At 37.3% G+C, this 72,089-nt stretch overlaps 1 protein-coding gene across 1 annotated transcript; it reads left to right on the plus strand.

Moving 5' to 3' along the window:
• Positions 1 to 48,580: 48,580 nt before the first annotated feature.
• On the plus strand, positions 48,581 to 50,436 carry LOC113312624. The gene is made up of 4 exons (XM_026561361.1): positions 48,581 to 48,812; positions 48,960 to 49,147; positions 49,436 to 49,586; positions 49,706 to 50,436. The coding sequence occupies exons 1-4, from the start codon at positions 48,581 to 48,583 to the stop codon at positions 50,434 to 50,436; spliced, it is 1,302 nt and encodes a 433-aa protein (XP_026417146.1).
• Positions 50,437 to 72,089: the final 21,653 nt, after the last annotated feature.

A 72,089-nucleotide genomic window follows, 5' to 3' on the forward strand; every position in this document is an offset into this window, starting at 1 on the left:
GCGACGCTTGCGACCTAGCATGACAAGCCATGCAAACCTAGGGCCACACCACCACACATGCCATTGGCACATGCCAAGTGACGCTTGCGACCTAGCATGCCAAGCCGTGCAAACCTAGGGCCAAGCCGCCACACGCGCCATTGGCACATGCCAAGCGACGCTTGCGACCTAGCATGCCAAGCCGTGCAAACCTAGGGACAAGCCGCCACACGCGCCATTGGCACATGACAAGCGACGCTTGCGACCTAGCATGCCAAGCCGTGCAAAGCTAGGGCCAAGCCGCCACACGCGCCATTGGCACATGCCAACCGACGCTTGCGACCTAGCATGCCAAGCCGTGCAAACCTAGGGCCAAGCCGCCACACGCGCCATTGACACATGCCAAGCGACCCTTGCAACCTAGCATGCCAAGCCATGCAAACCTAGGGCCAAAGCCGCTACGCGCGCCATTGGCACATGCCATGCAACACTTGTATTTTGGCATTACCACTTGCACCCGATGTGCAACCTATAGCCAAGGCATTCCGCACAAGCCATTGGCACATGTCGTGCAACCCTTGCACTTTGGCATGCCGCGCCTACATCAAAGGCCACGATTTCTCTTAAGATGCAAAATCTCGACCGTCGAAGGTCGCCACTGAGCCGGCACATCTCTCAAGCTCAACTTATCAAACACCAGCGACATGCTACACGTTTTCCATGAAAACATTCGAGACATCAATACATGTCACAAACTGGGGGATGCTCTTTAGGGTTTTGGTTTGGCGGTTTACAGCGTGCGGCATACACAAATGCCCGTTTCAAGACAGTGTATTAAGAATAGAATGGTTAGTAAATGCAGGAAGTAATGGTGAAACGATCTTTCATTATGAAACATCAATTCCATCAAATTCCATCAATACCAGGCGTTACCACCTCTTTAACTCATCTGTTTCTTTTTCTTACGAAGCCAGAGTACGTTTCAGTTAGACTTGTATAAATAGGTCTTACCTATTTCCACCAAGACAACAAGTTTTTGGTCAGGAGAAATACAATACTCAGAAAGGCAACTTTGCTAGCTTTCCCAAAATCTTTCACCTTCTGATACAAGTCAAGTAATACTCTTCCAGAACTGTTCTGGTCTCAACACTCTCTTCGCTTCCCTCCCTAAACCAGCCCTTCTCCTCCTCTTTGTGACCAAAGAAAATCCGGAACGACCATTTCTTGGTTTAGGCCGGAGTTGTACAGATTGATCTCTCGAATCTAAGTACTCCTGTGCAGTACATTTGTTTAGGGTTTAGATATGTTTTTCACTCACCTACCGGAATTACCAAAATCGGCAGAAACGATTTTCACCCATAAACAACAAGAAATTGATACATTTGCGGTATGCTGAGTAAGTCTAGACTGGACGGAATATACAATTTATTCTTATAGGTTCTCGATAAAACCATCATCCTATTTCATCTTATGCTAACTAGAGGCACACGCTTTCACGAAATCAATATCCGCAAGTTATAATCAGAACAATACTGTTAAAACATTCATTTCAAAAATAATCCGGTATTCTCAAAAAATACCAGCCGTCTATCAAAAATCATTCAAACTTCAAACCAGACACCCTATGTGCCTTTCAAAAAAAAAAAAACTTAAGCGAAAGTTTGAAAAAAGACAGAGAAACATTCAGGGAAAGTTTTCCAACATGGTCTGCTCTTCTTGGAGAAAGCCACCCTTGCATCTTCGAGATCCGCTCTTTTCAGAGTCAACGTCTTGGAAAGTAGTTCGATTTTACGCCTCCTGCTGTGAAATTTCATCCGCAGAAATACTTTCGACTACTGCGGTTTTCAATTCTGGATCTCAGCGAAGCCCTTAACGAACCATGGAACGTTGAACTCGTTTTCTACACACATATCATGATGATACTTCCAACTGGTGATGACGTCCTCAGAAACAGTATGGCCAGTCACCTCGCACATGTCCTCGACTGAAGACAGGATTTTTTCCACACGCTTGACCAGTGAGAATCGACTGGTGATATTCCTGGGCGTGGCAATGTGTGCATGTCTTTCCCAGATCTTGGTATATAATACCTCGTGCTTAGATAGCACACTGAAACCGCCGACCAGCACATGACCTGGGTAAGGAACCAAGTACGGGGGATCGAAAGGGGCACCTGCAACCAGACCCACGACTGGCGAAGGGTTTTCTCCCACACTTGCATTAACGGTCATCAGAACATCCTTCGCTGTTCGAGTCGTGTCCATGCTCTTCATTTGATCAACTTCCATCTTCAAGGCGCCAGTAGCAGTCACAACTTGAGGCAAATCTTCACGAACCTCTATCTCAGAATTGTCTCCAGAATCAGACCCTTCCTCAGATCCTTCCTGCAATCTTGAGTTAGACATTTTTCTTCGAAAAAAAAAGAAGAAGAGAAGGAAGAAAACATGTGCAAGACTTACCAAACCACTTCCAGAAGAAGATCCAGTGCCGCTGTCAGAAGAACTGCCTTCATCTTCTGAACTCTTCTCTTTCTTTGACTCTTCCCTATCACGAGAGGGCTCAACACTGCCGACCTCTCTTGAAAGAGTTGTTGTCTCCTGACGACGAGCAAGTGCAGTAAAGGCGTTAACACTACTGAAACCCTGGTGGAAACAAGATACAAATATTCAGAAATGAAATAAAAATCTACACGTTTTAGTTGAATTAGCAAAGAGGCAACACCTACCTGAATATTGGAGGAGTTGAAAGACACGGGAGTCGTCGGGTCTGTCAAAACGGAATCCACCAGCGCGGTTCTTCGTCCTCTGTTCCTTCACCTGGGGACTGTCCACATTACCAGGCGATTTTCGCTTAGTTGCAGGAGGATTTCTCAACATTGGATGCTTTGCCAAAACCTCAGGAGTGGGTCTACAACGGGCATTCGCCACCATATGGTTCACAAAACCCCGGATAGTAAGGAACTCATCTTGCCAGAACTCACTATACTTGAAAGTCGTTGAAGGAACTCTTTCCGAAGGCAAGAAGGGTAGACGCGTACCCGGTTCAAGAACCCTGGCATTAAGAGCAACAAGCAACGAATTCTTAGGAACAACCGGATGACGAGCAAGAGGGACCCCTTGGTCGAAACCCATGTGACGAGCAGCACAATCAATATTATAAGAAGCTACTTGGAACGATCCCCTAAACAAAGAAGACATATAACTGGGCATGCAACTCCGCATAAATAAATCTTCACCAGCACTCAGGTTATCTTCGGAAAGCAAATCCATATTCGGAGCGGAAGCAAAGGTGTTAACCTGAACTACGGACGCATGCACCGGGGCCCACGGGCGAAAACCGACTTCATGCAACTTATCAAGGAACCCAACCAAGTTCAAGCCAGCTCTTGGGCACCTGTTCACCCATCGGAGTATTCTGGAGCCACCCCAGCTCGCGGGAATCGAAGGTAACGGTTTCGGAGTATACTTCTCGAAATGCTCCCATAACCACGCTTGAAGGAAAGCAACATGGACATATGAGTCCACTTTCATAAAACCGTTCGAAACACGCATATCCGCAACCAAGTGATCCAAATGCGTATACAGAGAACCAAGGAACAGGCTTCCAATGGGAAGAACTTCACCTCTCGCTAACCTTACGGCAATCGCCAAAAGCTCTTGTCTTATCTCTTTCTTGCCGGAACCGTCATCGAAAACGTCCCTAGACAACCAGAGAGCCAAGAATGCCGCAACATAAAGTGTACTACTCTTTTGACTCGGTTCCAGCTCATCCGGGAACCATTGGGACACCCACCAGTCGTAGAAACACTTTTCGTTCTCTTTCCGAACGAAATCTTTCGCCTTCGTAACAAGATCAGCTCGCATCTTTTCTTCATCTTCTGACAATCGGATATTAAGGTTTCCTATTACGGGAAGATTCAACAGAAGGGCCACGCTTTCTAGGGAGAATGTCATTTCACCCCACCTGCATACGACTGTATGAGTATCTGGGCACCATCTGGAGATAAAATCAACTAAACGAGGGATGTCCTTCCTAATTTGAAGATTTGCGGAAGCCCTAACAGCGTCAATGATCTGTGCTCGAGTCAAATTAGCACTCATATATTCCTGGCTCACCATAAACTCAATCCATTTATCAAAGGAGCGCAACGGGCTTTGACACATTCTGAAATCAATATGGGAAGCAAAGTACACCCCTTTATGAAGACAAAACCGTATTATGCTCTCTGGTCGGACTGAACGGGTCCTCATTTCATCCTCCGAACCGGTCAAGAGAATTGGCACGAAATTTGGATGATTTTTCCAGGCTGCGGCAAGGGGCTTTGTGAAGAAGTCATCATCCGTGTTTGGTTTGGAGATACCAACGTCTTTTGGTGAAGCAAGACTTTGTTCAGGTGACATCTTGTCGGAGTTTCTTATGGTGCTTTGGTAACAAGATATCTTCACCAACATGAGAAGACGAAAAGAAATTATCACCCAAACATAGCCACACCAAAACAAAAGAAAACCCTAAGCAACTAGGTTTTCATAAACATATTGCCGCAGTATTCATGACGAAAAGTCTATGGGTTCATAAGAATCACGCTTATAACTCGATTCTACGAGGACATGGAAGAACAATGTTTTCTATGGGTTCATACGAAACGTATATACAACTAGAGTTTTCGTACTGGCACACAAAAATATATATAGAGTTAAAGAAGAAGCATCATAAGACATACCTGGAATGATGACTCTCCTTGTCACTCTGCCGCTAACATGAAGGTATGGAAGACCAAAGGTGCAAGATAAAAGGAGAACACCCTTTTTATATGTATAGGCGTGATAATTGAGGGGACTTCGAATAGGGAAAGGATTCCCTTTTCAAATCCGTGCGTGGAGAAAGGCAGTCGGGCCCGCAATAGCAAGCTTGGCCACTTCCAAAAACGCACACAACCTCCTTGATAGCACCGGTCCCACCAAACACTCCATCCGCGCCAGCTTCCCAATCTGCGCCAGCTACCAATCCGTGCAAACTGCCAATCCGCGCCACACCATACTTTCCAAAACCATGCTTTCCAACACCATGCTTTTCAACGCCATGCTCTGCCAAACGGTCCGCGCCCATTCCAGACTCATTAATACTGACAAGTCCCTTTCACACCCAGTCTATACTGGCAGCTTCGCTTCGCGCTCCAAAGCCTGGCCTCAAAGACATATAAACGACTGGGATTTATACAAAGCTACCAGATGCAAGGATTGCGAATTCTACTTACATCTCGAAAAAGGTCAGACAAGTCTCCTTAGCCATTTTTCACGACATACTGTCTTAGTTCTATCCTCGTCTGTCACCATCTTATGCTTACCTTGCAACAAGGCCCCTGTTCCAAGCTAAGCAGGGGACTTAATGTTGATGGTGGTTTTTAGACAAGGGTTAAAATCGTAAAACCTTACGCATAGCATGACGTCATTGGTGACGCTAAACACATTTATTAGAACATTTAATGCACTTATGTAAAAAATTACCAGGGTATCTTTTTTCAAATGCTAAACTAGGGTTTCGACACACAAAACCCTAAGCCGCACAATCGCTGCGCATCATGGCAACCATGCCAAAACCAAGCCGCACGATCGCTGCGCATCATGGCAACTATGCCAAAACCAAAGCAGCACAATCGCTGCGCATCATGGCAACCATGCCAAAACCAAGCCGCACGATCGCTGCGCATCATGGAAACTATGCCAAAACCAACGCCGCACAATCATTGCGCCACACGCGCCATTGGCACATGCCAAGCGACGCTTGCGACCTAGCATGCCAAGCCGTGCAAACCTAGGGCCAAGCCGTCACACACGCCATTGGCACATGCCAAGCGACGCTTGTGACCTAGCATGCCAAGACGTGAAAATCTAGGGCCAAGCCGCCACACGCGCCATTGGCACATGCCAAGCGACGCTTGCGACCTAGCATGACAATCTGCGCAAACCTAGGGCCAAGCCGCCACACGCTCCATTGACACATGCCAAGCGACGCTTGTGACCTAGCATGCCAAGCCGTGCAAACCTAGGGCCAAGCCGTCACACGCGCCATTGGCACATGCCAAGCGACGCTTGCGACCTAGCATACCATGACGTGCAAACCTAGGGCCAAGCCGCCACACGCGCCATTGGCACATGCCAAGCGACGCTTGCGACCTAGCATGCCAAGCCGTGCAAACCTAGGACCAAGCCGCCACACACGCCATTGGCACATGCCAAGCGACCCTTGCAACCTAGCATGCCAAGCCGTGCAAACCTAAGGCCAAATCCGCTACGCGCGCCATTGGCACATGCCATGCAACACTTGCATTTTGGCATTACCACTTGCACCCGATGTGCAACCTACAACCAAGGAATTCCGCACAAGCCATTGGCACATGCCGTGCAACCCTTGCACTTTGGCATGCCGCGCCTACATCAAAGGCCACGATTTCTCTTAAGATGCAAAATCTCGACCCGTCGAAGGTCGCCACTGAGCCGGCACATCTCTCAAGCTCAACTTATCAAACACCAGCGACATGCTACAAGTTTTCCACGAAAACACTCGAGACATGAATACATGTCACAAACTGGGGGATGCTCTTTAGGGTTTTGGTTTGGCGGTTTACAACGTGCGGCATACACAAATGCCCGTTTCAAGACAGTGTATTAAAAATAAAACGGTTAGTAAATGCAGGAAGTAATGGTGAAACACTTTTTCATTATGGAACATCAATTCCATCAAATTCCATCAATACCAGGCGTTACCACCTCTTCCCATTCAACTCATCTGTTTCTTTTTCTTACGAGACCAGAGTACGTTTCACTTAGACTTGTATAAATAGGTCTTACCTATTTCCACCAAGACAACAAGTTTTTGGTCAGGAGAAATACAATACTCAGAAAGGAAACTTTGCTAGCTTTCCCAAAATCTTTCACCTTCTGATACAAGTCAAGTAATACTCTTCCATAACTGTTCTGGTCTCAACACTCTCTTCGCTTCCCTCTCTAAACCAGCTCTTCTCCTCCTCTTTGTGACCGAAGCAAATCCGGAACGACCATTTCTTGGTTTAGGCCGGAGTTGTACAGATTGATCTCTCGAATCTAAAGTACTCCAGTGTAGTACATTTGTTTAGGGTTTAGATATGTTTCTCACTCACCTACCGTAATTACCAAAATCGGCAGAAACGATTTTCACCCATAAACAACAAGAAATTGATACATTTGCGGTATGCTGATCTTTCTCCTCTTAGTGTATTAGCTATTGTTCAACTTTTATGTATATGCTACTTGTTCTTTGTTTTTGATGTACTGGAATCCAATGTAATTGCTCCTTTGTTATGAATGAATATGTAATGAGCATTATCAAGAAGAAAAAAAAAGGCTTACATAATGAGCATTATCAAGAAAAATAAATAAAAAGAAGGCTTACATGTCTAGATAGTGATTTATGATCAAAATTGATAGTTTCCCGTCCCTTTTTTCTTTTCATTTTTTTCGAAATAAAATGTGGATGGAAATTGATAGTTACCGGCGCTTTTGTATTGTACCCTCCAGAGAAGTTCTTTTCTTACAATATCAAATAATAATAAAACTTAATAATCGCCCAAGAACCAAAGCCTTGGTACAGCGTTCATAGGCTATAGCATTGAATTATTTGTACAAATCAAATTTGTCATTAAGGTCCAGTAGCTGTAGCGGTCAAGTGTTTGGTTAAAATCAAGTCAATCTAATTAAGCAATATGTAGATGGGTTATATTAAGTGTTGTTTCGGAAGGTGGATGTGGTGCTAGTTCAGGAAGTGAGGGTTTTGAAACTCATTATTAATAAACGATGATCTTATGTGTGATCATAGTAGGAATTAAACTTCAGTTAGCTTTCTATCCCTTATACATTCTAATATTTTCTTTTGGTTACCAAACGTAGTCATGGTTCCTAATATGGTAGGTTTTCCGAATTGAATTTAATTTTGACGTCTTTTCCTTAGAGTTTAAAACACGGTAGGTCTGCGTTTTCTATTTTCGAACGTGTTTTATTTCAAAACCAATCATACGTTGCCAAGTGTTCTCATCAGAACGCTCGTTTCACAAAATTCAAAAAAGTCTTGTTTCGACCAGTAGAAAGCGAGAATTTCCTCGCTGTTTTGATATCTTTTCCTTAGAGTTCAAATCACCGTAGGTCTAGGTTTCCTATTTTCAAACGTATTTTATTTCAAATCCAATCATACGTTGTCAATAGGAAGCGACCATTTCCTCACTGTTTAATCTGAGAAATTTATTTATCTAGGTCTTTAAGTCTTTAGATTACTTTCAAGCGGAACCATGAACATTACCTTGATTTTGGGGATTTAGTCATGATTTTTAAAAGCTGAATCTCGAGTTCAAACACGACGGGGGTTACCCTTAGAAGCGATGACCGAACTTGTCCATATTCTTCCAGATGCTCATAATAAGGGGTCACGACAAACCACATGTCAAATTCACAAACGAGATTCTTGATACGTTCTCTTGTCTATCTTCACTGCTTTTTATTTCCGGATGGATATTATTATATGAAAGCGACATGCATAACGAGGACAAATGACAACATAGACAACTTTAATAATTAATTAGTGTCTTTAAAGTTTTTGAAGTGCCTTTGAGGTGCTGTATTAAATTATTATCGAGCTTATGTGTTTAGCTTTACATGCAAAAACTTTCCGGCCATAATCAAGCGTGTACGTAGTGTAAGACAAAGAAGCAGGGAATCGCAAAGCCCAAGTTTGAACTTTGAACCATACATGCTTTTCCTTTGTGCCCACATTTCACACTCTACCTATTCGTAATGGAATAAAACTAGTTTATAATTAACTTTTTTATTGAATTTATGCAGTTTTAACTTAAACTAACGACCACATTAGTGGGAAAGGATTAGATAAATTGATTTTTTGTTCTAATGTGTCCCATATTTTAAATTCTCGCAAGTCTCGAATATCTTATCTTAGAGTTTAGGACAAAAGAAAAACCTTTCATCAACCAAAAACATTACAATCACACGATTGTCCACCAAAATTGAGATCTGGCTCATCCAAAATTCTTTTTGAATTAATTATTACGCACCCTTTGGAAGCAAGTTTTGGTTAGTCGTACTCTAAACATGGCTTATGGCAAATCAACCGCAGCTAATTGGACCCTTTTTCCTGGACCTTTTTTCTTTAAACAATTAGATGTCTTTTCTTTTAAAATATTATTATTTAATAGGTTATTATGTCGTTGATTTGCATGTCATCTGTAGTCAAGCACACCGTAAGTTGTTGTCTATGACTTATCGTAGCGAAATCTAATTATTATGGTTTTCCGTGTCGTTTAAATATAATGGTATTCCTTAACTACATTTTAAAGTCGTTCAGATCTGATCCATCTTGTAGTTAAGGGAAATCAAATTTTTAATTTTATGCAAATTTTGTTTTCGTGTGATTTTGAACAGATATTGAGTATCAGTTTCTGGTTTTCACTCTTTTACACTAAAATTTTTGTTTTTCACTATTTTTATTTACTTTTTTTTTATCTATTATAGAGCATTGCTCGGTCGAACTCACAAGTGTTGCTATCTCAAGCTTCTTGTCAAATTTAGTTGTCAAAACTATATCTTGATTTCTAGTTTATAATTAGTTAAGTTTCGGACTAGGATAAAAATGTAGTTGAGAAACGGTAGATCAAGGCAGTCATTATTGCGTTCTACCGTTTGAAGGTGAATATCAACCGAAGCTTTTGGAGAGCTTCACCAACAAAAGGTAAGTGAAGACTGAACCACCTATATCTCAAATTATATTCACTTTTCTATCATTTGAGACGATGTCGCATGACTAGCTAGACTAGTATGCATAGACAAGAATTCCGAGCCGATAACTAATTATCATGTTAGCTCGAAATATAATGACTAAGCTTAATGAACATTTGTTAACGCTTGATAAATTTTGGTTAAGGACAAGTTATCGTTCGGAATCAAAATCATGATTCAAGTTTCATCATTCGAAAATAGCCTGGGACATTGATATGTGTCATTGATGTTATTTGGGAATGTTTCGAATCAATTTAGAGAAAAATATAAAACTATTATAGATTCGGATACAAGACAGTGGTATCAGTCTTACAAACTGGTAAAACTGTTATATGTCTGAACTCATATTACATGTTCTTGTACACGTAGCAGAGTAGCTATATACATATATATATCGACTTATAAATTTGTGATGCGCATGTTCTTATGCACATCATATGAAAATCTGTTTAACTCGTGAACCGCATCGGTATGCATACTCATATGCAAACCATTCTCGAACCGTGGTTACGGAACCGGGGTGAGCATCCAAACCGGTACGCGAACTAAACCAGTTCTGTGTTCCTGAACTCGGTAGCGTTTCCAAATCGGAACGCAAATCGATTTAGTTCTGTGAACTCCGGAACCGACGACAGTCTTGCGGTTTCCAAACCGGTATGCAAACCTAAAAAGTTCTGTGAACTCATGAACTTTGGTTTGGTGGAAAGTTTACCAACCGGTTCGCAAACCTAAAAATTTCTATGAACTCCAAAACATTTTTTGGTTAAAAGTTTACAAACCGGTATGCCTACTATGGCTGAACTGTCTCACGAACGGCAATGGTATTTGTACCTTGTACACCTACTAACCACGTCGATTATATTTTCAAGCGTGTTTAAATTATTTCTAAGAGATAATTAGCATTTGATTAATTCTCTATAAACAGTAGACTTATTTGATCACATTTTGTGACTCAGAGTTAATGTCTTATGTGTTCATGAAAATGAAGGTTAAGCTTTTAAGTTCAAATCGGCTAGTTTCGACTAACCATGTTGAACATAGTTTTTGTACACGGATAGGTTACGGTTTCACCTAACCATAGTGTATATATTTCTTATGTATATCCTATTCAAAGATTCATCTAATGGTGGATATTGTTTGCTTGGTTCCAAAGCTATCTTAGCTTAAACCTAAAGCAACCTATGCTTTGAATGTCTATAAAAGGGAAACTTCAAGCAACTGGGATTTTTGAATCCCGATACTAATTTTTGGTATGTCTTAGTTGTATCTAGAGTCTTCCTCTTCCTAACTCTTGTATGGTTTAGTGACTACAAAATTTTCATAGGGATTCGTGAAGCCAGGTCAAGTAATCTTTCCTTAATAACTTGAGTATCCTAATATTAATTGTTTGTAGAGCTTGCTCCATCAATCTAGATCGATAGAATTCATCAAAATTCTCTTCGTCTCAAATTTTGTTGATTCCACTGGTTTTATACTTGTGAGGTGATTCATAATCTAGGCTGCACTTCGGGTTGCATAAGTCCGGATTTTGAGGTTAGCTAGACTTTATTTATTGTTATCGATTTCCACACCTTGGATCAAGTTATTTGGTTGTAAAAAGAAAATCAATATATTGGCTTAATCTATGGGAGGCAGATTTGGTTTAAAGTCTTCAATTGAGTTGAAGCAACTCTTAGTTGGTGTGACGTCATCTAAGGGAATCAATTGCGCAGAGTCCTGCTGGGATTCAAGAGGCATAAGGAGCTCTACTGTACCTGTTAAAGCACTACTCGATCGAACTCGCAAGCGTTGATATATTAAGCTTGTTTGCCAAGTTTAGTTGATCAAAACTATATACTTGATTTATAGTCAACTTATAGCTATGTCTCGGATTGGGATAAAATGTGTAGTTGAGCTTTAGACTTCTGGGCGTTCACCAATTGAAGAAGAAGATCTACTGAGGATCTCGGAGGAACTTCATCAACAAAAGGTATGTGGAGAGTAAAACTTATCTATCACTCAGAAGTCTATTCTATTTTATCTTCTAATGAGACTAAGTCTGTAGATGGTGAAATTTGGATAAGGGGCAAAAGTGTCATTTCAAGACCATAGACAGAATTCAACTTTCACGAGAGAGATTAAGCCCTTGGTCCTCAAGGCAATCATAGCCACGATTTCTAGTATAGTCCCTGCGAGACACTGTTGGTTGTGATGTCGTGGCTCCTAGCACACATCCTCGATGAGATACTGCTGGTCACGTAGGTTCTGTAGAGCGTAAAACTTCCCTAGTAGACTTATGAACCATAACGACCACAATTCCAGCATGTCTTCGCGAGATGGAGCTGATTGTGATGCCATGATTCCTAGTATACATCCTCGACGAGATACTGCTGGTCATGTAGGCTTTGTAGATGCGTAAAAACGTCCCCGACAGACTTATGACCCAAAGCGGAGATATGCATGCCTCCTGTAAGCACGACTCACACTATTTGAGATCAAGGACTGATTCCTACTACATCATCGCGAGATACACTGGTCATGTCTGCTCTAGACTCTGACTCGAATTACTGAGGTTTCCGAATAACTCCTAGGACATCCCCGCGAGATATGCTGGTTATTCTGCCTCCGGGCCCTTTCGACAGATTGCTAGAACATCCTTTCGAGATACACTGGTCTTGTTGGCCCATCATATGGACACACAGTTTATTCCTATCACATCTCTGCAAGATACGCTGGTCAAAGAAAAGTGAGCCAAAGTCTCGCAGAGGCATTAATTGGGCGTATTAAGCCTTTTCTCTCTCTCCAGGACGAGTCCCAGCTGACCACATAAAAATTCGGATCCGTTAAAAAAATATTCATAGAGATTTTGATCCGTCTGCAAAATCTCGGAGAGATTCAAATCTCTCTGCAAAATCTCGTAAGGATTCAAATCTCTCTGCAAGATCTCGGAGAGATTCAAATCTCTCTAGAAAATCTCTCTGGAAAATCAGAATCTCGCAATAATTATGTCTTAGCGAAGTTATCAACGGTATTGCACAAGAGCGTCGCAGAACAATTTCAGAAACGACGTCAGCAAGGATCATGAGAAAGATGTGATAGTCTCGCGAAAATTAGAAAGCTTGCGAAGTCAACATTTGTAAGGTTGCGAGAATGTCGCAAACCATATCCGAAAATAAAGGACAGATTAGCTGTCATCCACTATGTATTTCCCTTATAAATAGTCATTCGAGTTGTAAAGGAATGAGAGATCTTTTCTTGAATGAGAGACAAGTAAATAGGAGAGAGAAAGTTCAGAACAAAGATCATTCTTGATTTTCTTTATTTTCCTTGTCTTGTAAGAACATTCAGAATTTAATCAATAAAATTAAGAGTGTTAACCTAAATAAGCTGATCAACAATGAAATCATATGAAGGGTGTAGTGTAGGATTTCCTGCAACTACATAATGGCGCTAGAAACAGGGAGATTGAAGATCGAAAGTTGAAGATTGTTGATTGAGAAGATTCAAATCAAGAAAGTGATTAAACAAATCAGTGAATCAGTTAGAGGAAAGATGAATAGAATTAATGAAAATGGCAAAAAATTGGAGTGTAATATGATAACAAAAAGCTTGGTTAATGAATTCCATGAAAACATCAAAGGAAGAATACATAAACGAAATTTTGAAGGAAAGAAAATTATAGCGGTAGAAAAACTTCACCTTTGAAAGATTGGGAAAAGCAAAGAATTGCGTTCATGGCAGAAGAAATACCAAAAGAAAATTTGAACCAAACATCTTCGTTGGTCATCACAGTGCCTATTACACGAAAAGAGAAGGATACAACAATAAAATCCACAGGAGAATTGATGTTGAACAGAACTTTAATTGATACATGAAGTTCAATTGATATAATATTTTATCATGCATTCCGGGGAATGGGATTTAAAGATGAAGAAATTTCCAATTCAACATATTTTGTTCACGGCTTTGGAAAATCCACAACAAAACCTAAAGGAGAAATAGTGGTACGAATTCCACTTGGAGAAATCGAAACACATGTGACATTGTGCGTGGTGGATATGAAATCGCCATATAATATGTTATTAGGAAGATCATGGATACATGTGATAAAAGCTATGGTATCAACGTTGCATCAATGTATTAAATTCCCCACTCCAAGTGGAATAGGTGAAATCAGAGGAGATGTTGACAATGCGAAATTATGTCACCAAATTGAAGTAAGGCGTTATGAAGAACAAGAAAAAAGGAAGCAATTTCACAGAAAATGGGTAAAAGAAGCAAAGAAGGAAGAAGAATTTAGAGTATATATGATAAGGGCAAAAGAAGGCAAAGGAATACCCAGCGAAATTTCGGAAGAAGGAGACGGACCCATAAAAGCAATTAAAGAACCCACACCAATGGGAGAACCTAAACCCAATTACACTGCCGCAGAACCAACAAAAGAAATAAATGTTGGGACTGTGGAGGAACCTCTAATGTTGAGAATTGGAACCAAAATGGATATATAAGAAGAAGAAAGAACTGTCAACTTACTGCGAGAATATAAAGATATTTTCGCAGGAAACATGGATGAGATACCAGGAATAGATCCAATAATTGTTTGCCATAGACTGGAGATTAACAAAAATGTGAGACCATTTAAACAGAGAATAAGAAAAATCGCAACAACTTACCATTCCCAAATAGAAGAAGAATTACAGAAAATGCTGGAGGCAGGAATTATAAGAGAAGCTAAATACCCAGAATGGATAGCGAATATGGTCATTGTCCCAAAGAAAAACAAGGGAATCAGGATTTGCATAGATTTCACTGATTTGAACAAAGCTTGCCCCAAAGATAGTTTTTCGTTACCCGATATTCCTCAAATGGTGGAATCTGCAGCGGGAAATGATAGGGTATCATCTTTAGATGGGTACAAAGGGTATAACCAAATTCCTCTCGCTGAAGAAGATCAAGAACATACTGCTTTCTTTGCCCCTAGAGGTTTATATTGTTACACGAAAATGCCGTTTGGTTTGCGAAATGCGGGAGCAACATATCAAAGAATGGTAGAGAAGGTGTTCGCAAAATGGATACACAAAACATTAGAAGTATACGTGGACGACATGTTGGTAAAGAGTAAAGAAGCTAAAGACCATGTACAAGACTTGAGGGAGATTTTTGAACAAATGCGGCAGTATAACATTAAATTGAATCCCGAGAAGTGTACTATTGGAGTTGCATCGGAAAATTTTTAGGATACATTGTATCAAAGGAAGGAATACAGGTTGATCCAGAAAAAGTGCAAGCTGTTCGTGACATGCCAACACCAGCAACAATAAAAGATGTACAGAAGTTGAATGGGCTTCTAGCTTCGCTGGGGAGATTCATTTCGCGATCATCAGACAAATGCAAATATTTTTTCGATATACTCAAGAAGGGTGCGAAATTTAAATGGAGTGATGAATGTGAAAAGGCTTTTCAAGGAATCAAAGAACATCTTATGAATACAACTATTTACAAAAGGCAGAACCAGGAGAAGAATTATTGATTTACCTTGCGACAACGTCGCATGCATTAAGTGTTGTGTTATTGCGAGTAGACGCAGGAGTGGAGAAACCCATTTATTACATTAGCAAAACTTTTAATACCGCAGAGAAGAATTACTCAAATTGAAAAGTTGATCTTAGCATTAGTTTATGCATCATTTAAGCTCCGCATATACTTTCAAGCACACAAGATAAAGGTATTAACAAAAGTACCAATTGAATCAGTGATGAAGAATTCTAAAAGATCAGGAAGGGTAGAGAGATGGAATGCACAAGTAGGCCATTTTGATATTAAATATGAAGTTTTGTCTTCACCAAAATCACAAGTTGTTGCGGATTTCTTGGCAGAATTTCCTTTTAGAAGAGAGAAGCAAGAGAGAGTAGAAGAAATGATGGATGAGTAGAAGACGAACATGGAGATCCAAAAGATTTATTAACAGAACCAAATAGATGGGAAATACTGGTAGATGGATCATCAAATGGAGAAGGAAATGGAGTTGGAATTGTTTTAATTTCGCCAGAAGGAATAAAGATGGCTTTTTCATTCAGTTGGAATTTGAATCCACTAATAATGAAACAGAATATGAAGCTGTGATACATGCATTAAAATTCGCAATAGAAATGAAACTAGAAAACGCCAGGATCACTAGTGATTCGCAGCTAGTTATTCGCCAAATAAAAGGAGAGTATACTACAAATGAACCATCCCTGAAGAAATACAAGAAGCTGGTTGAAGAATTGTCAGCGAAAATCCCAAAAATAAAATGGAGGCACATTTCAAGAAAGGATAATAGACTCGCAGACGCTTTTGCTTTCATCTCAAGTATGATGACAGATCCAACTGCGAGATGCATAAAAATACAAACACTTCTGTCACCATCAGTCAATAAAGAAGAGGAAGATGTGGATGTGATGGTCATAGATAATGAAAAAGAAGAACAAATAAATAATGTCGCAGACTGGAGAATGGAGCTTCACGCATATTTGGCGAAAGGAGAAACACCAAGAAATAGATTGGAAACACACAAGTTAAAAAGCCGAGCAACGAATTATGAATTAAGAGATGGGTTGTTATACCGAAAATCTTTAGTGGACCATCACTCAGATGTTTGACACGAGAGGAAGGAGAAAAGGTGCTGAAAATGTTACATAGTGGAGACGCTGGCAATCATAGTGGAGGAAGATCTTTGGCACATAGAGCAAAAATGCAAGGTTATTACTGGCCATACATGCATGAAGATGCAAAACAAATATCAAGACGTTGCGAAGATTGTCAGCGGCATGGAAAGAAGATACATGCACCAGGAGCACCATTGTCATCTTCAACCAGTGTGTGGCCCTTTGGAAAATGGGGCTTAGATATTGTGGGGCCATTTTTACCAGGAACTGGACAAAGAAGATACTTAATAGTCGCAACAGATTATTTCACAAAATGGACAGAAGTGAAGGCAGTACAACATATTCGCGACAAAGATATCTTTACATTCATATTCGAAAATATCATTTGCAGATTTGGAATTCCTGCACAGTTGGTATCTGATAATGGGAAACAGTTTGAGGGGCAGAACATAGAAATGTTACTCAATGCATTCAAGATAAAATGTGGAAAGTCACTCCTTTATATCCACAAGCTAATGGGCAAGTAGAAGCAACAAATAAAACAATTGCAGATATATTAAAGAAGAAATTAGAAGGAACATCACAGATCATGGTGTGAACAAGTACATAATGCAGTATGGGCTTATAATACAACTAGAAGAGAAGCTACTGGAATGTCACCTTTTTGTTTAACATATGGAGTTGAAGCGGTGTTACCAACAGAAGTTGTTATTCCGACAACAAAAAGAGAAGCTTGGGAGAAAAATCTTAGTGCGGGTTTAATTCTAAACAAACTTGATGAATTAGAAGAAAAAAGAGAAAAAGCTTTACAACATATGGAGAATTATCAGCGAAGATTGGCTCGAGAATATAATAAACGTGTCAAATACGTGAATTTCAACCAGGAGATTTAGTTCTGCGAGAAACACCAATATATCAGCGAGAAAATGGTGGAAAATTAGCGAAAAAATGGGATGGACCTTACATCATAAAGGAGATAGTTGGAACAGGAGCTTATAGATTAATGGACCCAGAAGGAAGAGATGTTGGTCATAGATTAGATAGACCATGGAACAGATTGTACTTGAAAAGATATTATCCGTAAGAAGCTTTGAGAAGTTATGAATTCTGAAAGAATAATTGCAGGATTATTCATGACAAAACAAGATCATGATGTGCGAAATTTTCGCAGAGAACAATGACATAAAAGAAAGGGGCGAACCTTTATGGCGTACACCCTAGTTCGCGAATAAAATTTCGCAAGAGGCAAATGTAAGACCTAAAGTACGTCATATTAGGGGGTACCTGTTACATGACTCAGGGAAAGGCTATACCGCCACCGGAACCTGAGTCATGGAGATTTGGGGTCAATAAACCCATCCGGGAGAGGCACCTTGGATTCTCAACTTAAGCATATGACTTAGGTTGGGCGACTAAGGTAATAAGGACTCTCCCAAGGAGTGCAGATCTGATCAAGGCGCCGAGGTACACGGTTGAGTCAAGAGTGCCGAGGGCGTTTGAAGCGTCCTTGCCATTCTTGACAAGTCTTGGCTTATACTGCACTCGGCCGAAGAAAACCCCACTTAGGGGTGCAGTCTCGTAACCATAAGCCCTATAGGTAAAAGGGATAAGAGGCTGCGAAAACAACTGGTTGTTGTTAAGACTGGATGGGAGGAGCTAACCTTGTATGGTAGAAGTACGCCTCCTTGAAGGGGCAACCAGGGGGAAGATAAGGGCGGCACCCTCCATTAGGGAGCTGATAAGTGTCTTAAGACGCAAATGTCATGAGGCTTATTATTCGCAAGGATAATTAAGGCTTGTCATATTTGTGCAACATCCTGAAGAGGCAATAATACAAAAGAAAAAGATAAGATGAGATCAATGGGTTTTCGCATGAAAGTGCGAAGACGTCCTGCGATTTCATCGCAAGACGGCAATGTCATGGGGCTTTATTTTCGCAAGAATATTTAGGCCTGTCATATTGTCGCAACATTCCTGAAGAGGCCATAATACAAAAGAAAAAGTTAAGACAAGATCAATGGGTTTTTGTATGAAAGTGCAAGGACGTCCTGCGATTTTGTCGCAATGACAAGAGATGGCATAATAAGACCTTTAATTAGGAAGGCAAAATAAGACCATATAATAAAACAAAACTAATTATAAGCATTTAAACAGATTATTTTTGCAAGAAAGATAATGAGAGGCAAGTATGGGAATCGATATACAAGAAGCATTATCTTTCTTATCAACAAAATATTAAAAGAAAAGTTGACTCCAAAGTCGATTGAAAAATGTAGCTCTCAAAAGTAATAAAAATAAGACAGCTCAAGAAAACAAAGCTAGAAAAGAAGCTCAAGCTTCAATATCAATATCAGTAGAGGAGATGACAGAATTCTTCGCCAACATTCTCGCAAGCTTCTCCTTCATTTCGGCTTTGATCTTCGTCATGACTAGCATTTTGATTATCACAATTACTTGATTAGCATCTTGAGTATCGCCAGCAACTACTTCTTCAGGAGAAATTTCTTTCTCATTCTGATTAACACCAGCATACTTCTTTAGAAGGAACTTCTTCTTCATCTTCCAGGAAATTATCCTCTGCACCGCTTTCATAATCGTAATCACTATCAGCAGGACGAGGAACTTCATCATCATCTACTTCTAAAGGATCAATTGATGTAGGAGGAAGAGAGTTGGACAATAAAATGTCATTTACAAGGACTTCAGCCCGGAGATGAACTTGGGAAGAAGTGCTCTTTGATGATTCCTATCTTGAATATCCTTAAAATAAGCAAGATAATCAAGTCTTCTTTCTGCCCGGTCGCGAGAACCAGTAAGGTAGAGACAAGTAATGCATTCTCTTGCGAATTTTAGCATATTTAGCCTCCAAATCAGAAATAGAAGAATGAAGATTCTTCTCAGACTCTGCGAAAAATAGAATACAAAATTTTATTAAGATAAGGAATTCAGAGAGATATGACAAAGGAAAGATAATTAAGGCAGTCAAACTATTATGACTACCTTCCTTTTGCGAAATAAGATGTTGAACCAAGGATAGAAACTATTCTCCCAATGATCCATTGCGTCATCAAATTTATCTCCAACTAAACCTTTAAGTCGAGACTGAAGATTTTTCTCTTTAGAAACAAGGAAGGCATTTTTCTTCGCAAGAGAAGAATAAGATTCTTCTAATTTGGAATATTGTTCTTTAAGCTGATTTGCCTTCACACTTAAAGCTATTCTACCTTGAATGAGTGAATCTCTTTCAGTGATAGATGATTCTGTTACTTCTTTAAGTTCATTTCTTAAAGAGCGAAGAGATTTTCTTGGTCAGCACATACTTTTTGGAGAATATTAAGTTGTTGCGAAGATATCGCCATCTTGTTTAAATAAACTCGCTTCTCTTGAGAAGGTTTTATTCTCATCATGATAAAGTTTCCATCCCTAAATTAGCTTTGGTTAAAGAATAAGAAAGACGAGATACTTCATTACTTAATAGATCTTGTTTTTCAACTAATTGGGTATTTTCATTGGTAAGATTATTTATTTGATCAAGAGAATATGAATAGAGATTATCTAATTGGTTATATTGATCCATTAAGACTTCTTTATCAACACGGGATTCTTCAACAACAGATTCAAATTGATATCTCTCCATTACTCGTTTCTGATTTAATGCTTAACATGCGAAAAAGGGATTTAAAGGATAATTAAACAGGGGAAGGATAAAACCATCGAAAAGGCAAATTAAAGACATAGATGAGGAAATCATACCTCTTAATTCATCATTCTTGTTGTGAAGATTATCACGATCCAACAAAACATTCTGAAGTTTCTGATTTTCAAGACGAAGAGCATTACATTCTTTTTCTAAAGCTGTCTGCGAAGCAGCTTTGTCCGAACCAAAATGCTTGCTCAGAATTTCACAAACATTAGACTTGATGGGATCAGTAGAATACTTCTTGCCATCATCCAAAATCTCAGATAAAACCTTGAAAGCAATATCTATACCTTCCACGGTCTCTTTCGACAAAGGAGGATACTTAGGTAGAGAACTAGTAGAGATAGAAGGTTGAGAAACATTTTCAATGGGAAGAGAAGAGGCTTCATTCGCAGAAGGAACCACAAGGGGAATTTCAGTCATAGAAAGATCAACTGGAGAAATGAAGTCAGAGGCAGTGTCTTCACGAATCGGAGCTAAAGGTTTATCTTGCGAAGATGTCGCAGGAGATTTGGAAGAAATAAGTAGATGGAAGGGAACAGAAGTTGGAACAACCTTGAGGTGGCGAGATTTCTTGTGAGGTCTATGAAGATCTTTATCACCCTGCGAATTACAATCTAGATAAGAAACAGAGGAAACAATATTGTTATTAGAAAAAGATAGTGTTTCTTACTACCTTCTCATTCGCAGACTTTCTTTTATGAACGACAACTTTATGATGTGATTTGGGATTGTTAGGATTCTGAACTATAAATTTAGTGTTGGAGCCGCTTTTCCTGAAATAACAAGAGTATGTGAATCACATAAACAACATCACATAAGGCAATAAACAAGATTAATTTCAAATATATCAATTTCAACAAAACTTATAAGGAAGAAAAGAGAAGACTGACCTTGATGAATCCATGAAAAATGATAGCAGGGAAAATTATCTTGAAGAAGATCACGAACTATGAAGATCTAATTTGAAGATGAAGAAGAATTTAAAAAGATTGAAGAGGAAATAAGAAAAGTTGCAACAATGGAGCTTGCATAAGAACGACGAAGTTGCAGAGAGAATAAAAAGAAAAAAGAAGAGGATGAAAAGAAATATATATAGAGGGAATTTTTCCTCGAGAAAATAAACATGGTTAATACGGAAAGATTTAAGCGGTTAAAAAGTAACGGTTACAAAAGACGTGTCGAGAAATAAATGGAAGAAAAAATACGTGTGATAAATGCAGAATATGAGAAGATAAGCGGTTGCGGCATTTATCACATCATTCTCTACTTTGCAGAGAAGATATGAGAAGAGGCAAGATGTAGGATCGGAATCTCGCAATAATTATGTCTTAGCGAAGTTATCAATGGTATTGCACAAGAGCGTCGCAGAACAATTTCAGAAACGACGTCAGCAAGGATCAAGAGAAAGATGTGATAGTCTCGCGAAAATTAGAAAGCTTGCGAAGTCAACATTTGTAAGGTTGCGAGAATGTCGCAAACCATATCCGAAAATAAAGGACAGATTAGCTGTCATCCACTATGTATTTCCCTTATAAATAGTCATTCGAGTTGTAAAGGAAGGAGAGATCTTTTCTTGAATGAGAGACAAGTAAATAGGAGAGAGAAAGTTCAGAACAAAGATCATTCTTGATTTTCTTTATTTTCCTTGTCTTATAAGAACATTCAGAATTTAATCAATAAAATTAAGAGCGTCAACCTAAATAAGCTGATCAACAATGAAATCATATGAAAGGTGTAGTGTAGGATTTCCTGCAACTACAATCTCAGACAATGCTGAATATTCCCCATGGTAGGCACGAGCTTCATGTAGGAATCGAGCCTCCTCTCTTTCGAGTTTTACCTTAGTAAATAGTGAAAAAACGGGGGTCTAACAACACCACCCAATATTCCGCTTAGCAATCTTTATGGACAAACTCCAATACACTTTTTATGAGAATCAACTAGACAGTTAGACTTAATCAATAAAAATATATATCAAAGAGTTTATATCTCAATCTCTCGATTTGATCTTTACTCAATCAAATGGAAATCTGCGAGTCTTTATCAAAGAGAGATAACTTTGTCGGTACCAAAGACCAATGTCCAAGGATCAATCAATATCAATCAACAACCAAATGTCGGATTTCCAATTGATGATCTTTAACGCACAACCTGTATTATTTCAATTATATAACAAATATAATGCGGAAAAGAAATAACACAGACACCGGGAATTTTGTTACCGAGGAAACCGCAAATGCAGAAAAACCCCGGGACCTAGTCCAGATTGAATACATACTGTATTAAGCCGCTACAGACACTAGCCTACTCCAAGCTAACTTCGGACTGGACTATAGTATCACACAGACGTGTGGGGATTAGTTTTGCCCAATGCTAGATGTCTCCTTTATATAGTCTTCAAATCAGGGTTTTGCCTTAGGTACAAAGCAATAAATATTCACCGTTAGATGAAAACCTGATTTAGATTCAAGCTAATATTTCTCAACTTTTAGATCGAAAACATATCTTGTCACACACACTTGAGATATACGTTTAATGGGTTTGTGAAAACTGTTCCCAAACGTGTACGTGTATATTGGTTCAACGTAGTAACCCAAAAGGTTAACCATATGAGCATTTCATATTAACCTTGTTCTTCTTCACCATAACTAGTTCAATTGACTCAAAGGAACTAGTTAGAGAGTTGTTCAATTGCTATGAGATCTTATGTAACTACACAAGACACAATTGAAACAAAGATGATTTGATTCGATTGAATCGGCTCATGAACTTTATAGCCACGGTTTTCATACTACATTCCTTAGTAATTTAAGTTTCATTTTCAGAGCACATCTTTAGATCATAACCCACTCAAGTTCGCAAACAAGTTCGCGGACTTAAGGCAACCGGCAGAGTTTCCAAACTCAACAGAAAATCTCGGCAAAGAGACTTCCGCCAGTTCGCGGACTAAACACGCAAACGAGTTTTTGGAAATCCCAGCATAAATTCTAGGTAAGAGAACTTCCGTCAGTTCGCGGACTTGGCAAAGCCAATTCCTCGGGTTTCTGTCAATAAACAAAGTTCGCAAACTTCGGATTAAGGAATAGGACGTATGCACATATGTGTTACCACACAATGCTTATATCCATCATTGGTTATATAGACCTAAACTCTTATTCCAACCATTGAAACATTCTTAGAGGAAGTTATGTAGTTGTTACATTATTTCTCGTCAAAGCGATTTTCAAAGTGATTGAAACATTATGACTTTCGTCACTAGGTGAAGATAAACCTGATCAAAGCGAAACGCTTCACCAACACATGATTTCGAGATATAGATAGGCGAGATATACTCGGCTCGAAATATCAAATGTGTATGATCCATTCTATATAGCATACGAATTTTGTCTCATAAGAAGTAGGAGATAGAGTAGATAGACTTTTGAGTGATAGATAAGTTCAAGTCTCCACATACCTTTTTATTGATGAAGTTCCACGGTTCCTTGAGTAGATCTTCGTCGTTGTATGATGAATCACCATGAAGTCCTTGAGCTCAACTACACTTTTCTATCCTAGTCCGAGACTTAGCTATGTAGACTAGAAATCAAGACTCATAGTTTTGAACACTAACATTGACAAACATGCTTGATATAGAAACGCATGCGAGGTCGACCGAGATATGCTCTAACAATCCCCCCCTTTGTAAATTTTAGTGACAAAACTATTAATACATATCGAATACAAAAAAGATAAACTTTAGTGGCTCCTATTCCATAGTCTAATCTTCAACGTTCCCTGAAATCTTCGTCCTTCTAAGTTACGGCCAAAACAAGTTTACCGAATATCGACGTCAAGTATGCATACGGGTTTGACCCCTGGATTTTGATTTTAAATGATGTTATGCATACCTGGTAGGTGTACCAAGAAGTTCAAACATCCCGAACTATTATTTTCAAACCTAAACATTTAAGAACCTTAAACACAGATCAAGTTAGGTAGAAAAGAACGATAAGAAAGGTACGTGTATCATTATAAGTTCTCTAAGCAAATAAAAGCACAAATCTTGCTCAAGTTTATAGACATACCTTTTTACATGAATCCAGTCGAATTCTAAAGCCTTACCGAACATAATATGTGTGCCCCAATTCTCGTGCTTCCCTCACCATATACATAACATGGCATTCCTTGGTGAGGATGAACAATGTCTTGCTCACCGCAAGTGACATTTGGATTATCATGAAAGAGATCGCTTTTAGAACCTTTCACATCCAATTCCATTTTCCCAAAAAACTTGTTGAGTTCCAACATCATGGATATTGCCTTCTCTATAGTCATGGAATTTTCTGGGAGATCATTCCTTTTCACACTCAAAATATCATCGACTTTCTTTGGTATCCACTTCTGAGTGCGTTTAGGAACAATTGGAACCTTCTTCCCATTACTCTCTTCTAGAATTCTAGGAAGAGAAATGGATTGACTATTCTTTTGCAAGTTAGTCTTTCTCCAGTTGGGAGCATCGGATCTTGTCTTCGTCTTTTACGAAGTTATCTTTTGATAACCATTACGATTGTGAAAAGGATTCGTACGGCGTTTATAGGCAAATATAGGTTTATCATAGAACTGATTCCCTTGCCTAAAGGTTGGACAATTACAACCTGTAATGTTAAGAGGATCAGTCTTAAGTATGATCTTGGTTTCACAACTTCTTGTGATGCCCAAACAAGAACATCATGAAGTTTATCATTCCTTATACGGAAACGACATCTCCTTTCCAGGTGACCTTTATTTCCGCAATAGTGGCAAACATAAGGAATGTTCTTACCTCGATCCATGTATGTTGTCTTTGGAGGTTGATAAGCTTTGCTCTTTTGAACCTTAACTGCAGGAGAAGGTAGTTCACTTTTTCCAACAATGGAAACCTTTTGTAGAGAAGAATCATTAGCCTTTACAAATTTTACCTCTTTGCTAATACTTGGAGCATCTATTCCCTTATAGCCCAATCCTCGTGTATCACGAGGATTTTTACTTGCTCCTAGCATAGTGGTTAATTTGCTTGAACTAGTATTGAACTTTTTCAAGTCACCTTCCAACATCTTGATTTTATCAAGAGCAGCAACTAATTCAGCCTCAAGGCGTTTTTCTCGAGCGAGACAAGCACTTTCTCCGTCATCAAAACTAATTTGTTGAGAGTTAAACCTTGCTTCAGATGCTTCAAGTTTCTCTTCCAACAAAAATTACTTTTGATAAAGATTATCACATTCAAGTGACTTCATATGTAGGTTTTTCTCAGAATCCTTGAGGATCAATTCGCAAGAACGATTCGAAAAATAAACACATGTGTAACATCTTCTCAATTTCTTGTTTTCTCGATAGAGAGGAATCAGAAGAGGTGAGACATGAGAAGTTGTAATCTTCTTCATTTTCCATGAATCCAAAAACTTAACATACTCTGAGACTTCCTCATCAACATCTCTATCAATATCTGAATCACCTTCATCAGAAAGTTCATTCAACTGTTCTTCTAGGAGAGTTTCCCAATCAACAGTTTTTACATCAAGAGAATGTTTAGATATTGACTTAGATGTGACAGTTTTCTCAGGTGAATCCAAGCTTTTAGAATCATCTGGTAATTTCTGAACTGGTACGTTATTAGAGATAGACTCGTCCATAATCATATCGCTACAAACACATACTTATAAGGTCTTTAACGTGTTTGCCTGCTCTGATACCAATTGAAAAAGCAAGGGTCTAACAACAACACCCAATATTTCGCTTAGCAATCTGTATGGACAAACTCCAATATACTTTTTATGAGAATCAACTATACAGTTAGACTCAATCAATAAAAAGATATATCAAAGAGTTTATATTAATCTCTCGATTTGATCTTTACTCAAGCAAATGGAAATCTGCAAGTCTTTATCAAAGAGAGATAACTTGGACGGTACCAAAGACCAATGTCCAAGGATCAATCAATATCAATCAACAACCAAAGGTCGGATTTCCAATTGATGATCTTTAACGCACAACCTGTATTATTTCAATTATATAACAAATATAATGCGGAAAATAAATAACTCAGACACCAGGAATTTTGTTAACAAGGAAACCGCAAATGCAGAAAAACCCCGGGACTAGTCCAGATTGAATACACACTGTATTAAGCCGCTACAGACACTAGCTTACTCCAAGCTAACTTCGGACTGGACTATAGTTGAACCCCAATCAGTCTCCCACTAATTCAAGGTACAGTTGTACTCCCTACGCCTCTGATCCAGCAGCTTAGTGCGCACTTGATTCCCTTAGCTGATCTCACCCACAACTAAGAGTTGCTGCAACCCAAAATCGCAGACTTGATAATAAACAAATCTGCCTCACACAGAAAAGTCTATCAAAGGATAAATATATCTCCCACAAAAGAACCCTAGGTTTTTGTTATGTGTTATGATATGAAATCAAGGTGAACAGGAACCAATTGATAATCCGGTCTTATTCTTCCGAAGAACAACCTAGATTAATCAATCACCTCACAATAGTCTTCCTTGTATAAACAAGAGGACGTCGAGGAATCACAAACAGTGAGACGAAGATATTTGTGACTTCTTTATCTTCATATCGGAGAACTCTCACGATCTCAAGCCAATCAATAAGATTGTACTCGTACGATAGAAGATGCAATATCAGATCACAAAACTATGATAAAAGTAGTATCGGTCTGGTTTCACAATCCCAATGAAGTCTTTAAGTAGTTAACCTGGTTTTAGAGAAGAAAACCAAAGGTTAGAGGAGAATCGACTCTAGCGAGCGCACTAGTATCACACAGACGTGTGGGGATTAGTTTTGCCCAATGCTAGATGTCTCCTTTATATAGTCTTCAAATCAGGGTTTTGCCTTAGGTACAAAGCAATAAATATTCACCGTTAGATGAAAACCTGATTTAGATTCAAGCTAATATTTCTCAACCAGTAGATCGAAAACATAGCTTGTCACACACACTTGAGATATACGTTTACTGAGTTTGTGAAAACCGTGCCCAAACGTGTACGTGTATGTTGGTTCAACATAGTAATCCAAAAGGTTAACCATATGAGCATTTCATATTAACCTTGTTCTGCTTCACCATAACTAGTTCAATTGACTCAAAGGAACTAGTTAGAGAGTTGTTCAATTGCTATGAGATCTTATGTAACAACTCAAGACACAATTGAAACAAAGATGATTTGATTCGATTGAATCGGCTCATGAATTTTATAGCCACGGTTTGCATACTGCATTCCTTAGTAATTTAAGTTTCATGTTCAGAGCACATCTTTAGATCATAACCCACTCAAGTTCGCAAACAAGTTCGCGGACTTAAGGCAACCGGTAGAGTTTCCAAACTCAACAAAAAATCTCGGCAAAGAGACTTCCGCCAGTTCGCGGACTAAACACGCAAACGAGTTTTTGGAAATCCCAGCAGAAATTCTCGGTAAGAGAACTTCCATCAGTTCGCGGACTGAGTTCTCAAACTGAGTTCGCGGACTTGGCAAAGCCAATTCCTCCGGTTTCTCTCAATCAACAAAGTCCGCAAACTTCAGATTAAGGAATAAGACTTATGCACATATGTGTTACCACACAATGCTTATATCCATCATTGGTTATATAGACCTAAACTCTTATTCCAACCATTGAAACATTCTTATAGGACGTTATATAGTTGTTACACTATTTCTCGTCAAAGCGATTTTCAAAATGATTGAAACATTATGACTTTCGTCACTAGGTGAAGATAAACCTGATCAAAGCGAAATGATTTACCAACACATGATTTCGAGATATAGATAGGCGAGATATACTCGACTCGAAATATCAAATGTGTATGATCCAGTATATATAGCATACGAATTTTGTCTCATAAGAAGTAGGAGATAGAGTAGATATACTTTTGAGTGATAGATAAGTTCAAGTCTCCACATACCTTTTTGTTGATGAAGTTCCACGGTTCCTTGAGTAGATATTCGTCGTTGTATGATGAATCGCCATGAATTCCTTTGTAGATGGGGAAAAACGATTTGCTGGTTTTTAAGGAATTGAGGAGACGACCGTACGGAAGAGACTCCTCGAACTGAGCATTCAAGCACATGCTATGTAAATCAAAAACCATCAAAAGAAAAATTATAAATCAAATAATTTTATTCATAATAGACTTAATACAATCATTGAAAGAAATCAAAAATTGATGTTTATTTCTCTTCGCAGATCTTTCAAAGATCATCTTCAATTTCCTCAAAATTTTCAGGATCTTCATCAATAACATCTCGACTGATATCTCAGATTCTGCACACAGTACCTTGATTATGTTCACAGGCTAATGCATTAACCTTTAGATTAATATACCGAGAAAACTCCCTGTTACCAATTCCAAGTTTAATCAGCTTTCTTAGGTTTACGGATAACAGTTCTTAGTAGTGTTACCTGTCTATGATGAGTTTCAATAGTACTGAGGAGGATCTGACGAAGATTGATAATATCAATTTTAGCATCCAAACTGTTTTGGACAAGGAGATTAGTGACATCTTCCTTTTCATTTTCCTTAGAAGTCATTCCACTCAAGGCTTTCAGAAGTTTTGCTTCAGATCTGGTTTGAGAATACATCCTTTAACATAAGTTCTCAGACACGTTGAGTACATATACTAGAAATACCTTTAACACATACCAAACATAGATATCAGCCTTAAATAAATAATTCTGAGAAGATTTGAAAAGATTTTCGCTTCTTATGTATTATTTGAACACAATATTCTCCAAAAAGAGATTATCTTCGAGATCGCCATCAAGAGATACTTCAAACACTTATACTTATCCCTTTTTACACAAGTTGTTATAAGACAATCTTTCTACACATAAAAATGTTTAAAATATCCTTAGGGTAGATTGTGTAATCTCTCTATGTTGAATAAGATATATTAGTAGGATACCAATATCCCAGGTATATGTGCTTCCTTGCATCCGAAGATTGGGCAATGTAAGGATGCACAATCCAATGCGGTTTAAGCAATGGGATGAGGATATTCCTCATCAAATACCTCATGAGGAGATCTTCCCCCTTTTTGAACATCATCATGTTCTTCTTCGTGGGTTTTGAACCCATCCTCTTTGTTAGAAAAATTGCGAGATGCAATATCCTCGATTACATCTTGTGCCCAGGATGGTATGTTCTTTGATCTTGAACCCGTGTGGTCTAGATCTACCAGCCGGCAGTTTGCCAATGTCTCTTGTTCAAGGCACTCTATATGTCCTCTTAAGGTATCCATTCCTTGTTGGAAGTGTTTTTCTAAACATCTGTTTAGATATACCTCTTGACATGTTACAGTAAGAAGTTTCTCGATAAGGACTTTAGTCCTTATCTGTGAATGTTCTAGCGATTGAGTAAGAATTTCACACTTTGTAGTCTGTTGATGAACTTCATTGCACAAGGCCAGTTTTTGTTCCATATAATCTGCCAGATAATTTTGAAGACTGAGTGTTTCTCGCTTTCCTTCACATATTCTTACATTTAGTTGAACAATAAGTTCTGTGACATCATCTAGACCGTCAATGGTCTTTCCCTTTTCTGAATATTTTTCAACATGTTCAAAAAATCTTCCAACATCTTTCGAAATCCAGAACTTGGGCAGACTAGTGAATCGAATCTCTTTTCAGACGATTGTTCACTAGGAATTGGAGTCGGATCCAAAACATTTTTCTTGAGTTTCAGACTCATTCTTTTCTGATCAGTAACCTGACTCGCAATCAAGTCATTAGTAATAGACTTTTTCTTTGATTTTCGAAAAGACTTTCGAGACCAATTTTCATTGACCTTCTGTGAGATATTATTCTCATTATCTTGACATACGTTAGCTGAGTTCTTCATAAGTTTATCCTTGATTTTCTTATTTTGACTCATCTCTTATAGGTTGGATCGAACCAAACACAGATTGTTAGATCTTTTCGTGTTTTCCTGCTCTGATACCAACTGAAAAGGCGAGGGTACCCAAATATACCTCAAGCTAAAACTTTTCCTACCTATAAGTCCTTTCTCCGAAAGTGATTGTCTATGGACCGAGTCGAGACAATGCAACTAATAGGTTCACACTTTGTGTGATCGTCTATGGATACGAGATCGAGACAATACAACAACGAAGTATGTTTACTTGATAAAAAGGTTCAGACTTAACCAAACAAAATAGGATTGCTTATCAAGTAAATAGGAATTAACGTTTGTGTAATTTACTTTAATTATAATAAAACAATTATAATGCGGAAATATAAAGTAAATGACACAACAAGATTTTGTTAACGAGGAAACCGCAAATGCAGAAAAACCCCGGGACCTTGTCCAGAATTGAATACTCTCAGGATTAAGCCGCTACACAAAATTAAACCTAACTTCGTATAGTTGAGACCAAGTAATTAAACCTATAGTTCACCTAGTTCCGACTGTATTCCCACGCCTCCAACTTATGAATAAGTCACGTACTTGGAACAATTCCTTTGGTTCGTATTCCAAATAGTAAAGGAACAACAAATCTGTTTGGTATCAACTCTATTCAACCAAGTGATGTGAGTCGGACAAAGGCTCTTCTGTTTATCTTAACATAAACTCCTTCGTCAGGTTCTTAGATCCATCTTATGTTCAATCACCAAAGGTAATTGTTAAGATTTTGCAATCAATACTTTTAATCACAAAGAATTGTATTGATGCCGATATACACAACTAATCAATACAATCTACCACAAGGATAAACCGATTATAGTTGGATCCTCTTATCCCGAAACAAGTATTGTGCACACCAAAGATTATGAACCCCAAATCAGAAATCTTCAATATCTTCTTTGTCTTCAAATCTTCTTAAATCTTCAATAAACACCTGCACACAACAACTTGAATCTCTTGTGATCAATCACGCACAGAACGGAGTCTGTTAACAATGGATTATCACATGATCGTCTTTAGAACTAACAACAGTCTAAAGATCCCTGTCGAAACTTCGGTCTAGTTTGAGTGAATCTTATATCAGAAGAGAAGATTCTCAAGCATAAACAAACTAGGTGTAATCAAAGTTCAACCACCGCTAGCCAATCAAATCAATCGAAAACACAAGATAAACCACGATTATCTAGTTTCCCACCAACGGTACTCGTAGAGTTTCTCAATCCAAAGAAGATTTTAAAATGAGCGGCCGTAAGAGATTTCGCCTAATTAGGTTACTCTCCTCTCCGAATAGACGGATACACCAGTAACAACACAACCGAGGAAGTTTGCTGTTACGAAGGATTAGTTTGCTAGAAATGCAAACTTCAAGTATTTATAGACAAGGAAGTTTGGACACCAAGGAATTTCCAAAACCGAAAATATTCTCAAAGATATTCAATATATTCCAAATTCGGTTTTCATAATTCCTGGAAATGCACTGTCCAAAATAATGACTGAAAATCTCTTTGGAAAATCTCAACTAGTACATGCACATTACTAATTCTCATTTTCCTAAAATAAAATTAACAACCTTAATTAAAAGATTCTTAACTTATTTATATTTCGATCCTGGGATTTTCTTCCTGTAAGTATTAAGGAATAACTTTGAACAATAAAAGATAAACATTACTGTACGTGTTCAAAGTATGCCGACATCCTTACTTTGTAAGTCCTCTTTCATACTTACCGATTTTCCACACTTCCAAACAAGTTTAAAATTGGTTCATCTGACTTTCAAGAACTATGCGATTGATTAAGAAACACTCAATCACAAATCATGGGTTTAACGGTTCTATCAAAATAAGTTTGGGTTCTACCTCCATGTGAGTACTGTGCATAGTCACACTAGCTTTCCAAAATTCGGTTGACTAGGTACTAGGATCGGTTCCCCACATATATATGGTATCTAACTTATATGTGTTGCACATGTACATAGGATCGGTTCCCCTTTGCCTAAAAACGTGTTGCACATGTCCATAGGATCCTTTCTGCTACAAACTTGCTGCACCTCATACAAGGATCGATTCCCCTTTGTGATGTGTTGCACCTCTTCATAGGATCGGTTCTCCTTTACCCAGATTCGGTTCAACAAATCACAAACTCGATCATACCATCTTAGGTGATTACTTAAGATCGGTTTCACTAATAAAAGTCATACCAATACATAAGTCAGGCCTTTGTGAATAGTTTTAACAAGAACACAAACAAGTCGTGAGCGGTTATACTAAATCACACGTATTGGATGTTCACAAGATTTGCAATGAATAACAATCCCAATAACGCCTGGCGATTTCCTTTTCAATTCATAAACAAGTTTATGAACTTACTTCCTCAAAACACATGTAAAACATTGTTTCCTAGGATGAAATCCTCACCTCATACATGATCACAATAGCATTTAAACGATTATGTCGATGTCTTATCTACAAAGTTTAATGGTTAAGCAATAAACTTCATATTGTATTCCTTAATACTATGTCTATATAGAGTGTTCATGCTTCGAAGTTTTGTTTTCAATATGCACGACTTGAAAGATACATTAGGGAATGAAACAGTTCAAGTCAAATATTACTAACCTCAAGTGGAAGGATGATGTTGTCATTGTAGCTTCTCACTTCTTCACTTCTTCAAGTCTTCGCAATACTTGTAATGTCTCATATCCTAATACTTTCAATCTAACCTATACGAAGTTGACTCTAGTACATAATCAAGCGACTCTTAAAATGAGTTTTGATTCACTAAAATATGACAACCAAACTTAACATACCAACGCTTGGTGGGTTCAACCGAGCTATGCTCTAACAGGGACCTTGTCCAGAATTGAATACTCTCAGGATTAAGCCGCTATACAAAATCAAACCAACTTCGTATAGTTGAGACCAAGCAACTAAACCTATAGTTCACCTTGTTCCGTCTGTATTCCCACGCCTCCAACTTATGAATAAGTCACGTACTTGGAACAATTCCTTTGGTTCGTATTCCAAACATTAAAGGAACAAAAAATCTGTTTGGTAGCGACTCTTTTCAACCAAGTGATGTGAGTTCGACAAGGGCTCTTCTGTTTATCTCAATAAACTCCTTCGTCAGGTTCTTAGATCTATCTTATGATCAACTACCAAAGGTAATTGTTAAGATTTTGAAATCAATACTTTTAATCACAAAGAACTGTATTGCTGCCGATCTACACAACTAATCAATCTAATCTACCACAAGGACAAACTGATTATAGTTCGATCTTCTATACCGAAACAAGTATTGTGCACACCAAAGATTATGAACCCCAAATCAGAAATCTTCAATATCTTCTTTGTCTTCAAATCTTCTTAGATCTTCAATAAACGCCTGCACACAACAACTTGGATCTCTTGTGATCAATCACGCACAGAACGGAGTCTCTTTTCATTGGATTATCACAAGACGTATTTAGATCTACAAACAGTCTAAAGATCCCTGTTGAAACTTCGATCTAGTTTGAGTGAATATTATATCAGAAGAGAAGAGTCTCAAGCATAAACAAACTAGGTGCAATCAAAGTTCAACCACCGTTAGTCAATCAAATCAATCGAAAACAAAAGATAAGCCGTAATTATCTAGTTTCTCACCAACGGTACTAATAGAGCTTCTCAATCCCAAATACGACTTTAAACTACGCGGCCGTAAGAGATTTCGCCTAATTAGGTTACTCTCCTCTCCGAATAGGCGACTTCACCATTAACAACACAACCGAGGAAGTTTGCTGTCATGAAGGATTAGTTTGCTAGAAATGCAAACTTCAAGTATTTATAGACAAGGAAGTTTGGGCACCAAGGAATTTCCAAAACCGAAAATATTCTCAAAGATATTCAATATATTCCAAATTCGGGTTTCATAATTCCTGGAAATGCTCTGTCCAAAATTATGACTGAAAATCTCTTTGGAAAATCTCAACTAGTAAATGCACATTACTAATTCTCATTTTCCTAAAATAAAATTAAAAACCTTAAATAAAAGATTTTTAACTTATTTATGTTTCGATCCTGGGATTTTCTTCCTTTAGCTGTTAAGGAATAACTTTGAAAAATTAAAGATTAGCGTTACTGCACATGTTCAAAGTATGTCGACATCCTTACTTTGTAAGTCCTCTTTCATACTTACAACCTTGAAACCGATTTGCCACACTTCCAAACAAGTTTAAAATTGGTTCATCTGACTTTCAAGAACTATATGAAGAACACTCAATCACAAATCATGGGTTTCACGGTTATACCAAAACAAGTTTCGGTTCCACCTCCATGTGAGTACTGTGCATAGTCATACTAGCTTTCCAAAAAATCGGTTGACTAGGTACTAGGATCGGTTCCCCACATATATATGGTATCTAACTTGAATGTGTTGCACATGTCCACAGGATCGGTTCCCCTTTGCCTAAAAACGTGTTGCACATGTCCATAGGATCGGTTCCCCTTTCTGTTAAAACATGTTGCACCTCATACAAGGATCGATTCCCCTTTGTGATGGGTAGCACCTCTTATTAGGATCGGTTCACCTTTACCCAGAGTCGGTCTTACCAGTAACACAAAATCGATCATACCATCTCAGGTAATTACTTAAGATCAGTTTCACTAATAAAAGTCATACCAATACAAAAGTCAGGCCTTTATGAATAGTTTTACCAATAACACAAACAAGTCATGAGTGGTTATACTAATAACACATATTGGTTGTTCACAAGATATGCAATGAATAACAATACCAATAACGCCTGGTGATTTCCTTTTCGATTCACAAAACAAGTTCATGAATTTACTTCCTTAAAACACATGTAAAACATTGTTTCCTAGGATGAAATCCTCACCTCATACCAATACATAATCACGATAGTATTTAAACGATTATGTCGATGTATTATCTACAAAGTTTAATGATTAAGCAATAAACCTTGTATTGTATTCCTTAATACTATTTCTAACTAGAGTGTTCATGCTTCGCAGTTTTGTTTTCAATATGCACGACTTGAAAGATACATTAGGGAATGAAACGGTTCAAGTCAAATATCACTAACCTCAAGTGGAAGGATGATGTTGTCGTTGTAGCTTCTTACTTCTTCACTTCCTCAAGTCTTCGCAATACTTGTAATGTCTCATATCCTAATACTTTCAAGCTAACCTATACGAAGTTGACTCTAGTACATAATCAAGCGACTCTTTAAATGAGTTTTGATTCACTAAAATATGACAACCAAACTTGACATACCAACGCTTGGTGGGTTCAACCGAGCTATGCTCTAACAAAATTGGGAAAGGTACGAAAACTAGTGGGATCATAATGAAATTCTCATAGAGATACTTCATGACTAAAATAGAACATATCAACTTTGTTTCGATGATTTCACATAGTCGAAACTTAGTGTATTCATCAAGGAGTTTATAAAGATACAAGAAAACTCCTACAATATTCCACAGACGCACTCCCCATAAAGATTTGGCAATTAAGCACAAGTTCATAAAAGAACTCTCCCCCATAAAATGTCATTCCCGAAAGAACAACAAGAGCGACCTTACTTTTACAAGAAAAAAAGGATTTCTTTGGACATTAACAAATCACATTAAACATGGATTTGTATCCAGAAAACTCAATTAAATTAACCACAAGAGAACCCATGATTAATTTAATCGGAAATGCTCAACATAAGAAAACTTACAGAGCCATATAGTACTTTCACATAGAAGTGGATCAGGTAAAGATCAATACTGCGGAATATAAAAAGATTCATTCTATTTTGCATCAATATTTGCATAATGACACAATAGACTTAATCTTTGTTATCAAAATTTCATTCTATCTTCCATCAATATTTGCATAATGACATAATAGACTTAACTTTTGACATATATGGGACAATCATAGTTCACGGACGCAAACACACATATCCCATAAAAAAATTTGCAATATATAAAACCAATAAAGATTAATACTTCAAAATCATCTTCCAAATAAACTTTATAATTTAAATAAATAAATCTAAAAACATTGCAAGATGAAAATCGATGGCAATAGCAATGTTTAATCACAATATAGGCTATTCCAAAACCTACTTATCCTTCTTAAAACACAAGAATAAATTCTCATAAGAAGTTTCTTAGACATTAAGACCTCTGAAAAATTCTTTATCGTCCCCGAACTCCTTGTCTTCAACAGCCATTGGAACATAAGGTTCATGAAGAAAGGAGTCAATTCCAACAAACCTTCTTGACTGATGTCTAACCAGGGCCTTCTGAATCTCAAGAGTCCTAAAAACAATAGCTTTTATTTGCTGAATATCCTTCCTTGTTTCCTTAAACTCTTCAAGAACACCAGAAAACTTCTGAAGATTAGAGGGGATAACCCTTGGTTTCTTCATATTCTTCATTTTTCTCTTTAAAGTTGTAGAGGAAGGAGACTTATCTTTTTCCTTCATGATTGATGGCTTAACAATCATATTAACATCTTTTATATCAGAAGACATGATGCTTGGAGTCTCCACACAAGTATGGAATTGTGAAAGAAATACACAAATAACGATCAACAAGTAATCTTGTGATAAATAGAGTTTTTCATAGAAGGAAAAATGAATGTTGGGTTACGAAACCTATATACAGAGTAGGATTCACATACGACCAATTCGTAACCCTAAATAAGGTAGAATTGTCGATTTTAACCCCTTTTTAATGAAAATAAATTCTTTTCAATACCAATTTATGATATGAAAAGATCAACAGAATTCCGGAAAACAAAGAGAAAGAAAAACAAAAAATTTCTTTTTCTAAAACCTGATCCGTGCTCAACTCTTGTCTCTTTTGAAATCAGGCACATGAGACAAGATACACCTTCAACACAATTAAGCTGTGTTGGGGTGAACAATAATCTGTCCACCATATATTTCTTGTACGGAATTCTTAATACCCTTTTTTACAGAATGTTTAGACCTTGTTCTTTTCCGGAGAGGTCTAAATAATTCTTTAAAAATTAACTTTTTCAGAGAGAAGTTGAGTTTTTTACTTACGTCAGGTGAATTAGACTTCTGAACGAGTTTGAGCTTGTTTGCTAATCGATTTGCTCTCCGTTGAATTTTATTGACATATCTTATTTTATGTTTGTACTTGTAACACTTACACCTTGTTTGTTTGCAGCTGACTCGGTGTCTGGGTCTGAGTCAACCCCTGACTCGCACCGAGTCAGCAGTCAGACTGTTTGGTTTGTGATTTTGGAAACCCCTGACTCGGCGTCTGAGTCATCCCTAACCCCTGACTCGGGCTCTGTGGAGTCAGGCATAAAAATGCCCTGAGTCATGGTTCAAACCACTGACTCGCTGGAACTGACGAAACTGTCCTGGAAATTTTATATCAAAGATATAATTTTCATCTCTTTTCCTTTCTTCCGTCGAGAGCAGAAGCAGAAATGGGAGAAAACCCTAGATCTACTTAATCTCTCAGTTGATCTCCTAACTCATCTCTACTTCTCCTTAATCTCGACCTCCTAGCATCACATGGTTAATTCATTTTGGCTTTTCTTTTGGCTGCTTAATTGTCATATTGCCAATCATTGTTCTTGGTTTCAAGTAATGAATGACTCGTATACTGAATGTTTTAGAGTTCTGATATGATTATAAAACTTGGGTTCTGCTTAAAACTTGAACTTGGAGGTGAAGGAGATAAGAAAGGAGCTCAATACAACAAGGAAAAATGCCAACAACACTGCACACGATTTATTTGATATAAGGCCACAAAGAATGGAAAATGAGTGGATTGAGCGATTGTGTCCGATCACTTGAGATAATTTCATTTAGACCCTCTTTATGTAAATAATGGATGATTTATTTGTATAGTTAATGATTGGAGGAGAATTAATTCATTGGTTAAGTTGCTATAGTTATTGATTCCTCTGTTGTTAAATGTTTTATTGCCTACAGTGAAATTACATAGAATTTGTTAATGTGGGATCATAAGCATAATGTAAGTGTAGTACTCTAGTGAGGTTTTTTTGTTACTCACACTAATCGTTGACTTGTAGCACCGTAAGGGTACGACATGCTCTTCCAGCTTATAGATTTTACTCGTTGAATTAAGAAATAAATATCGCTGTCATAATAATATTTTGCCAACTTCATCAGTAATATGTATTCTTTATTTTAGAAAAATGGAGTCCTTTTCTTTGAGTTATGATTTGATATTTGTGTACAATTATCTCAAATGTAAGTAGTATTTGATTTGAGCTTAATGTTCGCTTAATATGGTTAGAGAAATTTTACTATAGACTTGTATCTTGAAGGTAAATGTCGTAGTTAATTCATAGTGTTGAGGTACATGTTCCATGTATGTTTCATTTGCTGACCGTAGCTAACCTCTGTAGGCAACCTTTGCATTTGTTTTGGCGTATTTGGAGTGTGTATTTTTCGATTCATGCGTGATGAAATGAATGTTTAAGGCAATGCCTGAGTAGTATTTGGAATTGATGAATTTTTTCTTCTAAATGATTGGATCCTAAGTGGATGACTCCTCCCTATCGACACTACCATTGATAACGGTGATTACGCTGAAACTGATGAATACGATGGAGGGTCACCGTTTTCCCCAGTTTATCATAGTATATCGAGAGTTCAATAAAGAGTCAGGATATTGAAATGATCTTTGGTCGTATCTCAATGGTAATTTTTGATCTTCAACTGTTGTTTATCGTTCTACATTTAAAACATGTATATTATTCGACTCAAGGTCTTAAATATGGCTCGGGTTTTGACTAGGATCTGGTCATGTTTTAGAATGTTTTCTTTTACTTTCACCTTTCAATTATCATCTGATATGAGTTGCAATCCTCTATGAATAAGATTTAATTTGCTTAGTTTTGATTTGCTATAGGTTGTTTTTGCTACAACTTTGGCAATGGAATCTATCACGGGGAACTCTCTATTCCAAAAGATGGACTTACAAGAGATCACAGAAACAACTGGGGCTTGTTTAGCTTCCGTAGTATTTTCTGATGCTTTTGCATATCTCTCAAGTGCCCGAATCAAGGTGTATATAACTGCATCTTTAAAGCATTCCTTGCTTCTATAGTAGAAAGGTAACTACATTGCAGGAGTTTTGCTGCTGATAACTTTTGCAACCCAAGGAAGTGTTGACTACATGTTTGTCATTCGGGATTTATATTAATCAAACACCATTTTTATGTTTTTAGGGCAGTCAAATAACATGGTTGCAGGCGACTTTACATCCATGTTAACTCCTACATCTCTGTTAACCATCGATTGTAATTATGTGTGCTGTAATCCAAGTTGTAGTCCTCGGGTATACTCTGATTTCATCTTACTACTACTACTGTGGTAGGTTTTTTTTGTTTTTTGTTTTCATTTATGTATAAATCTCCTTCCACAACTTGTTTTTTAGTTCAATCTTATTACTGAAGTGAAAAGTTAACTCAATTATGCATCTAAGGGTATTTTCTGTCCAAATATTATCAGTCAGTTGAGTTAGGTCTTATTCATAAAACAAACATATTTTTTGAGTCAGACCTTAGTGAGTCAGACCAGATGAGTCAGGTGATTTTAGTCAGATCCAGATGACTCAGATCCAGACGACTCAGATGAGTCAGCTGCAAACAAACAAGGTATTAGAGAGTTCATGACCCGTAAAAGTACAATAAAAACATGTCAATGTGGAGGACGGTTCAGACACCATAGATGAGCATGCGACTACACAAATTGAGGTACCTGAAACATGTGAAATAGAATTTTCAGTAGACATGGAAAAATCTTTTTTATCCTCCATAGTGGTTGACGAAGTTTCTCCAGGAAGAAAATTAAGGTTGATGTACATATTGCTATAATTATCAAAATCAATATTTTCACCAAGGAGTGCAATACTTGACTTTTCATCTTCATCCGAATCATAATGATCAGACATCTCATCAAGAGTTGCCAGTGTATTTTCTACGATTTGGACACTCATTAGCAAAATGACCAAAACCTTTACACTTTAAGCATTGTGCCATATCCTCATTATCAGTATTGACCGTGTCCCTGTTTTTAGGAGGAGCATGGTCATGAGGTTTGACTGATGACCTGGGTTTATCTCTGATGAACCGTTTACTTCTCTTCAAAAGAAGATCCCTAAACTGTCTTGTGATCAGTGAAACTGAGTTTTCAAGATCTTCATCTGATGAATCAATCTCAATAGGAAATAACAGAGTTTCCAACACTTTTACTTTTATCAAGCAATTTAGTGTTCTTTTGTGCGTTGAAAGCAATATCCTTCCCAGATTTGGATGTATGCTCATGATCAAAGATCTTTAACTTCTCAACAAGAGTATTTATGGATAACGTATTAAGGTTGTTTCCTTCAACAATGGCATGCTTCTTAGAGTCGTATTTGGATGGAAACGATCTGAGAATTTTCATCACAATGTCCTTTTCAGGAATAGTCTTACCCAACACAAAATATGCATTAACAATTCAGACACTTTGTGATTAAACTCATCAAATGAATCTTGATCAGCCATACGAAGGTTTTCCCAATCATAATTTAGGTTTTGAAGCCTAACTTCTTTCTCAGAGGAATTTCCTTCGAATACAGTTTCTAAGATATCCCAGGCTTCTTTAGACTTAGTGCACGTAGTCACATGGTGCTGAAGATCTGGGAAAATGACATGGATGATAGATTTAATCCATCAAAATTTTGCTTTCCAGCAAGAATATCGGCAGAATCATAAGCACCAATATCCTCGGAACAATTACATTGCCTTCTGCAACAACCAGAGGATCGTAGGCATTAACTACACGAATAGCTATTTTCCAGCATAGAAGATTGGTGGTACGTTTATAGAGATAGCATTTCTGTACGTAGAGTCATATTGCTACAAACACAGACTTATGAGGTCTTAAAAGTGTTTTTCTGCTCTGATCCAAATTGAAAAAGCGGGGGTCTAACAACCACACCCAATATTTCGTTTTGGCAATTTGTATGTACTAAATCCAATATACTTCTAAGAGAATCAACTAGACAGTCAGACTCAATCAAGGAAAATACATCCAAGAGTTATATCTCAATTTCTCAAATCAATCTGCAATCAAACAAATAGAAATCTGTAAGCCGGATTAATATGAGAAATAACTTGGATGGTACCGAAGACCAATATCCAAACGTCAATCAATTTCAATCAACAACCAAAGGTTGGATTCACCAATTGATTGAACTACGCACAACCTGTGATATTTTAATTATATAAAAATATAATGCGGAAAAGAAATAACACAGACACCAGAAATTTTGTTAAGGAGGAAACCGCAAATGCGGAAAAACCCCGGGACCTAGTCCAGATTTGAACACCACACCATATTAAGCCGCTATAGACTCTAGCCTACTACAAATTAGCTTCGGACTGGAATGTAGTTGAGCCCTAACCAATCTCACGCTGATTAAGGTACGATCGTGTTCCTTACGCCTCTTGAACCACGCCGGATTCTGCGCACTTGATTCCCTTAGCTGATCTCACCCACAACTAAGAGTTTCTACGACCCAAAGTCGAAGAATTTATAAAGGAATATGTCTCGCAAACAAAAGTCTATTGAAGAGATAAATCTATCTCCCACAGAAATACCTACGAGTTTTTGTTATGTCTTTTAATAGATCAAGGTGAACAGGAACCAATTGATACACCAGACTTATATTCCCGAAGAACAACCTAGTAATATCAATCACCTCACAATAATCTTAATCGTATGGTAGCAAAACAAGATATTGTGGAATCACAAACGATGAGACGAAGATGTTTGTGACTACTTCGTCACAAACGATGAGACGAAGGTGTTTACTACCTATCGGAGATTAAATCTCGAACAAATCTTAGAGAAGATATTACTCAATACAATAATACAAAGTAAGATCAGAACACGCAACTACAAAGAAAATAGTTGGGTCTGGCTTCAGAATCCCAATGAAGTCTTTAAGTCGTTAACCTATAATGGTTTTAGGAAAAACCTAGGCTAAAGGAGAATCGAATCTAGACGCAACTAGTACCACACATGAGGTGTGGGGATTAGGTTTCCCAGTTGCTAGAGTTCTCCCTTATATAGTCTTCAAATTAGGGTTTGCAATCAATGCTACCTTGGTAACAAATCATTCAATATTCACCGTTAGATGAAAACCTGATTAGAGTCAAGCTAATATCTTTCAATCGTTAGATCGAACTTAGTTTGTTATACACAAATGAAATATGACTTCATTTAGATATGGGTAACTGTACCTAAATGTGTACACATGGTTGGCTCAACAATAGTTAACCAAAGTTAGCCATATGAACACTTTCATATCAACCTTGTTCATCTTAATCACAACTAGTTCAAATGACTCAAATGAAACTAGTTCAAGAGTTGTTCAATTTTTTATATTCTCATACAAGTATACAAGACACAATTGAAGCAAAATCGATTTTGATTCACTCGAATCAATTCATGAACATTATAGCCACGGTTTGCAAAGATTGCATTCCTTATTACATAAATGTATTTGTTCATGAAAAAACCGATTTTAGAACTTAACCCACTCAAGTATGCAAATGGGTAAGCATACCTAAGTAGTCGGACTTAATATGGGTTCGCCAGTATGCGAACGAGTACGCATACTGTCGTACATGACCAGCCTCAGTTGAATTCCCGGACTTGAAATTTTAAGCCGGTACGCATACGAGTATGCATACTAATTTCCCGGAAGTCAACTATCAAAACAATACGCATACGGGTATGCATACTATGGTTCCCGTACTTGGAATAACTTGCAACATTTAGCATACAAGTACGCATACTATGTTATATCCAATCAATGGTTAATCCTTCTAAACTCTATGTTAATCATTCAAACATTCTTGGAAGACGAGAATAATTGTCTCACACAAACTATTAGCTTCAAAGCAATTTTCAAGTGATTAATAGATCAATACGACACATTCCGAGTCTACATAAAATGTCTCACACAAATCATGTAAGATGTTACCAGGAGATTTTCACATGATCATCATTTGACTTATGTCAAGAACAAAGATGAACTTGGTTAAAGCGAAAGCTTACCAACACATAATTCGAGAAATATGTAAGCGAGTTAAACTCAGCTCGAAATATCAAATGTGTATAATATAAAGTCTATAGAGATATACGACTTTTGTCTCAATAAGAGATATAATAGAAATAGACTTCTAAGTGATAGATGAGTTCAAGTCTCCACATACCTTTTGTTGATGAAGTTCCACAACCTCCCCTTAGTAGTTTTTTGTCTTCAAATGATAAACACCATGAAGTTTAAGCTCAACTACACAATCTATGTCCTAGTCCCGGACATCTATAAATAGGCTAGAAATCAAGATTTATAGTTTTGATCAGTGTGAGATTGGTTAGGGCTCAACTACATTCCAGTCCGAAGTTAACTTGTAGTAGGCTAGAGTTTGTAGCGGCTTAATACAGTGTGGTGTTCAAATATGGACTAGGTCCCGGAGTTTTTCTGCATTTGCGCTTTCCTTGTTAACAAAACTTCTGGTATGTTATTTCTTTTCCGTATTATATTTTCTGTATAATTTAAATATCACAGGTTGTGCGTAGTTCAATCAATTGGTTAATCCAACCTTTGGTTGTTGATTTAAATTGATTGACGCTTGGATATTGGCCTTTGGTATCATCCAAGTTATTTCTCATATTAATCCGGCTCACAGTTTTCTATCTGTCCGATTGCAGATTGATTTGAGAAATTGAGATATAAATCTTGGATATATTTTCCTTGATTGAGTCTGACTTTCTAGTTGATTCTCTTGGAATTATATTGGAGTTAGTCCATACAGATTGCCTAAACGAAATATTGGGTGTGGTTGTTAGACCCCCGCTTTTTCAGGTGTAACTGTTCCTGGTAACTGGTGTGACCGATCACAAGTAGATACCATGTGTAGATGGAACCGATCCTTGTAAATGGTGTAATCGATCCTAGTGACTGGCGTGACCGATCACAAGTAGGTACCATATTTAGGTAGAACTGATCCGAATCCATGTATGTGACTTGGTAAGTTAGATCACAACTAACCATTGTGATTTGGTATGACCAGTCACATAGTAGTCTTAGAATAATGGCACACCAATTCTAAACTTATTTGGAAGTGTAGTATAACCGATTCCAATAAAGCAAGTCCATGTAAATATGAAGTAAGGATTTGTAGTGAAAAGATGTCAACATACTTTGAACACGAGCAGTAATTCTTCTCATTTATTGTTCAAATATATCCCTTGCTACTCAAGGTGATCCTGTGCCGAAATAAATTAAGAATCTTTTAATTAAGATTTTTGGTTTTATATACTTTAATTACCAACAATTAATGCATAGCTCTAGAAAATAAAAGTTAGTAATGTGCGTTTACTAATTGGAGATTTTCTATTGAGAGATTTCGGAAATATTGGACAAGCATTTATTGGAATTAGGAAAGCCGAATTTGGTATTCATTGCATATCTTGAGAATATTTTCGGTTTTGGAAATTCCTTGGTCTCCAAACATCCTTCGTCTATAAATACCTAAGTATGCATTGCTAGCAAACTATCCTAAGAGCCAGGCAAACTTCATTTCTTGTTGTTTCTGGTGGAGTCGTCTATTCGGAAAGCAAAGTATCCTAATTAAATGAAATGTCTTACGACCGCTCGTTCAAAGACTTATGTGGGATCAAGAAGCTCTACGAGTGCTTTTAGTGGGAAACTAGATAATTGCAGTGTTATTAGTTGTCGATTTGATTTGACTGACTAAGGATTGTTGAAACTTTGACTGCACCTAGTTTGTTTATGCTTGAGAATATTCTCTTCTGATATAAGATTCACTCAAACTAGAACAGAATATCGAGGGATCTTTAGAACTATTGTTAAATCTAAAGACATCTTCTAATAATACATTGTTAACAAACTCTTTTCTGTGTGTGATTGATCATAAGAGATTCAATTGGTGTTTTGTAGGTATTTGAAGATAAAAGAACATTTGCAGACGAAGAAGATTTCTTATTAGTTTTCGTATCTTGTGAATTTTGTGCAAAAACCTTGATCGGCTGGGATCCAACTAGAACTAGTTTATATTTGATAGATCTGATTGATTAGTTGCGTGAGATCCACATTCTCAATACTGCTCTTTGATGTCTATATTGATTGAGTGTGAATTTATACTTGACTACTTCGATATTTAAAGTTATATTGATCTAACCATGCAAAGGAGTTTATTAGATTAAACGAAAGAGCCTTTGTCAACGACTCATCTATATCTTTAGAAAGATTGATTAGAGTGGTTATCACACAGATTCTTCCTTTGCTGTTTGGAATACGATCCAAAGTACTTGCTATTCACGTGCGTGATTCTAGAAGTCGAAGGCACAGGGATACTGAGGGAACTAAGTAGCTAGGGGTAGTCTGCTTGGTATCAACTATATGAATTTGTTATTAGATTTTTATAGCGGCTTATTTATGAGAGTATTCAAACCTGGGATAGTTCCCGAGGTTTTTCTGCCATTTGCAGTTTTCCTCGTTAACAAAATCTTGCCGTGTCATTTACTTTTCTGTTCCGCAATTATAATTGTTTTTATTATAATTAAAAGTAAATTACACTTGTATATTAAATCCACAATACTTGATAGTGATCCTATAGAGTTTGGTCATTACCGAACCTATTATCAAGTAACACACCTTGTTTTCATATTGTCTCGATCTTGTATCCATAGTCAATCACACAAGTTATCTTGTTGTCGTATTGTCTCGATCTCGTATCCATAGACAATCACATGAAGTATGACCGAATTGTAGCATTGTCTCGACTTTGTCCATAGACAATCACATTCGGTAGAGGACTTATAGGTTGATAAATAAAAGATTATGGTGTATTTGGTTACCCTCGTCCTTTCAAAATTTATTTGATGATTACTTATATCTAACTCAATACTAGCATTAGATTAAATCAATAAATCAATTCAAATGACAACTTAAACGATCTATCGATCAATCATAAACAATCTTTATAGCATAAAAAGGCGATAACCATGTGAAGAACTTCAAAATAGATTAATATAATAACTCAAATCTTGTCTAGAAAGTATAATGCATCCTCAATCAATTGCATTTTTAGCTACTCATGGATGAGAACCGCTCTGAAACCCTAATTTTTGCTCTATGTGATGTTTCCCCATCGCCAAGCTTGAAAAGTAATGTCCAAAGTCTCCTCTTATTGATGTGGAAGTCCTCTTCTATAGTATTTATGATATCTAGGTCTTAGAATCCATTCGGTACCAAGCGACCTTGATTTAGAAGTAAAAACATGTTAAACTTTTATCCCAAAAGTTGTTTGTGTCGGTATGGTCTATTCCGTATGAACCGTGCCGACTTTGGACCTTAAAATTCCAAGTTTTCTGGCATGGTCGATGATCTAGTGAACCATGACCAAAAAAATATAGAAAAAATTTCCGACATAGTTTTACTTCCGGTATGGTTGGTAACTGTGCCGACATGGTTGTGTCGTAGATTTCTTTTTCTTCCACTTCAACTGTTTTGCCCATAACTTCTTCGTCTAAACTCGGAATGATCTCATTCTTTCGATGTTCACTTCGTAATTTCGTCTTCTTAAAATTGGTATTAGGAACTTCTGGGTTTAAATAAGTTGAAATTGGTGATTGGCTTTTGAAAACGCAGGGGATACCAAATACACCACCAACTTTTTCGTTCGGGAACCTATATGAACAATCCTTGTACAATCTATACGTTCGGTTACGAAACTGTATTTAAGATTGTTTCAACAAGGTAACCGTAGTATATACCCGAACTGTTCACGAACCGAATTCCAACAAGAAAAATTCTTGTAATCTATATCTCAAGATACGAATTTAGCAAGATCTAGTTTTGTAGGTTCCGTATAATTGAGTTAATACTATCTAGGTTTAAGTACGTATGACCTATGATATTTAAATTATAAAGATAAGACAATATAATGGGGAAAATAAATAACGAGGAAAACTACAATCTTGTAGAAAAACCCTGGGACCTAGTCCAGATTGAACACACACTAATTATAAGTTGTTACACGAATTACCTACTACCTATTCGGACTAGATGAAATACATGCTTCAAATATATTCGCGGACCTGTAGAGCTCCTAGCAGAACACCAATTTTCTTAGGAATTTTCTCTTAAATCTTCTAGCAGAACACCAATTCTCGTCAGAAGATACTCCTCAACAATTAGGTTACGAAACCGTAACCCTAATTGAATCTTCCTTACAAGATCACCTAGTTATGAAAAACACTTAGGAACATGTTTCATAACTATCAAAAAATATAGATTCCCTGTGCTTTACGATCCCCAAGTAAAGTCTTCTGAGACCTCACTTTTGTTCGTGAAGAACAAAGATATGGAAAACAACCTTATGCAACCAAATACAATTTTCCAAGGGATAGGTTGTGTGGTTACATGAAACCTCTATTTATAGTGAATGATCAAGGCTAGGTTGCTTGGAAACAAAACTACCTTGTCTAGTTTAGGAAACACCCAATACTTGACCAAAATAGCCTTTTAGTCATGTATTCACGGTTTAGGTTCGCGAACTGTTACAAAAAGTTCGTATACAATTTTTTATTCACGAATTTCCTTAGCAACACATAATAGGTGTTGTTTTAATGAATCACTCATAACTTCTTCGTTATAATTCGGAATTGATTGATTCTTGGCTCATTCAATTCGTATTCTCACTCACTACTACATGAGGACCTTTCTAGTGAAAAAAAGTCATTCTCAAAAAAGTCATGGGCTCAAATATCCTTGTGTGTATATATAAATATATATTTACCGTCATAGGAATTGTTTCATAGATGAGCACTTGTTTCGATAGATAGAGAGGTAGAATAAACAAGAGAATTAAGTATTTGTTACTAACCTTCAATGAAGTTCCCTATAGGTGTCTTCGTGTAGTCTTCAATCTCTATTTTTCAAGGATAGCTTTGATTTAATATTATACTTCTTAAATTTAATCTAGTCCGAAACGGACTTTAGTAAACTAAACAAGAATGTGTTTTGTCATCTAAATTTGACAACCGAGCATTGCTCTAACAGTTTTTATCATGTTTTTGAGCATTCTTTGCTTCATTTCGCCGCACTTCTTCCACTTCTTTTTGACTTTGACACTTAGATACTTGGAGTAATCCACTTCCTAGATATTTTATGTAGTTATGTCCACTCTTCTTGAGATGATTCACCTAATAGAAACAAATAAATGAAAACAACATAATAACAAGATAATATGCAAGAATTATAGCTAAAACAAGTATGGAATGAACACTAAAATCACGTAAATTATGCACTTATCAATCCCTCCTTCAGCTGAAGTCGTAGCTAACAATGTCAGACAACACCTATATTCCCTTTGGAAGAGTTATGCATAACCAGGGTCGTATATATCTTGACTAACCTACATTATTAAAGGAACGATGAGGATCAGAGCTATATTAAAGCTGGAAAATGGGAAGTTCATCATCAAGATTTATATTCGAAACTGGATACCTAATTTTCGCCTAGAATATCATCGTACTTCTTGTGCCAACATTTGGGTTCATCTTCCTGGGCTGAGCTTGGAGTACTGGGATGAACAAACACTTTTCACAATTTGTGAGGCTTTGGGTACTCCTGTTAAAGTGGATGAAGCTACCTTAAATTTTGAAAGTTGTTTTTTATGCAAGAGTTTTAGTTAATATTGATTTGGCAAAGAAGGTTCCACATAAACTTTGGATCAAAACAAAACTTGGAGGTTTATGCAGAATGTGTTACTTACTAATCTGCCTAAATTCTGCCATCATTGCAAAATTGTAGGTCATCTTCAGTCTGAATGCAGAGTTAAGAAGGTAGCACAAGAAGCAAGTAATCAACAAAATAACAGTAACTCTCCGCTATTTGGTTCTACGTCAATGAAGAGTCAGGACAAATATGATTCTAAACAAATACATGAAGAAGATAAAGGCATTAATTCTACAAAGTCTACATCACCTAAGTCTCATTATGTAAGTAAGTATACTACTGTAGGTAAAAATTTGATATATACCCACCTCCCACTCAAATTCTACAGTCACCAAAATTCTTTCAACCAACAAATAATAATATTGAAATTACTTCTGGGATGTTTGACTCTCTTCCTGTTGGAAAATGTTGAAGATAATACTATCAATATTCATGAAGATATGGAAATTCTAACTCCTGCAAAAGTGCTACAAATAGTTGAAGACAATACCTAGGAAAAGAGTGTAATCAAATTTATAAATGGTAATAATGGAGTTGTATCATAATAAAAGGTTCCAACTACTACTTGGTCCAAAGTAATTCAGAAACCTGCAGCAACTAATGCAACTACTTCTTCTAGTATATCAACAAATGCAGTACCTAAGGTAAATTCTCAACAAGATCCAGTTAAATATAATTTTAGAAAGAATCAAAGCATGGGAGGTACAAAGGGCCTCCAATCTTTACAATGAAAGTTCTATTTTGGAACCTTAGGGGCCTTAGAAGATCTAGGGCTCAAAAGAAGTTGTGGTCTCTAATCAATCAATTTCATCCTTCATTAGTTTTTATAGCTGAACCTAAACTTGTTTGTAGTGTTTCCTTCTGCAATAAATTGAATCTTCCTGGTATGCAAAATAAAGTTATTCACAATTTCGTTTCTAATAAAAAAGGTAACATATGGCTTTCTTGGAATAAAACATTGCCAGAACCATCTGTGATTTCAATGTCTAGTCAGATGATTACTGTTAGCATTGGAGGTGTTCTTGTATCTGGAATTCATGCTCATATGGGTGTAGTACAAAGAAGATTTTTATGGAGTGAGATGGATCAAATTAGTGAGTTAAAGCAACCTTGGCTTGCTATAGGGGATTTCAACTCTATTGTTTCTTCTGAAGAAAAGGTTGGTGGCAGAGCTGCTAATAGAAGAGTTATGCAAGAATTTAACACTTGTCTTGATAATTGTGAATTAATACATGCTCCAAAATCTGGTCTTCAATTTTCCTGGTCTAATTGTCAACATGGAAATAAGAGAATTTTGAGTAATTTAGACAGAGCAGTTTATAATCATTTGTGGTTTCAAAAACATTCAGATTGGGGTTATAAAGTTGGGTTGAGAATTGCCTCTGATCATGCACCTCTTTTAGGTGGAAGTGAAAGCATTCCCAAGCCTTCAAATATTCCTTTTAAATTTCAGAAAATGTGGTTAACTCATCCTGGATTCATGGAGTTGGTTTCTAAATGTTGGAATGAACATGTTGCAGGTGATCCTTCTTTTGTTTTACTACAAAATTGAAAAAGTTAAAACATATTCTGAAAGATTGGAATTGGAGTGTGTTTGGTAATGTAAATGTCAAAATTAAAGAAGTTGAGAAGAAGTTAAGAGAGCAACGGAGTTATCAAACAACAATCCTGCTGACACTGAACTGTTAGACAATTTGGTTATGGCTGAAAATACTTATAATTCCAGAGAGGTACAACTCAAAACTATGTTACAACAAAATACTAGAACAAAATGGATCAAGGAGGGGTAAGCTAATACTAGCTTTTTCCACACTAATTTGAAGATTAGGCAATCAAGAAATTTCATTAGTGAGCTGGAAGACAGTAATGGTGACATAATCTCAGATCAAAAAAAGATTGCTGAAACTTTAGTAAATCATTTTGAGCATAAATTTCAATTTCAAGAAGCTGAAGAAGCTGATTCTCTTCTTGAAGTTATCTCAGAGGTTTTTACTGAACAAGATCAACAAATGCTTGATGCAATTCCAAATGCAGATGAAATAAAAGAAGTTGTTTTTAGTATGGATCCTGAAAGCTCTCCAGGTCCAGATGGTTTCTCTAGTTGCTTTTATTGAGCTTGCTGGGATGTTATTCAAGATGATGTTCTTCATGCCATTCAATTCTGCTGGAAAAGAAGATTCATACCAAAGGGACTCAACTCAAATTTTCTTGTTCTACTTCCTAAAATTGAAGGTGCTAAATCTCCTAATCATTTCAGACCAATTGGTCTTAGAATGTCAATTTCAAGATAATTACCAAAATAATCAATAAAAGAATGAGTTCTCTGATGACAAAGCTTACAAGTCCTCAACAGGTGGCTTATATTAAAGGCAGAAGTATACAAGAGAAAATCATCTTAGCATCTGAATTGGTGAATGAAATGAGGAAAAAGAGAAGAGTAGGAAATGTAGCATTAAAAGTTGACATCTCCCAAGCATATGATTCAGTTAATTGGAACTTCTTATTTCAAGTCTTATGCAAGTATGGCTTCTCCAAATCTTGGTGTCACTGGTTACAAATCTTGTTTGAATCAGCAAAAATTTAAGTAATGGTTAATGGTGGACCACATGGTTTTTTCTCAGTGAGAAGAGGTCTGAGACAACGTGACCCTTTGTCTCCAACTCTATTTGTCATTATGGAAGATGTTTTGAGTAGATGTATTCACAAAATGGTATAGGAAGGCGGGATAGCTCCAATGGTCATAAGAAAAGGTGTACATCCAACACACTTGTTTTTTTGCTGATGATGTCTTTATTTTCTGCAATGGTTCCAAGAAGAGTGTAGAGAATCTAACGTCTTTGATGGATAAGTATCAAAAGGCATCTGGACAGATAATTAATAAAGCTAAAAGTAAGTTGTTCATTGATGGTACTTCAGCTGTGAGGAAGAATCAAATAAAGGAGCTTATGCAAATAGAATTAAGTCACTTCCCTGACAAATATCTTGGTGTCATACTAGCTCCTGGAAAAGTTAAGGTCTCCACAGTGTGGCCAATGGTAGAAATGATTCAAAAAAGCTAGCATCTTGGAAAGGTAAGCTACTTTCTTTCCAAGATAGATTAATTCTTATAAAATCAGTTTTGAGCAGCATTCCCATTTATAACATGGCAGTCTATAAATGGCCTGCATCTGTCATAAAAGTTTGTGAAAAACTCATAAGAAACTTCTTATGGTCTGGAGATGGAGAAAAAAAGTATGTACTCCTTACAGTGAGGGAGGCTTAGGCATTCAAAGACTGGAGGTAATTAACAAGGCCTTGCTCATGAAGATGACATGGAGAATTATCAACTCTAATGATGAATGGGATCTGTTTATAAAAGCTAAAAACATAAATAAAAATGGTCAATGGAATGAAAATTGGAAGTTATCTTCTATATGGCCAGGATTGAAGTGGGCTTGGAGTTCTTTAAAAGAAAATATCAAATGGAGTATATGAGATGGTAATAATATAAATGTCTGGTTTGATAACTGGATTGGAGTTACTCCTTTAATTGAGGAAATTAGAGCAAGTGATTATGCAAAAAACAACTTAACCATGAAAGTTTCAGATCTAATCATTGATGGTAAATGAAGTATTCCTTCAGAACTGCGGCAGCTGCTTACTTCAATGAGCTTACCTGACATTGGAGGAGGGCAAGATGCTCTTATTTGGACTGGAGATATGCAAGGTAATTTTACTACTTCTTCTGCAGTCTCATTATTAAGACATAAAGAACCAATATTTAAATGCTGTAAGTATATATGGAACACCTATCTACATCCAAACACAACAAGTAATGTCTGGAAAGTGATTCAAGGCATTTATGTCGATGATCCTGCTATGGTTAAAAATGGATATGAGTTAGCTTTTAGAAGTTGTATATGTGAGAACAATCTGGATAGTATGAGTCACATTCTTTGGGACTGCTCCTTCAGTACAAAAATATGGTGTTGGTTATGTGAAGTTTTTGAATTCAAGTTGCCTAAATCTTTTGAAGATATCTGGAACAGTGCAAAGCATAAAAGTCCATTCGTAAAAGAGACTTGGATCACAACTGCATACTCAGTTATTAAAGAACTTTGGTTTCAAAAGAACAAGAAATTTTTTGAAAATATCAAGCCAAATGAGCAGCATTTTAAAAGCAGAATCAAAAAACTCGTACTTGAAGGTGGCTTAAGAATGAAGAGAAATATTTGGAATCAATCTTATGATCACAAGGTAATATCTTTCTTTGCTCTGGGTTTTATAACTACTAAGTTTCAATGTGTTAAAGAATGCTTTTGGTTTCCTCCTTCAATTGGTTATACAATGTTTTGTTGTGATGGGTCTTCCAATTGGTTATACAATGTTTTGATGTGATGGGTCTTCCTTTGGCAACCCTGGTATTGCTGGTTTTGGAGTAGTTGTGAGAGATAATGTTTGTCAGGTGGTTGGAGCTCTAATAGGTGGATTAGGCATTGCAACTAATTATGTGGCAGAGAATTACGCAATCGTGTGTGCTGTGGAATTGGCTGTAGAATGGAAGTTGCAGAATATCATTCTGTGTTCTGATTCCAAGTCAGTACTAGAAAATTTTGCCAGAAATCAAGTTCCATGGTTTATTAGAGTGAGATGACAGAAAGCAGTCAGAAATTTATCCTCTATCATATTTCAACACAATCTCAGGGAGGTTAATTTTTCTGCAGACACAGCAGCTAAAAAAGGAGCAAGACTTGGTGCAGGAGAAAGACAAATATTCATTGGAAGACCAAATTTTCTTCCCATGGTTGAAATGCAAGGAGTTACTTACTATAGATTTTGTTAGGTTATTTTTAACTGCCTTTCTCGGTCAGTTGTTAGTTATTTTCTCTCTTTTTTGAGCCTATGTAGTTGGCTCCTCTTGTTTTGATTCATTTTCTTTGTAACTCCTTTGTTTCATCGATAAAATATGTGATTCAGGAAAATATATATATATATATATATATTGCCACACCTTCAATATAGGTGTTGCAAAAGCAAATTTCTAGTCATAGTACTTTCAGCTGCAGCTAAAAGCTATAGTTTACTGCTGCAAAATGAAACTTTTGCCACACAACTGTAGCAACAATATGAAAACAGTGTGGCAAAAAAGTAAAATTTTTTGCTGCAGCAATAAAGATTGGGTGCAGCAGCAGATTTCTTGCTACATGGGTTATCGCGACACTAGTAAGGGTTTATGCCACAACCAATGTGTGTTGCAATATATTAAGTTTCTTATAATGCAATCCGATAAAATTAGGCGGAAATTTTAAGTAATAGATTTTGTTCTAGGCAATTGGATCAAGGTCGGACGTGATCAAAACAAACCGGCAATTAGGCTAGATAAGCAAGCAGATCAGTTTATATCTCTTGATAACTTAAATTGGAGAGGACCCAACTTATGGCAACTTTACCAAACTCTCCAGTCAATCAACATTAACAACTTTAATGGTCTGATGTATCTTAATAATGAGGTCTCGGAGGGTGCTAGTTTTAGCCCGGTAAGCCAAACGTTTGTTCTGGAATGAGTAGTTGACTTTGCCTTCATCTTATTCGGTTTTGCTAGAAAAAGAAAGTTAATAAGGGCTAACAGCAGGATGGGCTACATATTAAATTTCTTATGTGGTGCTTATTATTAGTGTCGTGCATGTTCTAGGGTCACCCGAAACGTGACAACGTGTTAGGAAGCATATTAATCACTATGCAAAAGACTACGTTAAGCCTTGACTTGACACAATTGATCTTGGATCCAAACCCCTATGATATTCCGATCATGAATATTCAATACCCTCAAACACCTTCAGCACTAGTCCCACTTGTAAGGAATCGACTACTGTCATTGTGGCTTTTACTCCCTTTTCTCCTCTTCCTGGCTTTATTACTCGATATCATTGGCTTTCCTCTTTATCAATCTTCCTTTCTAGGGATCGATTTTCAAATATTTTCAAATTCCAAGTGTGACTACACTAACGGAAAATGGGTTCGAGACAATGTAACTTGCACATCAGAATTTTACACCGAAAACTGCTTGTTCCTTGATCAAGGTTTTCGTTGTCAAGGCAACGGCAGAAAGGATAACGATTTTCGCAATTGGCGATGGCAACCGAAAGATTGTAATCTCCCTAGGTAAGGACATAACGGATCTTGGTCTACTTTTTCTAATAATGCTTGTTAATATTTTGGCCTAGCTCATTTCAAAATACTTATATACATGTAGGTTTACGTTTTTTTAATGCTTGTTATGATTGTGTTAATACGTTGGCCTTGCTCATTTCAAAATGATATATATACATGTAGGTTTGATGCAAATGATCTTCTAGAAAGGAGTCGAAACGGGCGTATAGTTTTTGTTGGTGATTCAATAGTCAGAAATCAATGGGAGTCTATGCTGTGTATGCTAGCAGGATCCATTTCAATGAATGAGACATCAACGGAAATCTATGAAGAAAATGGAAACCCTATTACCAAACACAAAGGGTTTCTCTCTTTCAGATTTCGTAGCTACAACCTCACCGTTGAATACTACAGAAATCCTTTTCTTGTCTTCAAGGGTCATCCACCGTCGCCATCAAAGAATTCACCATTATCCTCCAATGATAATAAAATGATTAAGCGTACCATTAGAGTCGACAGTCTTCGTGCGGATTCCGGAAAATGGATTAGTGCAGATGTTCTTGTGTTTGGTGCTGGACATTGGTGGACGGACGATAAGACTATAAAAAAGTATGGTCAGCTTTATTCATACCCTCTCTTATAGTATATAATCTAAACTTAATTTGTTGAACTGAATGCAGGGGTGTTTTCTTTCAACAAGGTTCAACTGTGAATATAACTATGGATGTTAAAGAAGCATTTAGAAGATCACTGCAGTCATGGAAACGATGGGTGCTTCAGAAATTGGACCCTTCCAAAACTCATATCTTCTTCAGAAGTTACTCACCTAGTCATTTTAGGCAAGTAAAATTTTCTCTCTTGTTTTTACCGTTGAAGTGTGATAAAAAAAAATTTACCGGTGAAGTGTGACCTTCTGTAGAGGTTGTTTGTGATGCCTTTTTTAAGTTCATCGACCAAAAACAGAGATGTCTCAATAAAACTTCCAAGCATGCTCATTGGAATTTTCTACATGCAGGGAAGGAACATGGAACAGTGGGGGTAGGTGCGAAATGTATACTGCACCAGATTCCAAGGTACGGGAGCCGAATACTGAGCCATGGAATAACCTTATAATCTCAGAAACATGTGACGACATTAACAGCAATAAGAAAAAGAAATCATCAAATATTGTGGAGTACTTGAACATAACGTACCTAACAAACAATCGGGTTGATGGCCACCCATCAAAATATAACAGCGGAGGCACTATAAACACGCCGCCAACCAATGTTACTGTTCCTGATAATATCCAACAAGATTGCAGCCATTGGTGCCTCCCTGGAGTTCCAGATACGTGGAATCATCTTCTTTATGCTCAGCTCCTGTCTAGAGGTTTTAGAACCAAACTGTAGTTCTAATTATCATTTGATTTCATGTTTGTTACATCTGGGTATACAAACCAACCGATCACTATATTCGATCGAGTGCTTAGATGAAAGCTCTAGGCCCACCTGGTGTTCTTCCTACTTTATCACCAAAGTGGAGGAGGATATGGTGGCTTGATAACTTGATGTTATTCCCGCTAAATTGTAGTAAAACAAAAGCTTTATAAGTGCTGTAAGTATAGTGTCTGCAAAAACAATTACATGTACATGATTATACAAGGTTGCAATTGCACCAAAACGCCAGTTGTATCTCGTATTTTGCTGCATTTGTAGTCGGTGAATTTCAAAACACAAAATATAATGTGTGTCAAACCATTACGAAGCTTTGTAACTTCACGCAAACTTGACAACAGTAGTAATTTTCATCTTTACGAATACTTTGTTGGAAGGTATGGCCGGAAATTGGTTTTCTAGGGAGGTGCAAATTATTGGCGTAGACTGTGTAGCACACGAGGTTGCGTCAAATAAGGTGTCACAAGACTCACAACGGGTTAGGAAACTAGCAGCGGTAGTTTTCCAGGTTTTGGTCAGCCCCTATCAAATGTCCAGTCTCAACCCTCCAATGTTTCGGTTAATCCAAACTATCAAAAATCCATCAGGCCCAATTAACCAGATTTTGGGAGCAGGCCCATCTAGAAGCACTAACGAGTCCTGTTATTAGGAGAGAAAGATCGGATATGCAGAGCAAAAGATTTTAGCCCAAATCTAGTCAACACGTGGTCGAAGTCCAATACAATAAATTATAGAAAGTATATCGGTACTACCTATCCTACCCTCAATAACATGTACACACTGTCCATTATATTACTATGATTTCTTCGTTCAGAATAAAGAAACAAAAACACTAATCACTTCTGTACACGGGATTAAAATCAATCTTATATTTCTTTTCTTTTTTGGTATTCACCATCGTGATTATTATGTCGTTCATGATCAGTAAGGATCCATCTTTCCCACTTCTGCTTGCAATCGTTTGTGATTTTTAAGCATTTCAAAATTTAGGTCGACTTTCATCTTATCGTGTGATACTTATTGATTAGAAAAAATGGAGAATTGGATCAGATTAATTTTTTCAGATGAACCCCCTTTGAGATATAATGCCTTGAAAACAGAGAGTACAAAAAACGGTAGTGTACCGAGTATTTTTCCTTCCTCCATGAAATAAGAAACAGTCTGAGGACTTACATCATACTGTATGTTATACCCTAGTTTCAAATGGTCGTATTAGGGTTTAATAACAAGAAAATTAATCACAGTGCACACGGTTTGGCTATCAATTTTCTCAAAGTAAATCACACTCAATGTACTAAGGGATTAAGAAATCTCTCCATGAATCATCTTCGAGCTCAATTTTTATCTTAATCTTCATGTGATTATTAAAAGAAAACACTCTGATCTTGATTGGGAGTTGTTTCATTGATATTTGAAAACACTCTGATCTTGGTGGGGAGTTGTTTGGTTTTGTATAAGTCTTTAGAACTCATGACTTATAACCATATTAAGGATATTATGGATATTAATTTTATTATTTTATTAAGGAGTCAATCCCTCCCTAATTTTTTTATTTCTGAAAATGCGGGGTCTAACAAACACACCCAACAATTCGTTTGGCAATCCGAGAAAACTTACTCCAACACACTTTGTAGAGAATCTACTAGACAGTCAGACTCAATCTGGAGTAAAGTATATCAAAAAGTTTAATATCTCTAACTCTTAAATCAATCCGCAATCAGCAAATAGAAATCTGCGAGCCCGATTGAAATTAACTCTTAAATCAAGTGTCAATCAACGTAAATCAACAACCAAAGGTTGGGTATCCTAATTGATTGATCTTAACGCACAATCTGTGATATTTCAATTATATAAAAAATATAATGCGGAAAGGAAATAACACAGGCACCAGAATTTTCTTAACGAGGAAACCGCAAATGCAGAAAAACCCTGGGACCTAGTCCAGTTTGAACACCACACTGTATTAAGCCGCTACAGACACTAGCTTACTACTAATTAACTTCGGACTGGACTGTAGTTGAATCCTAATCAATCTCACACTGATTCAAGGTACAGTTGCGCTCTGTTAGAGCACTGCTCGGTCGAACTCGCATGCGTTGCTATCTCAAGCATGTTTGTCAAGTTTAGGTGTCAAAACTATATGTCTTGATTTCTAGACTACTTATAGCTAAGTCTCGGTATAGGACAGATTAGTGTAGTTGAGCTCCAGATTCCATGGCGATAATCTTACGAAGACGAAGAACTACTTGAGGAACTAGTGGAACTTTATCCGACTAAAATGTATGTGGAGACTTGAACTTATCTATCACTCAAAAGTCTATCTCTCTATCTCCTACACTTGAGATAAATTCGTATAACTATGATAGTTTTCATACATACACATTTGCTATTTCGAGCCGAGTTTACTCACCTATATTTTTCTCGAAATACGTGTTGGTAAGCTTTTGCTTTAACCACTTTTCATCTTTATCCGTGACGAAAGTCATGATGACGTTTCAATCTTGAAAATAGCTTTGATGACGATAGTCGTGAATAACGATTGTTATAACGTTATAGAAGAATATTTCAATGATTGAAATGTATAGTTGAGATTATGCAACCAACTATGGATATAAGCATATATAGTGTGTTCGCACATTAGTGTATAAGTCCATGTGCCGGAAACCAATTGTGTGCACTTGTGTATGCGACATTGGTAAAGGAGACAGGTTGGGTACGCGTACTGGCGGAAGTTTTCTGACCGAAAACTTCTGCTGGAGTTTGTAGTTTACAAAATGGAAAACCAGTCACCTTAGGTACGTGTACCCGTACGCGTACTCACGGAAGTTTTCGAACCGAAAATTTCTGCTGAGTTTCCAAACTCAAATCCGGTAGCTAAGATACGCGTACCCGAGCTGGTTATTTCTCAAATCGGAAGTTCATGAACTTAAAACAATGAATCAATAAGGAATGCAAATTGATTCAAGTGAATCAAACCGATTTTGTTTCAATTGTGTCCATGAATAAAGACCTAAGCAATTGAACAACTCTATCAACTAGTTCTTATGTGTCATTTGAACTAGTTATGAGAAAGATGAATATGGTTGATATGAAAGTAATCATATGGCTAACCTCGGTTAACTATTTGTGAACCAACCAAGTGTACACGTTTAGGTACGGTTACTCAAACCTAAATGAAACATATTTCATTTGTGTATGACAAGCTAAGTTTCGATCTAACGGTTGAAATATATTAGCTTGGAGGAATCAGGTTTTTCATCTAACGGTGAATATTGAATGCTTTGCTACCAAGGTAACTTGGATTGCAAACCATGATTTGAAAACTATATAAAGGAGACATCTATCAACTGGAAAAACTAATCCACACACCTCCTGTGTGATACTAGTTAGTTTGCTAGAGACAATTATCCTTTAACCTTAGGTTTCTTTCCGAGACCCTGTAGGTTAACGACTGAAAGACTTCATTGGGATTGTGAAGCCAGACGAAACTACTTATTTTGTAGTTGAGCGATCTGATCTTGCCATTTTCTATCATACGAGTTCAATTGAATAATTGACTTGAGATTATATCTCCGATAGGGCAAGATAACAAGAAATCACAAACATCTTCGTCTCATCGTTTGTGATTCCGCAACATCTTGTTTCGCTACCATACGATTAATATTGTTGTGAGGTGATTGATAATACTAGGATGTTCTTCGGGAATATAAGTCCGGATTATCAATTAGTTCATGTTCACCTTGATTTTTCAAAAGATGGAACAAAAACTCTTAGGTCTATCTGTGGGAGACCGATTTACCTATCATAGACTTTTCTGTGTGATACAGATTTATTTATTAAAGTCTTTGAATTTGGGTCGTAGAAACTCTTGGTTGTGGGTGAGATCAACTAAGGGAATCAAGTGTGTAGTATCCTGCTGGGATCAGAGACGTAAGGAGCACAACTGTACCTTGAATCAATGTGAGATTGATTAGGGTTCAACTACAGTCCAGACCGAAGTTAGTTTGTAGTAGGATAGTGTCTGTAGTGGCTTAATACAGTGTGGTTTTCAATATGGACTAGGTCCCGGGGTTTTTCTGCATTTGCCGTTTCCTCGTTAACAAAATTTCTGGTGTCTGTGTTATTTCTATTCTGCATTATATTTCGTTATATAATTGAAATATCACAGGTTGTGCGTTAAGATCAATCAATTAGAATATCCAACCTTTGGTTGTTGATTTAAATTGATTGACACTTGGATATTGGTCTTTGGTACCATCCAGGTTATTATCCTTGTATTTGATAAAGCCTCGCAGATTTCTATTTGCTTGAGTAAAGATCAAATCAAGTGAGAGAGATATTAACTCCTCAATATACTTTTCTCTAGATTGAGTCTGACTGTCTAGTTGATTCTCTAGAAAGTATATTGAAGTTAGGCCATACAGATTGCTAATCGAAATATTGGGTGTGGTTGTTATACCCCCGCTTATTCAATTGGTAACAGAGCAGGCAAACACGTTTAAGACCTCAAAAGTCTGTGTTTCTAGCGATCTGACTCTATGGACAAAGGTGTTATCTCTATTAACGTACCACCAGTCTTCGATGGCTCTAATTACTTATGGTGGAAAATTGCTATGCGAGCTTTTTTTCAAGCACGTGATTTTCAATCATGGGTATATGTTGTTAATGGCTATGATGCTCCCGTTGTTGCAGTAGGTAACGTTAATGTTCCAAAACATATTGGCGAATACGATGCTGATGAGATACTTGCCATAAAGCAAAACTCCGACGATTTGAATGCCATCATACATGCCATTACCCCAAATCTTCAGCACCATGTGTCAAACTGCACTAGGTCTAAATGCGTGGGATATCTTACAAACCGTATTCGAAGGTAATACCAGTGAAAAGGAAGCTAGGCTTCAAAACCTTAATTCAGATTGGGAAAACCTTCGTATGGCAGATGAAGATTCATTTGATGAGTTTAATCACAAAGTGTCTGAAATTGTTAATGCATCTTTTTCATTGGGTAAGACTATTCCTGAAAAGGACATTGTGATGAAAATTCTCAGATCGCTGCCATCTAGATACGATTATAAGAAGCATGCCATTGTTGAGGGAAATAACCTTAATACTCTTTCCAAAAATACTCTTGTTGGAAAGTTAAAATTTTTTGATCAAGATTCTGTTCGAACATCTGCATTCAATGTTGTTTCCAACACAAGTGAAGAATTGATATGCTTAGAAGGAAGAATAACCTTTTCCATAAGGATTTATACCAAGAATGGTTACCATAAGAGTATGAAAAGGTTTCTTTTACAATAAAAACCAACATCCATGGATTTGATAATTGCTTCTAACCTTTTATATTTAAGAATTTCATCTACAAATCAAGTTAGGTAATTAAGAATCATACATGTGGTATCTAGCCATATTCATCTTTTTCATAACTAGTTCAAATGACTCATAAGAACTAGTTCAAGAGTTGTTCAATTGCTTATATCTTTATACATAGAAATAATTGAAACAAAATCGGTTTGATTCATTTGAATCAATTCATGAACAATATAGCCACGGTTTGCAAAGATTTCATTCCTTATTGATTTATTTTTTAAGTTCATGAAACAACCGATTTGAGAAATAACCAGCTTGGGTACGCGTACGGGTATGCGTACCTTAGCTACCGAATTTGAGTTGGCTTTTGGTTTCCAAACTCAGCAGAATTTTCCGGGAAGAAAAGTTCCGCCAGTACGCGTATGGGTACGTGTACCTAACCCGTATCCTTCACCAATACCATATGCACACATATGTAAACACTTGGTTTCCGGTACATGGATTTATACACTAATGTACGAACACACTATATATGCTCATATCCATAGTTGGTTACGTAATCTCAATTCTACATTTCAATCATTGAAACACTCTTCTATAATGTTATAATAGTCGTTAGACATAAAGAATCGACTATCGTCATCAAAGCTATTTTCAAGATTGAAACGTCATCATGACATTCGTCACGAGTAAAGATAAACTTGGTAAAAGAAAAGAGATTCCACATATATTTAGAGAAATATGTAAGCGAGTTACTCTCAGCTTGAAACAATAAATTGTTCCACATATTCAAAAATTACCAAACCTAATATGTGCGCCCCAATTTTTTTGCAATCATCACCACATATACTAGGGCTTCTTGGTGAGGATGCACTTTCAACACAATCAGGTTGTGTTGAGGTGAACAAAATCTTTCTCACCAAAAGTATTCGAAACAAAATCATGCATAGACTCTAGGAATTTAACAACTTGAAACTTTCAATAACTGTTCCATACTTTTTTAAGATGGTATCTCTTGTCGAACTCTTGTCTGAGAGATCCTTCTTAATAGTACTTGTTGCTTTATTGATCTTCTTTGGTACCAATTTCTGAGTAGCTTTTGGAGCAACGCATTTTTTTTCTCCCCAATATAATTATGAAACTTTTTGGGGGGAATACTGGAAAAACTAATATTATGAGACTCAGTTTTTCTCCAGTTTGGAACATCAGATCTGGTTTTATCTCGTTTAAGAAATCTGCAATTCCTTTGCAAGTGACCTGGTTTTCCACAATAAAAACAATGTATAGTAGAATGGAAAAAGTTATGTTTAGTGTTACCTGAATGTGTATGTGCTTGCTTTGGAACTTGACAAGATTTCCTCTTTTCGTTATCAGCAATTGATAGAGATACTTTATTTTTGTCAACCGTGGAAGGTTTTGGTTGAGAAGAATCTTTAGCTTTGACAAATTTTACCTCTTTACAAATACTAGGAGCGTATATTCCTTTATAGCCCAATCCTCGTGTATCACGATGAATTCTACATGCTCCCAATATCGAGGTTAATTTATCTGAGCTGCTATTTCTAGACAAACTCTCTTTTAAGCTCGAGTTTTCTTCTTCCAAACTTTTGACCTTCTCAAGCGCAATAACTAGATCATTCTTGGATGATTCACATTGAACTTTGAGATCTTCTCGTTCTGAATCAAATAACAAGTTCATCTCAATGTTCTCCAAGTTATCTAACTTTGCTTGAAGAATAATTTCCCGATCACGACCATCGGCAATTTCTTCTTTAAGCTTTCGTATTTCGTTGAGATAATATCTTGCACCAATAGAATCAATTTGGTCTTGCAAGTATTTATTCCGACTACGAAGTTTCTCACTGAAGATGGTGCTCTCAGCTTCCAAGAGTTTCTGATGACATTCCTTGATTAAGAAGATTATTAACAACTGTATCAACATGGAACACTTCTTCGTCGGAATCAGAATCAGTATCCGAAAGAATTTTTCCAGAAGCTAATACAACCTCTCCTGCGTACTCTTGGAGATCATAATGTTCGGTTCCATCATTAAGAGTAGGCAAAGTTGCTGCATATGCCGATTGTCTACGGCTCCAGCTAGGACATACTGAAGAAAGGTGCCCGAAACCACGACAGTTATAGCATTGTACATCGTCATTAGGAGATGTTGTAACTTTAGAAAAACTCTTTTTCCTGTCTCTCAAGAGTTTTCTAAATTGTCGTGGAGTAACATCCTTAGTATCTGGTGAACCAGATTTATCCTTAGAGGATTCAGAATTGTTTGCAGCTTTAAGAGAAATCACCTCTTTTTTACATGCGTGTTCATTATCAAAAATATTGAACTTTCCATATTTCTGGAGGTGTAGAAATATCGTTTGCTTCTTCAATGGCATGTTTCTTAGACTCGTATCTTGATGGTAGAGACCTGAGAATTTTGCACACAATAACTTTCTCTGGAATAGTTCTTCCTAATGAATATGAGGAGTTAACTATTTGAGAAAGTCTTTGGTTAAACTCATCAAAGGTTTCATCATCAGACATGCGAAGGTTTTCCCAGTCAGAAGCTAGATTTTGAAGCCTTGCTTCTTTCTCTGCGACATTCCCTTCGAATACGGTTTCTAAGATATCCCAAGCATCTTTAGACTTATTACACGTAGTAACGTGGTGATGAAGATCTGGGGTAATGGCATGGATGATTGCGTTTACTCCTTCAGAATTTTGCTTTGCAACAAGAATCTCAAGACCATCATAATCACCAATATCCTTTGTAACAGTTACACCGTCTATTATAACCAATGGAGGATTATAGTCATTAACAATACGAACCCATGATTGAAAATCTCGCGCTTTAATAAAAGAACGCATATCAATTTTCCACCATAAATAGTTAGTGCTATCGAAGACTGGTGGTACGTTTATAGAGATATCACTTCTGTCCATAATAATCAGATTGCTTCAAACACAGACTTATGAGGTCTTAGCATGTTTGCCTGCTTTGATACCAATTAAAAAAGCTGGGGTATAACAACCACACCCAATAATTCGTTTGGCAATCTTGATGAACCAAATCCAATATACTTTCAAGAGAATCAACTAGACAGTCAGACTCAATCTTAAGAAAAGTATATCAAAGAGTTATATCTCTATTTCTCAATTCAATCTGCAATCAAACAAATAGGAATTTGCGAGCCCGATTGAATATAAGAAATAACTTGGACGATATCAAAAACCAATATCCAAGTGTCAATCAATTTAATCAATAACCAAAGGTTGGATTCCCAACTGATTGAACTTACGCACAACCTGTGATATTTCAATTATAAAGATAAACAATATAATGCGGAAAAGAAATAACACAGACACCAGAAATTTTGTTAACGAGGAAACCACAAATGCAGAAAAACCCGGGGACCTAGTACAGAATAAACACACACTGATTATAAGCTGTTACACCAAATTCCTACTACCTATTCAGACTAGATGTAATACCTACTTCAGCACTTGTAGAACACCTAGCAGAATACCGATTCTCTTTAGAAATTCTTCACGCAAATATTCTAACAGAACCCAAGGTTCTCTTTAGAAACAACACGATTGATATGATTTGCTATTTTGTTTGCACAAAACACCGGTTTGATTTCCCTTTAGATATGAATCAAGGTTTTGGAAATCTCGTGTTTATTTTGATAAAAACAATCACTAGGTAAAAGTAATTTCAAAACAAACTTGTAGATTAGGGTTTTAACTTACAATCAGTATGCATACTCACAAGAAGTCCGTGAACCTGATTTTCGTTAGTGAACTTGGGTGATTCCAAAGATCAATTTCCAAGTTAAGAAAACCCTAATAATTCTACCACAAGAACAACTAGATAAATCTAGAGATATCTTGTTTAAAACTTCTTAAGGATTTTTACGAGATGCCTTAATCGAAGTTTTCTTTCTAGATTCTGATTTCGACTAACAAGTGTTGGTATACGATCGGAAACTGAAATCTATCAAAACCTAGGGTTTATGATCAACAACTCTTGAATGGTTTTATATCAGAAGAGAAAAACTTAGAATAGACAAGAGTTGAAAAACCTAGATTACAAGTTGTATAATCAATTACGAAGATTAAATTCAACTCGGCTTTGTGATCCCCAATACAAAGAATTTTATCTCACTCTTGTTCACGAAGAACAGAAGACATGGAAAACAACCTTACGAAGCTAACACCAATTTTCCAAAGGGGATGAAAACGTGTACACTCACGAACCCTTTATCCATAATGAAAGGTAGTTTGAAAGCTAAGCATAGATATTTTCCCTTTTCAAGACTCTCCTAAATTTGGGAGTCTTTCCTAAGTTACAACTCTTGCCAAAATAATTAAATAAATAATTAACTTAGCAAATTGTATTTATGTGAATAAATCACAAATTAAATTAGGAAGGAATCACAAACACTTTAATATGGTAATCAAAGATGTTTGGAGTAATAGCTAACTTGCCTAGATAAGGAAACATCACCAACTTGACTAAAAAAGACTTCTAGTCACGTAATTGGGCCCAAGTCAGTGAGCCGTTACAAATAGTCCATGGATTGTTTCCTACTAACGAACTGTAACAATTACAACAACACTTATAATTGTTACTTTAATAAATCACTCATAACTTCATCGTTATAACTCGGAATTGAGTGATTCTTGGCTCATTGAATTCGTAAGCTCATTCACTATAACATGAGATCCTCTATAGGGATAAAGGTTATTGTCACCAAAGTCATGAATCAAATAACCTCAAGTATATATACATAAATGTACATTTACCGTCATAGGAATTGTTCCATAGAGTGAGCATTTATCTTGATAGATTAGAAAGGTATAATTAAACAAGAATCCAAATGACACAAATCACATACCTTTGTTGATGTCTTCTTGTAGTCTTCAATCTTCATCCTTTAAGGATAGCTTCGATTCAACTTCTTAGACCTAATCTAGTCCGAAACTATCTTTAGTATGCTAAATCAAGAATGCATTTTGGCAAATAAAATTGACAACTGACTTGACATACCAACGATAGTGGGTTCAACCGAGCTATGCTCTAAAAAAACCCAATCAAGATGGAAGAATCAATTGTCTTTTCTTTTGGAAACCCCTTGTTTAATGTTTCAGGAACTACCCTGTGCCTAGCAACTTGCGTTTCAAAGGTGCCCGAACCATATTTTGCGTTGACATGCTCCTATTGTTCTCTCAAGGGACATGAGTTTTCAAAGTGTTTCAAATACAAACATAAGATGAGATATGTCAACAAGCTTCAACGAAGAGCAGATCGTCTAGCCACCAAGCTTAAACTCGCGGAGAAAACAACTGGGGTATGTAAGATATTATCTTCATCAAAGATATTAGTTTCCAGAAATAGATATAGGCTATTAGAGAAGAAAACATGGTCTAAACATACGGAAAGGCAGGATTCCATGAATTCCAACCAAAAGGGTCACGGTGGGCAAATTGTTGTTCACCACAACACAACTTGATTGTGTTGTCATGTACATGTTAAAAAAAGACAAGATCTTGTACACCTCAGGCTTTAAAAATAAAATTTGTGTTAGTTTTTGTTTTTAGCTTTGTGTTGATTGGTTTTTGGAATTCCTCCATATCACTGTTGATATTGGAAGAGACTATTTTGCAAAAAGAAGAGGGTTATTATCGACAATTCTACTCTTTATAGGGTTGTGAATTGAACGTGTACAAACCTGTTTAAAGGTTTCAAAACCCTACATTCCCTTTTCCTTCTCTGATACTCTTTATATCTTAAGACTGTTTGTTGGGGTTTGATTCTCACAAAATCGTGCCTTCATGGAGACTCCGAGCACCATGTCTTTTGATGGGAAAGATATTAATATGATTGTTAATCCATCGATCACTAAGGAAAAAGAGAGATCTCAATTGACTCCAACTTTAAAAGAAAAAGAAGGAATGTGAGGAAGCCAAGAGTTGTTCCTTCAAACTCTCAGAAGTTTTCTGATGTTCTTGAAGAGTTGAAGATGGCAAGAAAAGAGATTCAGCAAATAAAGGCTTGTGTTTTAAGATCATTGGAAATTCAGAAGGCCCTGGTGTGGATGGGGAAAAATGGGTCGCCGGTTTTTCGGGAAAGCGGAGAGTCGAGCGTGCTGTCGAGACTCCTTAGCCGGAGAAAATGTTTAATCCTCACACATATGCACCGCTGCAAAGGGGGTGCTTAGATTCGGGAAATCAATCTGTATGACTCCGGCCTAAACCAAGACAATGGTCGTTCCATAGTCAATTCGATCGTAAAGAGGGAGATGGGTTGATCTGTAGGAGGGAAGCTGAGAATTATGTGGGATCAGTGATGATCGAGGATTGTGGGTGTGTTGAAGGTTTCTGCAATAATGGTGAATTGATAAGTTCTAATAAGTTCTGATGGATTGATGAATTCCTGAGAGTGATAGCTTGATAAATTCTACGTAGACGAGAGTCTGTCTGTTCAATCATGGTTTCAGAGACTTATTTATATTGTCAGAGTCGTGAACAACTTGATCCCTGTAAGTGTGACGGTTTCTTGAGTGAAAGAGTGGAAAAGTGGGATATCGTGGTAAAGTCAGTTCCATGTCGTGTGGAGACTTCTGATCGTGCACCCACTACTTTGATAACTCCTTCAACCGTTTACACGACTTACGCACATTTCTCGTTGTGGATGAATCCACGTGCCGTAGACCTCCAGACCAAAACCCTACGTGATATCCCCCCATTTGTGACGTGATTGATGTCTCACAAGTCGTGGAGTCTGCAGGGAAGACGTGTTTTGATTAGTCAATTGTTGACAATGAGTCTGAGTTTCGTTGAATCGAGCATGAATGATGAATGCTCAGCGATTCACGGGTTGAACATGTAGTTCTCTGAAGGGATGTCAGTATTGTTGATTCACTGATGAATTACTGACGAGCGACTGAGCAAGTATTGCTCAATTCTGCGAATTACTGAATATTGAGGATTTGATGAGCAACTGAGCAAGCATTGATCAATTCACCAAATTAGTGATTTTTGATAGTCTGTCGTGCAACTGAGCAAGTATTGCTCAATTCGACAAATTACTGATGAGTTGCTGAATATTGATCAATATTCGAGCAATTGAGCAAGTATTGCTCGATTCGACGAATTATTTAATGATGATGTGACCCAATAAAATATTAATTAAAATATTGGTAGATTACCGAATATTATATAATTAATTTTTATGCTGATTGGTGGATCAACATAAATTTATTAGTGTTTGAAATTGCTCAGAATGATGGTTTCACAGAGCGTTTATTCGAAACCCTATTTTTCGATCAATCCTCCATCAATTGGTGAATTGTTGAAAATAAGCATGAATGAAGATGGACCGACCACATGGGATGATGAACGCCCATGTGATGCCCAGTGCTCGAGTGAGCACACACCAGGGTTCTCAGTTTGAGAGTTGGTGAAAGAATGATGATTAAATGGTGGTTTCACCATTTACTGAAAAAAATTCATGGATTCATCATTAGGTGGTAAAACCTAAGTATGAGAGATGGGACCGATCAAGGGGCATGGGATCGGATCTTGGTTGTTATGGGACCAGTTGTTGGTCATTTGGAGAATCCCCAGTTGGTTGGAGAAAGTTCGGGCCCAGTATGAGCAATTGAGCAAATTAGGTCAGAATTATGAAAACATGTGGGACCGGCTTTGTGCAAGCCCTGGGAATAACTCTGGCCGGTCATGAAGGCGTGCACGTGTTGTCATGGTGTCCGTGTCTCCATACTTAGAGTTTCAGTATTTTCTGACGTGCGTTCGAGCAGAGTTATTCCCAGGACAACACGTGCACGCCTTCATGACAACACGTGCGTTCGAGCAACATCGTAAATTTTCAGAAGAGTTTCATCTTAACTGAGAATTCTCGATTTTTGTTGGAATAAGCATGTATGCTCAATTCATCAATATTTTGAAAATATTGAAATAAAAGTGTTTTAATATTTAAAATTGCCGTGAGAGGCTAGCCTGTCGTGTGACCATGTTGGCTTTTGGTTTTTCGTGATTCGAGCAATTTTTGAGAAAATATGAAGAAATCATGAATTTTGCTCAAACCCAGGAGTTTCACGAGTTGAGAAAAATAATAAATTATTAAAGATTAGGGATTGCAAGGTGTGGGACCGGCCAAGGATAGGGCATGGCTGGCCGGCCATGTTTCCCGGTCCCGCATACCTTTTCCTATTTTATGATATTATTTTTTCGTGAATCTTTGAAGTTATGGAGAATCCTTGAAGATATGGAGAATCCATGAGTTTTTGTTGAAACAGAGGAGTTTCGTGAGATTGGAAATAATAATTATAAAAAGCTAAGGATTGTGAGGTGTGGGACCGGCCACGGGCATGACAGGTCGGCTACGTTGCCCGGTGCCGCACACCTTTCCTTATATTATAATATTATTTGGTGAATCCACCATGTCATGGAGAATTCACAAGTTTTGCACAAAATAAGGAATTTTGCTAGGATGGAGAAATCTTCATGAGTTTATGAAAATAAAATAAGGAAAAATAATGGAGGAAGCATGGGACCGGCCACGGTTAGGGCACGGCCAGTGGGCCCGTCCCATGGGCGTTTCTCCATTATTTTATTATTATTTTCTCTCTCCTATTTTTGTGTAGGATTCCTCATTATTTCATGTTTCTGGACGCTCGTTCGTGCATCCGGGTGCTCAATCGTTCATCATTGTCGAGTACACTCGCACCATTTTTGTGGGGCTTACTCAATGATGGTCCAGATGCCCGATTACTGAATATTTATTACTAATTTATGAAATTCAGTGGAGAATAGTTCATGAAACTGAGTAATAAAAAATGAATAATTGTTCATTATTAATTCATAGAATCAGCTATGGATTCGACTACGAATTCAGAATAATAAAATGAGCATTACCACCCTATGGGATCGTGGATTCGACCATAGAATCAGAGTAATTAAAATTATCCATTACCCTTTCTCGAGATCAGTGGATTCGATCATAAAATCGGAGTAATGAGATAACACAATTGTGTTTTATTTCCATTCCATGAGATCAAGCCGTGGATTCGATCATAGAATCGTAGCAATTGTTATTGCCATTCCATGGGATCAGGCCGTGGATTCGACCATGGAATATGAGCAATGTTATTTCCATTCCATGGGATCAGGCCGTGGATTCGATCATGGAATAGGAGCAATGTTAGTTCCTTTCCATGGGATCAAGACGTGGATTCGACCATGGAATATGAGCAATGATAGATTATTCTGGGAATTCAGTAGTGAATGTCACGACAGAAGTAATCTATTTCAGAAAAGATATTAGCCAGTTAAAGCGTCACATCCATTCTGAATAGTGCACAGTCAGGGTGTCACGACGTTGTTTACGACCTGAAGGCGTTAGTGCTCTCAATCTACGGAGAACCGCCTGAATCTATACACTCTCTCCACATAATCAGGGAACGGTGAGTGTCACCGACATCCTGAAAGCGCCCGCCGCCCAACTATTCTTCTATGTGGAGGTGGGTCTCTCTCCTGCAGTCAGGAAACAATGAGTATCACCGACGTCCTGAAGGCGTTAAGTTCTCAATATACGGAGAACCGCCCAAATACGTTATTCTGCATAGAGGGCACGACGAAATGTCAGGGATCGAACGCTCAGCTAGTGGAGGATTTTCGAAAACATATTCGTCATGGCTTCGTAAAATATGAAACGTTGCATGCTTGAAAGCCGTGTCAAAAACATGCATCATGATTTTACGGTTTTACCCTTTGTTGAAAATCCACCATCTACATTAAGTCCCCTGCTTAGTGAGGAACAGTCATGTTCCGCGGTATGCATTAAATGGTGATTTTCAGTCGACAAGATCAGTGGTTGAACTCAGTCTACAAAGGTAGTTTCAGAATCCTCGATTTAACCCAATGGTGTCATGTACGAGCAAATGCACAGACGAGGATCCTTATAGTGAGGTGGAGAGTCATCTGAGCGTGGAGAGATGAGGCACTGCTGATTTGGGCGTTTGGAAGTTTAGTTATGGTCAGTTTAGGATTTCCAGGCCCGAGCCCAAAAAAGGAAACCCATGTTTTATTAGGTTTTGGAAATGAATTTGATATAAAAGGGAAGAAGCCCTAATTTTTTTTTATTGACCGACCAGCACTCCCTTTCTTTCACCCTCACGAGTTCAGCAGCAGCAGGAAAAGTTCACGTCAGCCCCGCCGACGTCCGATCACCGTCCGGTAGAATTCCGGCCGGCGCCGACAGGTAAGTGATGAGTGCCAAATATTGTATATATTTGCACCTTTTTAT

Source organism: Papaver somniferum, chromosome 9, assembly GCF_003573695.1.
Source record: "Papaver somniferum cultivar HN1 chromosome 9, ASM357369v1, whole genome shotgun sequence".
NCBI lineage: Eukaryota > Viridiplantae > Streptophyta > Magnoliopsida > Ranunculales > Papaveraceae > Papaver > Papaver somniferum.

Excerpts from the sequence above, each read along its gene's own strand:
- LOC113312624 (XM_026561361.1), top strand. The coding sequence starts at position 48,581 with ATGAGGATCAGAGCTATATTAAAGCTGGAAAATGGGAAGTTCATCATC. Across the intron at positions 49,148-49,435 it reads CATCACCTAAGTCTCATTAT|GTTCCAACTACTACTTGGTC; the intron begins GTAAGTAAGTAT and ends TCATAATAAAAG. Across the intron at positions 49,587-49,705 it reads AAAGAATCAAAGCATGGGAG|TTTTTATAGCTGAACCTAAA; the intron begins GTACAAAGGGCC and ends ATCCTTCATTAG.